Source organism: Idiotropiscis lumnitzeri, chromosome 6, assembly GCF_059441095.1.
Source record: "Idiotropiscis lumnitzeri isolate Australia: NSW breed Sydney's pygmy pipehorse chromosome 6, RoL_Ilum_1.0, whole genome shotgun sequence".
Classification (NCBI taxonomy): domain Eukaryota; kingdom Metazoa; phylum Chordata; class Actinopteri; order Syngnathiformes; family Syngnathidae; genus Idiotropiscis; species Idiotropiscis lumnitzeri.
This window is the reverse complement of record NC_142396.1, coordinates 19,122,201-19,184,291: the sequence shown is the minus strand read 5'-3', so window position 1 is coordinate 19,184,291 and position 62,091 is coordinate 19,122,201. Positions and strand designations below refer to the sequence as shown.

The window sequence follows — 62,091 nt, the reverse complement described above, 5'->3', positions numbered from 1 at the left end:
GCATTCAACTATAGCCAAAAAAATGTGGCCTCCTTTCTCACTCCTAGAATGAATTTCACAGCATGTAACCAGCCGTTTACATTGTTTTGTCAGTTTATTATGTTTACATAGTTTGGAGACAAAGTAGTGAGCAAGTACATTCCAGATACATGTGCTCTTATGTGAGACAAAGAACCGACAATTTCTAAGGAAAAGAAAAACAACCTCTTCTAAGATACTATCAGCACTCCTATTTGATTTATTATAATATTCTTATTACTATTAATTTTATTAATTGCGTTTATTGACACAACTCTGGACAAAAATCCTTCCTATTTTGTTTTTTAATTTACAACTTGATCCTTGCATTTCTATACACACAGAAACCACATTTGCAATTTGCACTAATGATTTTCATTACAGGAGCTGTCTCAATAATTTTGCCTTTACAAACATAAAATGCTCACGTTTGAATTTGTACATTTACACCTGTTTTTAAAGTATAAATAACAAATTTTATAAATTGTATTTGTCCCAAAAGGAACTTTGATATTGATATTGTTTCAAAGAATTTGATTTGTCTTTAGATTTTTTACATTTAAAAATGTTCTTGATTTGTCCTCCAAAAATAAATGTTTGAATAATTGTGATTTAAATTATGACCTAAATTCAAATGAATCCTGATTTACATTTTTTTTCATAATCGAGCAGCTCTATTTGGTTGGATGGTCCTTTTACAAAACAAAATTCTTTGAGGAAAAAAGTTAAATAAGATTAATTAAAGTTTGAGAACATTTTTGTGAAAATCCCAAAAGTCTAAATCAAAACTCAATTGTCTCTTGTACAAACAAACAAATAACATTTCTTTTCTTAAAAATACTTTTGTATACTATCTATTGATATAATTTTAATCTTAGAGGAGCCTCCTTTTGCTTGACATATGTGCTTATGTATTTAATAAATTCCCATTTTCCAGTGTGAGGCTGTGTATTATATTTTCAATTTATTAATTTGCTGTTTGTAGTTGGTTACGCTCCACTGCAACGCTGTTCAAGCAAGACTTTCATGAAACGTGTACTGGAGCTCCAAGCAATTATTCTGCCGTTTCATGACTACATTTAATGGTATCTTAGCAAAACATTTTTTCTCCTGTTAATTACTACTGGTCCTCCTTTCGTGTTGGCAATATTAGTCAGAATTGTGACTTAACCAATGATTTCTGACTGATTTAGGACAGCCCACATCGTAGTTAGATGGATTTTAAGCTAATTTATCGACATGGGAAGAAGCAATGACATTGTCAAACACTATCGCAATTGGTAGAATCCATACCTTTTGTCCGCCATTCACAACCTGCTGTACTTACAGGCCAAGTCACTTGCTCGTGCCCTGGAAAACACAGGTAACTGCACACACATCCTCTCTGAGTCTTTTTTTTTTTTGCCACACAACAGTGGAACACGTTGCAACAGCCCGTAACAAAATACGGCCAAACCGAAACACTTGGCCTCTCTGATTAGATAAAGATGTGGGGCTAATTTTGTTGTTTTTTTAATTTATTGTCGCTCAATGAAAGTGCCACAAAAAACTGTGGTGTGGTGTTCATCTTGGATGGACTTTCACAGATATAGGGATTAAAACTGATTTCATCTAACTCTGTGCTGACTGTCCTTGGCAGCTGGAAGGCGCTCAGTTGATCAACTCAATTGACACTACGTATAGTCTCTCTGTATGGCCCCTAGAAAGAGACACAGTTTACTTGTAATCAATTGGTAAGGCCGAAGCGCCGAGCTTTAATACCATATCATGGTCTATATAATTTTATTGTCATTGGCACAGAAACAATTGAGATTATGTCATCAGATTAAGTGGTTATTGCAATAGATTTGAATCAAGAGAAGGGGACAGGTCGTCTGTTATTATTATAGTTATTCAATTGTGAATTTCATTTGTATGAATATCTGTGTGTCATGATCCATGTAATGTTGTTTTTGGCGTTATTTCCTTATTGACTTCCTGTTGCTGCTGGCTCCCAGGTTTGATCTTGAAGTGGGCGTGGCTGGCATTTTATGTTGTTTTCAATGGCCTGTAAGGCATAGATGATTGTTTTTGAAGAAATCTGCCTAGCAACAAGCGACAGGCAAGACTTCTAGCATTTTGTGTTGTTTTTTTACTTTTCAGCAAGTGACAATGTACAGCAACTCTTTACGTCAATTAAGCATGTCTGTATTATTCAAAATAATGCACACAGTGGATTTTATTTTTTACTTAAATAAAGAACGTTTTCTTTTAATTCAGTTATGTTTACATTTATACAATAATAATAAAAAGAAATGTTTAAATGTTGATATGCTCATTTTTCTTTTTAACTGTTTACTTGTAGTTTGTAACTGTAACATCTACGCAACTTGCCTTTATGTAGCGTGTCAATGAAAGTTGAAAAATGTTACAGCCTGTTTTTCTGTCAGTGTTTTGTTTGAAGCTGCGTGGATTTGCTGTCAGCTGCTTGCTCTCATTCTCTCGGTCCATTGAAAGAGTTTGGGCGCCGCACTCTTTTCTTTTGTTGTTCAACACAGCCGTGTGCCTCCACTACAGTCAGGCCCCTTCCCCCCAGCCAGCTCTTTCTTTCTTTTTTTTTGCCACCCTTCCTCCCATCTCTCACTCACTCCCTCACTCCATTTCATCCATCCAGGGTGACGCCAGTCACCCCGCCCCGTTCAACTCAGTCCATCGCGTTCATTTCATTCCTGCTCCCATTCCGCGCATATTTCGCATCCTTGGAAGGAACCCGGCGCATTTTACGCACTCAGCGCATTCGACCCTCCGTCACAGCAAAACCGAGTGGACGCTTGCGTGTTGCCGGGGGACCGTCCACATGCTCTGGATGCACCAGTGTGCGCAAAAAGTGTGGGAATTTAGCGGTTTCGAGGCAAATGAATCGAGGTAAGTTATCCAGGAGGAGTCCCCTCCTCCGCTTTTCGCTTTTACGGACGTTCGGCTCCAAGTGCTCAATAACGCTTAAAAACGGTTTCATCGACAGGAGGAGGATAAACTCACTACCCCAAAAAGCGCATTTTAAAGTATTTCTCCAAGAATATGAAAGTATTAAGTGTTTGTCGTGTGCAGCTCAAGGCGCCGATGTCGCTTTCGTTCCACTTTTAGTTGCCGATTCTCAAGATATAAATGTTTTCTTACCAAAATGGGCGCCTTTGTGGTGTTTCCTTACAGTTTCATTCTCTCGTGGCTGATGCGTGGAAAAATCAGACGGCAGCGAAATATGCAAGCGTTGCGGGCAGTTTACAAAGCTGAGAGTCAATGGAGGACTTGTTGCATCGGCGGCGGCTTTTCTCTCTGTAGGCAGGCTGGGAGGAGGGAGGGAGGCGAGTAGGAAGGCAGGCAGGCAGGCAAGCGGCAGGCAGGCCCCAGGCAGGCTCTGCACACACAGGCCACATCCTCCCAACATCGACACGCTCACACATTTTGCAAACAAAACAAAAAAAAAAAGAAAAAAACTTAAAAGGGTACACTCCCTTGTAATGTTGAGAGTGTCACTTTGTTATCACGTGCTAAACTCAATAAATTGTTAAACATGGAACAAAACCTCCCATGGTTTGACATCCAGGCATTATTCTTCAAGACTGTATTCTGTAACCAGTCAATTATTTGTTGTTATGATTGGCTTTTTCTACTCTGGTATATTATTTGAACGACTGTGTGTGTTTGTCATATCAATGGCATTACATGACGGGATCCCTGTGTACTTATAATCAACAAATGTCAGTAGAGTTAGAAATGCCATTGTGGAGAAAAATATTTTGACTGGCAAATACACTAGGATTTATATCAATACATTTTATGATTTTATTGCATCTGCAGTGCATGATTTCCGTTCGGTGTTTTTCCCCCATAATGCCACTGTGTCTGTGCATTTGGAAATCAATAGCTTGGGCCTTATAGGACAAAAATGCCAAATGACAACCATGCATTACAGACATGATAAAACCATATAATTAAAAACAATCAATGTTGACTTACTTAACATTCAAACACATACTTATTCATTCTAAACGTATAATGCTAAAAAATTAATACAATACCATTTAACCATTTAAATGGGTGGCCCGTTCAAAGCAATATGTCAGCACTGCCGCCACATTGGATATGCCCATTGTATTCGCCATAAAATATCAAAATAATATTGTTAAAATTGAGTTACAATGACGCACGGTGGGCGACTGGGTAGCACCTCCGCCTCACAGTGCAGATGTGCAAGGTTCGATTCCGGCTGTGGCCTTCCTGTGTGGCGTTTGCATGTTCTCCCTGTGCCTGCGTGGGTTTTCTCCGCATACACCTGTTTCCTCCCACATTCCAAAGACATGCATAGTAATTGATTGGACGTCCTAAATTGTACTTAGGCGGGATTGTGAGAGCGGCTGATTGTTTGTCTTTGTGTGTTGTGCAATTGGCTGGTAACCTGTTCAAGGTGTACGGCGCCTACTGCCTGAAGACGACTGCGATAGGTTCGAGAAGCGCAACAGATAATGGATGAATGGAGTTACAATAACATGATATAATCAAAAGCAATGGTTCGTGAAACAAACCAACCTACTTAGGTAGTTCAAACTTAATCAACAATGCCTCTGGTGGTTAGATGGTGAGTGCATGTAATTCTTGCAGTCAACTCCACGCAAGTGACAGAATTCTTAATATTCATCATTCGATGCGTTTTTATAACCATTGCATTTTTTGTTTTCATAACCATAGAATTTTTTTCACCATAAGATTTACTGTACTGTATACTCAATTTGAGGTGTAATCTAAAAGAAGATTGAACGTTAAACTAAGACAAACTGACACTTTCATGATTTCTTAAAATGTAGCATTTTTTTCCGGTTACACACGTTTACAATTACAGTATATATTTTGTTGGTATTTATTTTATATCCTAAACGTTTGCATTCTCTGTTCCCTTTGATGAATTAGCTGTGAAAGTGTAACTACTTGTTTGCGTGCGTGTGTGTGTTGTGCGGGTGTGTGTATGTGTGTGTTGGGTCATTGTCTTTTCTGTGTCCAGGCTTGGGAGTGTACAAAGCTTTTCAGTCACCCTGGGCAAACAGCCTCCCTTCGTTTCCCCCACTTTCCTGCCCTCCTCCTCCATCCCCACCCTCTTCATTCCGTTGACATCTGTTTTGAGTGCTCTGTGCACCTGTAGACTGTTGAAGCGTGTGTACGTGTATATATCTGTGTGTGTGCGTGTATGAGGAAGGGGAGGACGATAAAGGGAGGTGCAGAATGCAAATCCAGGCGTTTGTTCAGGGACTAAGCAACACAGACCGGCTGACTAACGACCATTTGGTGTGTGTGTGTGTGTGTATGTGTTTGCCTCTTGCTGTCCGGCCAGGCAGGTCTATTGTTGCAGCAGCAACAGGCGTCGGCGTATGAGGACGCACCATATGGCCTCTGTGTGCTTTAGTCACAACCGCTGTGTACTTGTGCATGTTTGTGTGTTCATGTACCAAACCAATGCGGTCTCAGTATGGCGGACTTGCTCTCTGCAAGCTGCTCCCTTTTGTGTCATCTGTTGTCTCATTTCTTGACACAAGGACAAAATCTGGCATCCAGACTTTTGTCATTTTTTTTCAAAACACCAGATATAGTCTGCTTTACTGCCAAATTTCGAGCAGAATCGATCATAGTGAGTCTTTCACATTGGCACTCATCAACAGGTGATACAGTAAATCTGAGTTAACCCTTGTTTCTCGATAACAAGAGGTCCTTGGTGCCCACTGATTGTCTCATTGCATAATTTATTATTTAAAACGTTAGACCTAAACCCAAAGCAGCTGTAATTCAAGAGTCACAATGAAACAATTTGCACCAAAATATATGATCTACTTTATGCTAGCCTCCAGGAAGGGTCTATTTGTGAAAATGTGTCGTATACCATTAATGTGCACCCTGATCGGCAGTGTAAAAAAAGTTTACTATTTACAGTATATGTAATGAAATTTAAGGAGCAGCAAAGACAGTTCATAGGAGCTACAATGTTGAGCGAGTGGGTGGGATCTGAGGGGTGCAGGGGGCAATGGGAGTAGGTGGCGGTGGCAAAGGGGAGGGTGGGTTTTGGTGTGGGAGTTTGGTAGGCTTTGTTTAGGGGATAGGGGGAACAATGGGCATCCTCCTGGGTGGGGTGGGAGAAGGGGGTGGGTATGCTTGGGTTTGTATTTGGGGTTGGGGGGGGGGTGCTAGTTTGTGGCTACAGGAGGCCGACAGAGCCTGTGCGAGCTTGTCTGACCGCCCCGGCACCCTGTCACTCTTCTCCTATAGTTGTCTGCCTGTCAGTCCGTCTCCAATTGCCACAAATGAAATTGGACGCACAACGCACCTCTTTACCTCTGTTTGGCGATCTATGGAATATCAAGCTTTTATGCTCGCAAAATACTGTGGATTATTATACAGTTTAATCCTCATTACGCATTCATAATATGTTATATTTACATTATATTATATTTATTTTTCCTATATTATATTTATGTGTTTTCATTTTTGTTCTAATTTCCCACTAATTTATATTACACCATATGGAACACGCTTTTTTAAAGCTCCAGCTGTTGTGAAATGTGCTGCATAAATAAAGTTGTATTGAATTGTATAAGAGTTGATCCATGCCATACGTGTCATAGTACACCGTAAACACAACACTAGCATACGTAATGTGTCAGGGTCAAAAAGTGACAACACGCTGGTCCTTGTTTACTGCCCAGAAAGAAAAAGCAATGTCCTTTGATGCGCGCTGAATTGAATTCCTATGTGGTACACTGATATCTTGCTTGAAGTCACACAATGTACAGCAGATGCAACTAAGAGAAACATTTTTTCTTGATTCCAAATGCATTCCAAACGTATCTGCTCATGGCCGCTGAACTTTAGAGGTTAAAAACACTTCATTAGGTCGGCCTTAATTAACCTGAAGTAAATGTCTGACGTTCTTTGCTGAGAGTTTTACTTTTTTCACGAAAGTCCTCATTTAACACATTTTCTTAATGGGTGAAGGTTGCGGTGGTATACGACTGCACCGTACGGGAAGTTGTTTTTTTTTAAGTGCTTTGGTCACCATATTTTGTATAACTGCTACACTCATAAAATGAGGTATCAATAGCTAAAATTGTTTCCATGTTATGGCAAGATGTTCTGTACGGTGACAATGGTGTGGACATGAACCGGTTTTGGCTGGCCAACATCTGTGTGACAGGAAAGAAGGAAAGTTAATTTGTCTTTGATCGTAGCAGACACACAATCTCGTGTCATCAATGTGTCATAATCTTCTGTTAGTCAGATTGAAGATGTTCTTGTTAGTCTTGATTGGCAGGTAGCGTTTACGACATTGCCTCTCATCAGCTACATTTTCAACATATGCAAATCAATTTCTGAAAAAATGATTGTGGGGGGGAAAAAAAGGTAACTTTCCTTACTGCAGGAAAAAAGGCGGTGTACGTGACATACAATAAATACGTGTTTAAACTCGGTGCACATTAACTCTTTTTTTCATGTTTTGTATTGTCCAGAACTTTCACTACTACTCATGAAAGTAAATAAAAAAAGAAACAACAAATAATCTGTAAGATTTAGTTTTGTTGTTTGTTAATTTCAAGGCTGATTTACCTCCAATCCTCAGTTTTTTTTCATTTTATTTGACATTTTCCATTGGATCATCATCAATCCATCTTTATATATTTTTATCGTTCTCCGTGTTCTCCTGAGCCTCTTGCTTTTTGGCATGTAGCCAGTAGATAAACCGGAGTGACTAACCCTCTCTGGGAAGCCTGAATCAACCTCTTGTTTCCTGAGCCCAGCATGAGGCGAACAGGAAGTGGGGATTTCAGCTCCATCTTGCTTACTTTCCCGGCTGACTGAGCTGACATGATGAACCGTACTCGCTGAGAACAGCTCACTCTGTTGCCCGATGTCTTCCGCGTCAAACCTTGATTTTGTTGTCTTGATATGACCGAGCAGTGTCCCGTCAGTCTTTGCTCTGCGGTCCTTATGTTCTAATCTCATAGGACAAATTCAAATAAGAAAACAAAACAGTGATTTTGTCCAAAACATCATGAATGCCAGATTAAGAAAATATTTTCTTCTTTGAATTTTAATATTATACTTCACAGTGATCCGATCAAGTGTATCAAAATGGGTCCATATTTTACATTTAATGCCAAATCAGTGATTGGCTGTCATGTCAAAACTTGCACGATCTAGCGATGACATCATTAATCGCAACCGCGAAATACTACATTACAGCAAACCTATCTCTAGGGTTGTTCTGTGCCGCCATAGTGTATATTTTGAACCCGATAGCTAATCTGTTTTTAACCTTGTCTTGTATCATGGGAGCAAAAAGACTTTGTGCTGGGAGGCGGAAGTTCCGCCTCCGCGCCCTCGAACTTCCAATAGCAAAGTAAAAGCGTTCATGTCATTTTTCATTTTGACTGGTAAAACCTTTGAAAATCATTTTATTTACATAAATAAAATAGCTACAGTCTGTGTTTAATTCAAAATAGCTTTCGTCACACAGCATAAGTTTCATGAACTGCTGGCCATGCACATTCAGTCAATCACAGATGCAACAGACAGCCAAGCATGTTATTTGAACTAACACGGAAATAGCACGCGACACGAGATACACTGTGGTCATACAGAATGTGAGTTGAGCTATTCTCGCGACATGATTGCATCCGTCCAGCTTCACTGCAGGCAAATGGTTTTGAGAATGTGCTTAAATACGTCAAATATGCGCATGGTAAAAATTGCACAAATAACAAAGGACAAAATAATTATTGTGGTAGTATATTAGTGTTGTCAGGCGATACAAAATTTGAACTAATTAATTGCCAAAAATGTCCGTAATTAATTACGATTAATCAAAATGTTCTACTCCTATTATATTTAATTCAAAGACTGTCGTAATATTTCTTTGATCCTTCAATAAAATCTAAACTGAGTCATCTTCATAGGAATTTTTCTTTCAATTCTCAAAACTTATACAATACATTTTATTTTGCCCACAAGCACCACACTCCAACAGTGTTGGTTCAGTGTTACAGTACTTGAATTTGGCTTTGCAAAGTATGTCCTTTTATCTATCTATCTATCTATCTGTCTATCTATATATATATATATATATATATATATATATATATACCCACATTAAGGTCAATACAAGTCCTGCATTTATAATATTTGTGTCTTGGTCTTTTTAAAAACAAAAAAGTAGCGATACGAATACAGATAGCACCGAATATCTATCAGCAGTTTCGTTAAAAGTAGTACTCTTATCTATACCCATCCCAACCCGCATGGTGGCGTGACAACTAGCTTGGGTTGTCTTATCAACGTTTCAGCTTGCCTTGTCACAGTTTCTTTTTTACACAGCTGCTGCCAACATTACCACAATGCCATATTCAATAGCTAGTTTAGAACACTAAGAAACCCCTAGTTAATTACACTGTCATTGAAATGTACGGAACAAGTCTACGCTGTTCGCAGCCAGGAGCTAGCTGCAAGCCGCTAGCAATGAGTCCCCGGCTGGAAAAAACAAATACCGTAGTCCGACAGCTGAGCTATGCTCTTTTTCTTTTTTTGTTTTTAAGAATGTGAACACAATCTATTTTCTAATCCACTTCCCATGTTAAAAACAAAGAGGATGTGCCTTAAATTGCAATTTGAGGTCATTTTCTATTCAAGGTAATATCAGACGCTGTTGTTGTCATGTTTGTGTTTGTCAATGATAAAGCACGCCCGAGGTTGCAGCTAAAGAACATTTATTCACAGCAGTCGAATGCCATCTAAAATAACAACAGTTCTTATTCCAATTAATTCACACAGTGCTCAACTAACAGCAGCGACTCTCAGTGGTAACACTAATCATAACAGTTGCCAGGTGGCCACTCGCTGCTAACAGCAAGCTAGCTAGCTACTTACATGTCTTGACATATCTAAATGACTAATGGTGGGGCGGGGGCTCATGTGAAGTACACCTTAAAAAGTCCTGGGATGTTAGAGGCTAAAATTGAGACTTAGTGGTACCCCATACCGCTGCATACCAGCCCACTGGGGCACTCACTCGGTCAGAGTCTGTGTGGTTCGGTGCCTTGCTGAAGGGCACATTGACATTAATCAGAGAGCACATCATCATCTCTTCAGCAACTAGTTGCAATTTACTTGAACCGTGACAAATCAATTCCAAAACCCAAGTCCTTTTGGATGAGCTAATGCTTCAGCAAATGTTCTTGGTCTTTGTTTACCACCATAACCATGAGCCGAGGAACAGCTCCTTTGCACGAAAAAAAGAATAGAGCAAGTAGCAGCAAACATCTTCGTTGTTGAATCTTCAGAGCTAAGCGAGCTGAAAGGAGCATAATTCCTTTCTGACAGCCTCAAGTCAAACGAAAACAGTGTTGGCTAAAGATTGATTAGCACCAAGTGCGTTTGACTTCACAGAGAAAAGTGAAAAAGTGGATGTCTGCAATCTGTTATGTGCATAGAAATGTATTGACAGTTTTATATCAAAACTTTGAGACCTAATTTAAAACATTTGCCTTTTCAGGCTGTTAAATAGTACTCTCAAATGAATGGCCAAAACCTCATATTCCGTGAATAAATGCGTTGTGTAAACAGTCCTATAGTTGAGTAGCTCTTCAGAGATTCCTTATAAAAACAAATCCCTTGCCTGAGGCTGACTATCTATCGGTGTGAAAGGTCATGTTTAGGGTAATGTGTGGGGGTTGTTCTCATGCTTCGGGGAAGCTAAACATCCGAAAATATCCCAAGCTCAACTATTGTTTTTTTTCAAATAGTTTGACATTTCTTCCTAAAATGTAGTTCGCTCCCAAGAAAAAAAAAATCACATACATATACTTTTTGTTGTTCGTATAGCATATTCAATAAGTGTAGTCGTTTTTCAGGTGCTTTTTGGTTTCTCTGGGTCTTGCTTGGTAACATTCAGCTTTTCATCTCATTGAAAAAGGAAACCAAAATTCTCTGTCACATGACCTCAGCGATGAATGGGGGGCATCACGGTCACATCATCCTTGTGTGGGTGTTAACTTTCAGTTCTGCACTGGCGCTTTTTAAATGCATGTTTGATTACCATTGATGATCATGTTGGTCATGTCGCTCTAACACTCAATTCCGCTTGTGTTTTATTCTGCTCTGCAAGAGAGGAACAGGAAATGAGCAGATTGGATAAAAGCTTTAAGATTGTCTAATAAGCTACTGCACATACACTTAGACACCATAGCATGTTTTCTGGCGTTACAGCAGCCTCGCCCCATTGCGTCTTATCTGCATGTTGAAATAAAAAAGCAATAACCAAGCTATAATGGACAACAGATGTATGACTGCTTGTGTGGTTGATTGGGCGAATGCAAATCTTTGATGGAAGGTCATCTAATTTTGGTGCTTGGATGGGGTACTTTAGATTTACTGTTTTGTTGTCTTAGAAATATGACACACACACGCACACACCGGTGTCATTCTCTGTAATGCTCCTAAATTCACACTTATTAAATGGTGTTGGTATCCCTCCACTCGCCTCTTTCCTCCTCTGACATCGTGACAGATATTGTTTTGTGTGGTTTTGTGTGTGCGCAAAACATGTCCACCCCCACTCTACCCACAAGGAAAAGGCTGGATAATGGCTTCCTCTGACTCAGCAAAAAAAGTACATGTCGACCAGAGAAAAGAGTTAAACCTTCCCATTGCATTTCCCATTGAATAAGTCAATCACTGCGTTCGTGTGGAGCCTGGGACCAATTACCATGTGAGTGTGCGTGTGTGTGTGTGTGTGAGGGGCGGGGGGTGTCCGTGCGTGTGTGCGCGCTTCAGTACTAATGAAGACATGGTGTATAATGAGCTTCCTATGAATCAAAGTCTTCTCACCACAATAAAAAGCAAGCATTCCACTCCCAATATTAGGATAGGATTGGATTAGCACTGAGGAAACATGAAGGACTTATTTGAGTTTTAACAAATGCTGCTTGCTTCTGAAAACATCAAATAGGTTTTAAATGACAAACCCGCAAACAATTTAGTTTATACGTCAACAATACAGATGCTTATTATGTGGAAAAGTATTGGAACGCCGAAAGGGAAAGTCAATGCAATCATTTTGATGCACTCATGTTGAAACATCATTTGGACTAATATTGCATTTGCGGAATATGAGTCACGCGGCAAAATCGATTTGTTTTCAGCCATCGTAGTTCCAGACATTTTTCCACTGTCCGTCGCCTGAAAATGGCATCACAGTTGCTCAGGGAATGACCAATCATGGCTCACCTGCTTTCTGATCGGTTGTTATCTGAGCCCAGAGCAACTGCGATATCTTTTGTAGTTGACAGCAAGTGGCAAAATGGCCGCCCTCTGAGACGGACAAAAATGTGATGGATTTTACTGCTTAACTCATATTTCACAAACACAATATTAATCACAATGACGTATTTGCATCGAACATATTGTTGTCAAGAAAAGTTTGGGCTTGACTTCCCCTAAAAATGAGCAATTTTTTTCTCTGGGAACGCTTTCTATCAGATTTGGGGTAATCTGTATTCATTGATCTGTAATCATAATTGCAAGATAGACTGCCACTGCCAGTCCCAAGCCCAGCTGAAAAATTAGCGAGTTGCTTCAGGAAAAGCATCCGACGTGAAAACTGACAAACAAATCATGTGAGTGAGTCGCTGTGACAACCCCTGTTGCTGTAAATGCAAGATCGTTTTTAAGTTTTTAATATGCAGCTCCTTGAAACTTCAGGGTCCACCACCTCACTTCTTGATTAATGGAGTCATTAGAAAGTAGAAGTAAAATATCTGTCCAAACTCAATCAAGATAAACCTCAACCTTTTTAGATGAATAGAAACTGTCCCTCACAAGATTGTTCATCTATTACTCAGTTGGGCTTGGATCTTTAAGTCCATGCGCTCGTGATGATGCGATCCTCCAACTTTGAGTTGACAAGAACATGAGTCGTCACATTATCCTGTGCTCAGGTCACCCTCCATCAAAGGCTGTTGCGTTGTAAGATGCACAAACCGTCAGCATAACCACCGCATTTTGTTGTGACTAGTTGCTGTTGCCGTTTGAGATCTTTAGGACTGGTTCTGTTTATTAATTATAAATATAAAAGTTGAAAGTGCTCACAGTATGCTACTGCACTTATTTAAATATATGCCTGGAAGAAACCAGATTGTTCCGGGTGTTTTTTGTTTATGTTATGCTCACGGACAGTGGTTTTGAGTTTGGAAATGCTTACTTTTGGAAACGACTGCTGGGGTCCAGACGGCCCCTAAATGGTTGCATTTTGCACATAAAATTTGAGGCCATGTAAGAATGTCCAATCAACTTACCATGCATGTCTTTAGAATGTGAGAGGAAACCGAAGTACCCGGAGAAACCCCACGCCAGCACGGGGAGAACATCTAAGTCCATACAGGAAGGCCGTAGCCCGGAATCGAACCCTGCACCGCTGAACCGTGAGGCCATGGTGCCAACCAGTCGCCCACCATGCCGCCCGCCATCTTAACATGAAAGTCTTAAAATTAAGTTGTAAACAATGGCTGTCCATTGTAAACTAACCCAATGGCGTGCGCAGGGTGCCTTTATACTCGCGTGCAACCTACACGTATATAGCTAGGGCTGCTATTTTGCTATTTTACTTTCTGGTTCAAACGGTAACAATGGAGACCGTGGAACATTGCCTGATGATGTCTTGAATTGTGTTGCAAAATCAATCAACAAGGCAGTGGCGTAGGTGGTGTGTTGGCCGCTAGAGGAATGTCATACCGAGCCGGGGAAAGCTGAGTACATTGTCGCAGCATGTAACCAAACGGACCAATCACAAGAGATGATAGTTATTGAACGCAGCAACAATTTGTGTTGTGTGCAAATTTGTTCCCAGCCTCGCCTAATTCCCCTTTTGAACGTCATTGTATCTACTTAGATAGTCACAGCTTAACTCGCGATTGATTAATTTCTATGACAAAATGAGGTCTTAATAATAATACTTAGTCAGCTTTGATTCCACGTGTGACATATTGGTGAAGAAACTATTGGTAAAGCATTCACCACAACATCACCACGTCATTATTACAAAAAATGGATGTTTGGATGTTTTTAGTGCCCTGCTTGTGTCTGGTTGTCAGTCCAGGTAACCTCTTGGCCAAAGTCAGCTGGGATAAGCACCAGCTTATCCGCAACCCGAATGAGGACAAGAGCTTTAGAGAACTGATAGGTGGATGGTAAATGTTTTTGTTCCTCCGTGCAAGCTACACCTTCGGACATATCTTCTGCATCAACACTCATCAAAATTTCTCTTCATTGGGAGCTTGAGGTGGGACAAATAATTCACACAAGCTACAATCATACTGCAGGGCGTGATTCAGATTTTTCTTTTTGTTAAACCCCTTTTTTTGCATTACAAAAACAAATGTGCCCACAAATGTGATACTCAAAATAACATCAAGTGACATGTGACATGACGTTGTGTGGCGCAGTTTTTACAGAAGTGAATCTGGCCCCGTGTGTAGGTCTAAGTCCTGAAGCAGTTGTGCCAATTTAAACTGTATATATATATATATATATATATATATATATATACATACACATATGTTCTTTTTGCGACTGACCGTTTGCTGCTCCTTCATTTGCAATTGTTCTCAGGCCATCTCTTTTTTCCAGCAATTGTGATGTTATTTATCATAGCCTCCCCCACCCCCATTGCTGATTAACGTCAAATAACGTCACATCCAATGTCGTAAACGCACACCCCCCCCACAGCGATCAATTATTACACCTCAACGAGTGACATCGCCCGATCTCTACATGGGAATCATCCCATATCTGTCACCATTTAAAGTGCCACTTATTATTTAGAAATAAACGTAAGATGTTCAAGTAGGTTTTTCCAGACTTTTTTTGGTAGCACATTTTACAGCCCAAGCCATGGTCCACAAAAAACATGACCTCCGAGAGAGGAGAAAAATATTTGATGTTTGTTACAGTTGTTTTCCATAAACCTTGCCAGGATCAGGGACAGAAAGGACATCAGCTGTGGTAGAGATAATATTTTTGGATAAATTCTGTTTGAAAATCATGAGCCATAGATGACCAATTTTTACCTTGCAAATCTGTTAGGGATTCTGTTCCTGTTGAAGTGGCGAGACAAATGAAAGCTTACCTGAGTCAGCTTAAGTACTGAAATATTCAGTTGCTGTAAAAAACGTCCTTGATGTGAAGGCAAAATTTGACTCTGGGCAAAGAATTACAAATTCTGAATGATTCTTTTTTATCATCAAGGGAGAATTTAAGCATGACAAAAGTAGAACGTTTAGATGATTGATGTTTAGATGATGATTAGAAAATACGCCTTTATAGAACCTGCGTGTGTGCGTGTGTGCGTGAGTGTGAGTGTGTATAAGTTGAAAGCAGTTAAAACAGATGCTGTCGAGTGGTCCAATAGAAGATTTAGTGGAGGGAAAGGAGTAGCTTGTGATAATATTGAAGTCCCAACACAAACCCAGCTGCAACATTTTTATCTCCTCTCAATGTGCAAACGAGCAGAATTTTACACGAGTAAAACAACACAGACCATGGAAGCTTTTAGCCATGGGCTTTGCATGCACATAAACCCATACATGTATTTGGCTCATAGGCATGCTGCAACAAACGAGTAGGCGACACAGGAAAAGAATGGAACACCAAGGGAAAACGTGAGGGTCCAAGGCAGCTGCAGGATTGTGGCTGGATGCCCTGCATGTGTTCTGCTGAGGGTTTGGCACTGACACCATGAAGCCTGCTGTCCTGGCTGGAGAGTCCCAAGACCTGCTTGACGACTCACACACATCCACATAGACACGCACAAGCGCGCACGCGCACACTCTCTCTCACCCACACGCACGCGAACACACGCACACACACACACACACCACACAAGGAGAAGAAGGGGTAACTCAGGATATGAAGCCCAGTAGTCAGAGTTGATTGTTGTGTGACTAATGTTTCTCTCCAGCGTCCATCTGTTACTGGGCCCCTCTCATGCGAGAAGCTCATGAAAACTCATTTTGCCCCCTTTAATAACTGCCTCATTATAAGCAATTCCTGATTAATTAAAAGAGCCACAACTCATTACAAGCTCTCAAATCGTCATTTGTTACAAAATCAACCTGATGCATTGATGGAAGATAATGGTTTGTGTCGCATTGGTGTTTGAAGGAAATCCCTGATAAAAAAAGGTGCTCTTTGTTATGTATTTAAGCATGTGATATGCCTGACATACTCTCAGGCAATGAGACAAATATAATAATAAAAGCTAAATAAAAATCGATCAGCCAAAATGTGCCTGAAACCAACTGGGCCTGTCTTAATTTCTTTGTAATCCTGACTGTTAAAGTGGTTATGCAGAAGGCAACTTTCTGTTTGTCTGTTCTTTTATTTATTTCTTTATTTATTTATCTATCTAACAATTTCTCAGTTTTCTGATGTGAATCAGGGCAAGCAGCATACAACGGGTGTCACATCCACTCTTTTAGTAGGTTAATGAGGACTCCGTTTGTGGGTCATACAACCAAAACAGTTTGATATGATGTCTCTATTTTGGTTCAGACAATCCCCTTCATGAATGTTAACTGTTGCACCTTTAACGCTCAATATCACCTCTTCCTCCTTGCGAATCAATATTCTAAGACATGGAAATCTTTGCTGACCAAAGTCTGTATATCTTGCATGTGTGGTCCACGGTTGGGTGAGTGATGTCCCCTGGGTGTATTATCACTTGAAAACAAGCAGCTGTATATTGCACGCTGTCACTCACACTGTCAGAGCAGTGGAAACAACTTACGGCCTGCTCAATGAATGGATTGTTGCTTGAATGGAAAACTTAAGGGGCGTTAGGAGAGGAGAGGAGAGGGAATGGAAGTAAAGGGCAGGAATTTGGAGAGGAAACATAAATGGAAGTGAACAGAATGAGCACGGAAGGGGCACCAGAGGACAAACACTCGTAAAAACAGCACATCTCATTTATTGCATGTTCTGGAGAGTCCAAGTCATCTGATGTCGCCTTGCGGCTTTGTTTGCTCTTATTGACTTATCATACGCTGCTGAAGTGCGTGGACCCTCTTAAATGCAGCCAAATGTAACATGCTCCTGTTGCATATAGGTACATGTGTTAATCTCTAAGCACCCCCTCACCACCACCAACACAATTCAAACGGTTTGTTCGTGCTGTGGCAAGGGATCGAGTATGGGAAGTGTGAACAGTTGAGCCCTAACAAAATGACATGTTTGCCCAAGGAGCTGGCACTGCAACTGCGTATTGGTGTGTGGGTGTGTGCTTGTGTGTGTGTGTGTGTGTGTGCACTGTGCCAAGCCTGCTGTTTACCGTAGGGGTTCGAAGAGAATTGTAGGCAGCTGGAAGCCCTTGTTGTTTTTTTTTTCTCCTTATCCGTTAGTTGTAGTGTGCAGTGTTTGCTGCTCCACTTAATGTATTGGCGGAAAACATGAGCAATTTTTTTTGTTGATCATGAAAGGATGCAATAATGGGCCTCCAGCAGTGGGTATAAATTGAAGGTCGACTGTGCAAAACAAAATTATTTCTTTACGGACTCTTGTGAGCCGTACAGTAAATTAACCTGTGACAAGTAGAAATTGGTAACTAGACTCAATTTGGAGCAAGATATTTTGGTGTTAATAATTGCATCAATAAGGCTGCCGTCATTTCAGAAGATCCTGTATCTAAGAACTGTGCCGTCGTTTACTAGTGAAATGTGGCCATTGTGAATATTTGTGCTTATTCCTGTGCTTTTTGTTGATTTGCAAAACATCTGCTCTGATCAGGCAGAATGAACTTCAAACAACACAGCAGATTTCCGCTGGCTGTAAATTGACTGCTGCTGTAAATTTGCCATTTTCCCGCCGATGCTGCATTTTTTTGTGGGGGTGTGTGTGTGTGTGTGTGTGTGTTATTTCAGTCTGACAAGCCAAAATTAAACACTCTGTCATTACATCTGAAGGATTCTATTACGATTACTGGCATTATTTTAAACACATGCAGGACAGAATGTCGATAATTAAAGTTAGCAGGTGCATATTTACTGAATATTTTAAACATTGATGAAACAAGAAGCTTTTATCAAATGAAACTAGAAGCACGGGTCACAAGAATGACTGGGATTGTAGGCCTGATGTTTACTGATTTATGATATTATTCTCATATGCTAAATTTATAGTACTTAGTTGAAATGTGTGAACTTTATTGAAATTCTCAGTAGTGAGAATAGATTTGCGCACATAGCACTTCCATGACCTGCACTCACACTCACAGCACTTCATGGACAAATATGACGAAGCACATTCTCCACATTGGCTGTAGTGATGCAAACATACCAAATTGGGCACTGGAGGACTCACACAGACGCTATCAAAAGAAAAACACATAACGAAAGACATAACAATTGGAGATCGGAGCACATGCACATACGCATACACACACACAGACATATGCATACACCTGCACATACACGTGCACATACACAGGCACATATACATACACCTGCACCTACACACACACATACACACACATACACGCGCACATACACGCGCACACATGCACACCGACAAGATTACAGAAGAATGCCAGCGGAGAGACGGAGGGACGGCCCGCCGAAGAAGGCCAGCCTTGGCGTGCCAGTCTACGGGACCAGACGGGAATTGACCATCATCAACTATCCAGACAATGACTAACCTGGGGAAGACCTTCCCTTGGACGTGGACCCGTGCCGTGGGAGGGAGCGAGGACGACCGATTCAACCGATTCAACCTACATTACCCTTGACATAAAAAACTCCTATAAAAACTGAAGCTGGGCTGAAAGATGGCGCGCATTTTTCGACTGTGCTCGCCCAAGTGCAGTTTTCTCGTGAGATTAAGAAAAAGCTGCCCAGATATCTGTCTTTGTACTATTTCCTGAACTCCAGAAATTGAAGAAACTAAATATTGGAACTCTAATCAGTTGTTGAGTCTTTATTTGACCCTTTTCTTCTTGAGCTCAAAAAAACGAACACGCATTGGAGTAAGTTTGGCTTTTAAAGGTTGATTTACTAACTACTTCTCATTTCCACGGTGACCCAACTCCAACACATCCACTATGTTGTACTTATAGTTCCCATCTTCCAAGTTCACCTTTATTTTGAACGGTAACTGGGACAGCTGCTGTGTGTGACACGAGATGCAGGTCGTATGCACACATTTGGAAACAGGCATTCAATATTAAAATGTGTAAAAACATCATTGTAATGCTATTGCAGTGTCAGTAAAATATTGGGAATACGGACAGATGTTCTGACATACCAGACAGACATAACATTTATCATGATCCTGACGACTAAATAATAATAATCAATGCTCATTTGGAGTCATTTGAGTTGTTAATTGTCTCTGCGTAGATCACACAAACATTTCTTTCCTTTGTCTTGTTTTCATAGGCTTCCTGCCACCTGCCCTGGGACTTTGACCGTTTCTCTTTTCCATGCTTTCCCAACCAATTTTGGGGGAATATCTTGGATCATAATCACTTCGGGGCTACCGTTCCAAAACAAACTAGTTAGCTGCCTTGTGCACTGACTCCATCCCGGCTTTTCAACGTTAGCTGCCAGGATGGAACGTAGCAGTTGGAGTGGCAGTGAGAGTCCCGGGGACGACATGGACAGACTGAGTGACTCTGGAGGGGACAAGACAATGGACGGGGACCCTGAGGGTGTGTGGAGCCCTGACATTGAGCAAAGCTTCCAAGAAGCCCTTGCCATTTACCCGCCATGTGGAAGAAGAAAAATTATACTGTCGGATGAAGGAAAGATGTACGGTGAGTGCTAATTTACAAAGACATTAAATCACTTAAGGAGGCATGCTAATATATAAATTTTACTGTTTTCACCAACTTGTACGCTGCAATGTTGATTGTCCATACCACAAATATAAACCTCACCTCCTTTTCCCTCAAGATCAAAAAACTATGCTTAATTACTATGCCACATCCCTCCGATCAGCAACCAATGGGGTACTTTATTGATGATGAAATATTGTTCACACACAGACATTAAATATCGCTATCTCTGTGCACATACGTAAAAATGTACTTACCTGCATGAATCAATTAGGCTATGTTCACAAACAAAGGCCTAATCGTAAGATGCCTAATCGTCTCTGCCCTATTCATGTCAAGTCAAATTAACTATATAGACTTAATCACAGGAAAATCTCAATGGGCTTCACAGTCCTAAAGTTGGCAAATATTCACAAACTTTCGCGTCCTTGTCAGGATTCATCATACTATTATTATGACGCTGACGCATTTAAAACGGTCCTTTCAAGGAGGCTGCTCATCCCAAAATGTGGTGAATGAATTCAATCTGTAATAAATTAAATCTGTGATCGCCATTTGTCTTCCATCGCTCGCACGTAGCTTGCAACTTCACTTTGAACATCCTGTTTAAACCGATTTTCAACGGCGTTCCTTTGTCAAGCATCTTGGAATGATGGCAAGCTCCCAATTCATTTGCTGCACTACAGTACTTACTGGGCGCGTGCCTTTAAGCTTCCTCTTTCACGTCCGTAAAAGCACAGAGGTGCTTTGTCAACTGTGTTAAATGACAAAAACTGAGATGGACGAGCTGGCTCATTTCCTTGGAATGACATAAGAGACCACCACACATTCAGTTAGTTTATTAATTATAATTATATTATTATTACATTATTGATTATAATTTATTATAATTCTAACAGGCAAATTCATCTACGTTTTGATGGCATTCAAACAAGGACGATAAGCTGGGTGTCAAGCCGGAACTTTTATTACATTAAAATACTGTATACAGCTAGCAGATCATTTTATTAGAATTTGTGCACCATATTCATTGTTTGGTTTCATTAATAAGTGCTTTAAAGCCAAAGGAACCATTGTCAATGTGACTTTGCAACGATGGAATTAATGGAGCAACAGCCAGCAAGTGACTAGCATCAGCAGCATCACAATATTGGAAAAAAAATGAGTGGAGGCACAGAGAATCGCAGGCAGTGAAAAAACAAGTCGTTTCATCACCTCTTGCATTGTGCCAGCAAAGCATCACTGTGACAAGCGTTTCCTACACCAACCTTAAGCTCTGAAGGTCCGGAAAAAGTTCAAATTCTACAGTATGTTCACAACCATATTAGGGTCAGGAAAAGGAAATTGCAAGGTTTAAGCAATGTAAAGTTTTTTTCAATGCAAATTCCAAGAGTAATACTCATTATTTGATAGCAATATCTGTGTGTCTGGGGAAAAAAACTGCGAGTGGGCTTCTAACGATACGTTTCTCAATGGCAAGGTAAATAGAGGGTGCGGTTTTGTGATGACCACTGCCGAAACGGATGCATTCCAAGCCGGCCGAGTTGAAACGTGACCACGAGACACACCTAGTACACCATTACAATCATTGTCCACAAGAGAGTGCCGAAGAGCCCCTAGGGTCCCCACAACACATGGAAACAAGATTGTGTGTTTGCGCTTGAATGTCTGTGTGTGTCTGTGTGCGTGTGTGCGCGTGCGTGCGTTTGAACTAATATAATAATGAGCAGATGGTCCTCTGGCTCCCACCAGCTGTGCCTCCCTCTCGCCCTTCTCTGCATGCAGAGTGCTCTCTAGTGAATTCTTTATGATATCGCGTCAGATTGGGGTTTCTATAAGTAGAAAATTAAGATCTTGGACCTGAAATATTTAATTTTTTCTGACTCATGATTTTTGATGGAGTCTTGTGTGAGGACCTTGCTTGCTAGCGCTACATGGCCAAAACGCATGAGTCCTGGTCTAAACTTACTCTATTTTAAAAACTTTCTATGTGACCTTTTAGGCTTATTGAGGCTTTTATCTTATTGTTTTGCTTTTTGGACCCCATAGTCTTCCTTTGGTCTTTTCCCAATCCCTCCTCATCTGTGTTCGGAGCAGCAATGGTCAGCTGCTTCAGCGAATTGCTGTGATAAAGCCACTGCACACCACCTGCTCAGCAACAGGCACAGTTAGTGAACAGCTGGTGTGCATCGTGGATAAATCTTGCCCACATTTATCAGGTAAATCCAAATATATGTTACTGCTTTGAATCTGCTGGATGTGTCAATGTTTGCTCACACTTTTCACAGTTTTACACAATGAGACAATGTTAAAGGGACACTTGATCCAGCTGAATGAACATTGACCTTTATATAATCGGTATGCATGTATAAAATTATATCGGTACTAAAATGCCCCTCCATAAAAGACTGTTTAGTGATTTCATTTTTTTTTTTTGTGATAAGTTTTATGAAAATTTCTCTTTTTAACCTGGCTTGTTGTTTTTTTTGTCTCAGCTGTCTATGTCACGGTAGGGAAGCAAGCATTGGAATATTGCACGGTTTGTCAGATCTGTTATCTAAAACGACAATCATCACCAAAATACCACATTACTACTCTTGTCCACTTCAACCTGTAAAAGTATGAAAGCATTTTGTGCAATATTCTGGGTTGATTGACATCAAATATGAGCTCATGTGATCACCTCAGCAAAATCCAAAATACCGTGCCGATCGTTTCTCCACTTACACAGGCTGAAGTGGACAAGAGCAAGAATGTGCACACGAACCCCGACTGGTTATATTTCGGACATTAAGCTATAGTGGGGCACTTTACACTATTTTGGGATTCCGTCATGAGTCCTGTGTCCTCTGTCCGCGACCTAGGCACCCTTCTGTCCCTACACTTATGTCCTTTTTCATAAAATAATTATCCTGCATCTTCATCTTGTTAAAGTGATTCCGTCCTTGCATTTAACCCTGCGCCTCACCACGCGTGAAAAAAAAAAAATGTCTGTGCATGACGAGTGGCTAACGGCAGAGGTTTCAAAATTCCCTATAAAACACCTGAGTAAAAGCCACAATGGCTGTATTTAGGCATTGAAATGAATTTGTACTTACATTAGCTGCGAGATGGTGACGCTCACGAGGCAGTGATGGACATTTGTACTTTCATTATTGTAAGCAACAAATTAAGCTTACATTTAGTTACATTCATTCAATGTCATGATTTATTATGTCATTTGTCAACCTGCCATTGCAGATGACGGTGTCACATCAAAATTAAAATTATTACTTAACAGCAAACTAAAAAGCATCCTCACAAATAATGAAATGAAATGAAACAAAATATAGATTGAAGAAATATAATTAACATAAATGATGCATTTTAAATGCTATTCATTCCTTAGTGCCGCAAAGCTTGCTGGGAGTGCTTCTACCTTCCAAGACTCTTGTTGTCACATTAGGCAAATTCACTGATGAGCTCGGGCAAGGGTCGCACTGTAGAGATGGCTGTATTTATTGAACTTTATCCCTTTGCGGAAATTGAACGCAACTTAAAATGCTTTTTTTGGCTCTCAATTGCTTCTTCACACAGCCCCTCTCTGAGAGAGAGAGAGCGAGAGAGAAAGAGGGGCATAGAGAATTCTATGCACACGGTCCTGTTGTTTTTACAAAATTTCACGTCCTGCATTCTCCACCCCAAAATGGGCATCTGCCTGGGATGGACCGACAGGCCGTTCCTTCCCTACAGACAAAATGCCAATTTCTGTATTTATCTATGTTAAAGTTTAGATAAGTCTCTGAAGGCAACTGCCTTTTAAAGCATTTACACTGCGACAATTTCATTTGTAAAAAAGACCACTTTTTTGCATCATGAAATTTCAAAGAGCCAAAAAGACATTTGAAAAATGTGTAAATTTGGTTCAAAATGGTCTTGCTCAAGCAGTCCTCTAAAAGGGGACATATTTACAAAAGATTGACTTCTATACAAGTAATTGTGCCTTCTGGAGTGCCTGCCCACCTAATCAAGTGTGTCTGTGAGCATGCTGTTCTACACTTTGGCCTCTAAAATGAACACAAAGGACAGAAATGTTCTTTAAAAATATATTGTTAGTTCTATGTCTTTGGGGTATTTTAATGTGTCACACATTTTAGTAAGATGATATTGGACAGAAAAAAAGCACAATGTGGCACCTTAAATCTTGATCTAAACCTGCTTTGTATCCAACTTGCAGATTTAGTGATTGTTAAGCTGTTCCTGAAAAAAAAAAAAAAAAACCCGAGTATTCTACAAGAAAAAAATGGTGAAAGCATGTTCTACTTAAGCAAACACATCATGTATGCTCTCAGAGGACTCCTTAAACCATTTTCCCCCGACACCTCACTGTCATTAAGGGTGGTTTTGTGTTCCGGTAAAGGTAGAATGAGCTGCAGGTGAGCAAAAAAATGAAAGAGGTAATATCTTACTGTGAAAGACCTATCTGTGGCTAAAGATACCCCCCACTGGCTGCAGGAAAATAGGCTGACATAAAAAATGAAGAAGGAGCTGTGCAAGGATGCTGTGATGTACTTGTTCAAGAAATGCGTCAAAAATTCCAAATGAATTGGTAGAAAAGGCAGCGAGAATAACAAGGTGAATAATGGAGGATTTGTGGGATTAGGTAGCAGATATTTAATGTAATAACCAGCAGGCTAACACACATCACGAAGATCAACAGGTGACGATGTTTAGAACCTGCCGATTTGTCCTTAATATAGTGCATTCCGTTTTCTTGAATGTCTCCCAAGTAAACTGGTTTATTTGGCGTTTTTACATTTCTGCACCGTTTTAATTGGCTCTCGAGCGTATTTGCGTTCAAGAACAATTTCTCATTGCTCAGAAATACTCAAAATTTGAAAATGGGCCTTTTTTTTTGTAATTGAAAATGATACAAACATGAAACAAATGACATATTCTGTACGATTCTTTCAAATTTTGGTGAATGCGCAATTTTCATCTTAATTTTGGTAACCATCTGTCTACCATCTGATTTTAAATATTTCATTGCTTCTGTGAGAATTGCTATACTTCACATTTAAATCATTCAATTTAATTGGTCGAGTTTCTTTCATAGCTCCCAACACCATTTACAGACAGAAAGTTAATTATCGCCTGGTTGCTTTCCAAGCATTATACCGTACTGGTATTTAAAAACAAATTTGCAGTTGACTTAAAAAATAAAATGTAGTCCACATAAAACTAATTTGCACTCTCTTCGGCGCATGTCACAGCAACAGCCGGTGAGACAGTCTCAAACTGAAAGCCCGACTGTTTAGACAATTAGAATCCTTAAGAAAATCATTGCTGAATTCTTTGAATGGACTGAAATTGAACATGGAAGTATCTGAAGGTACAAGTTAACAATACCCTCGGAATCTTCCTAAAACCCCAAATTTTCGCCCTATAATAGATATCCTGCTCATGTTTTTCCATAAGGGAATGAGTGAAACTCTGGGCCAGAGTTCACATTCAGCGGGTCAAAACGTCTCCACTGCTGATTTGTTAGGGTGCAAGGTCACCGAGGCGCTGACCTTTTGTCCGAGAGGTCCTCAGTCAAGCAGCTAAAACTCGTCAACGCAATTTAGTGATGGTTGTGGCCAAACATTGCGATACGTACTTGTGGTTGAGGTTAAATATATTTAATGCTCGATAAGTTGTTCCGGCTTTCCTGACACCAAGCAGTGACAGATTCAAGTGTTTTCTATTGACTGGTGTTGCTCTCTTTATAAAAACGAATACTTCGATTAGAAGCATTTGAAACAGGCGCTGGTCCTTATCATGAATTAGAGTTATAACCGTCAGCTTCCCATCTTGTGTCATCTGTCAGAGTATATATTGTAGTCTTGATTACGTCAGAAGAATACTGCAGTCTTAAGAACGGCCGGTCCTTTGGTCAGAAACAGTTGTTCAGCAGTTTGGGTTGAAATGGGTGTGTATGCGTGTGTGTGTGTGTGTGTGTGGGGGGGGGGGGGGGGTTGTGAGTGAGTGTGTTCTGGGGCTTCTGTTGGTCACGGTTAATGACCATCTGACTTTGGCCTTGAAGTCTTTCACTGGGCAAGTACAGCGGGAGGCAGAGACAGGAAGGGGGAGGGAGCAGAGGCCTATTCACTTGGAGAGGGACAGAGGAGGGGAAAGAGAACAGCCAGAACAGAAGATGGATATACAGTGGGAGGGAGTTGTGTGTGTGTGTTTGCATGTTGGAGAGTTTAAAAGGAGAGAAAGATGTGTGCCGCAGGGTTAGTGAAGGATGATAATTCACCGTTAAGCCTCCAAGAAAGACCAGCTGGCCCCTCTGGAGTCAGATGTCAGCCTCCGCAGCCAGGGCTTGTTTTCTGTGTCCGCGTGTGTGTGTGTGGGTGGGGGTGTGTGTGCACGCGCACAAGAGTGTGTTTGTTGGCAGTCATGCATGTATATACATGTATGTGTGTGCGTGCTGTTGTCAGTGGCAGCGTTTGACTGCTGGAAGGAAAACACCTGAATGGGGAGCTGTAGATTGTATCAGTCTAAGCTGCCTGCTGCCTATCTCAGTGAGAGTGCGATTGGTCCGAATAGACAAACACACATGTACACGCGTATACACGCACACACACACACCATCTGCTAGTTAGTTAGGCCTATTGTTGTGCGCCATTCGGGTTGTGTGTTGAGGTTTGGCTTTGTGCTGATCTTGACCATCAGTTAGCCAGCTGGCCTGACTTTGGTTTTTCACTTGATTGAAACACAAAGCGCTGCGGGACACTAACTAACAAACAACACGCTAAACACCCACATTTACTCATATGCAAACTAACCAACACGTTACATAATTTCACACTGCTTCGTCAAAAAATGTTGTACTTAATAAGGCATAATCTACACACACTGTGAAGACACTTTATTCTTTATGGCTCCTTGGGCTGCACTAATCTCTACTAGCCAGGTCATGCTGTGCTCACTATTCAATGGGTTGAATTATTCAGCATTGTCAGTGTATATCTGCGTGTGTGCGTACACTCACACATGTGCACCCATGTAAGCATGGCTACAGCTGGCTTGGTGCTTTCGTTAATCGGGGGGTGGCCACTCTGCATGAATGCTTGTATTGTTGGGTCATGTGTATTCAGAGGGACAGTGCGTTATTGGGAGTTCCTGATTATATGCAGGGGTGTGTATGCGTGTGTGTTTGTGGGACTCATGAGAGGTATGATGATCACAGCGCCACTTTGTGAGGCTGCATGTCACAGGGTCACTGGGTCAGAAACACCAAATTGTGCCACTCTGCATCATTTGAATTCTGATTGTGACAAAAGAAAAGCCAAATAAACGTACCGTACTTTTCAAATAGTGCACTTGAAATCCTTACATTTTCTCAAAAATCAGGAGTGCGGTTTGTAACATGGTACGCCTTATGTATGGATGGATTCATCAGCTTTTCAAATGTTGTCTTTAAATCAAATCCCTATGTATCCTATCATATTTTTGTTCTTTCAACAGGAACTTCTTGCTTTCATGTCTAAGAATCATGGGAAATGTAGTCTTACTTGCCTAATGCTGCGGTCAGACCTAATGCAAGCTAAATATTACTAGGGCTGTATTTCCAATGTTACAATGTGGGAAAATATCAACGTAAGTAAATATGGTCCCACGTGTAGTGCTCATATTTTGGGGATAAGAGGCAACGCTCCTAGAGCTCCTCATTTAACAGAGATGTCTAATAAAGATGACGTCACATAATTTCGATGCATAATAAATGCAGCATAGATGGATGGAAAGACAACAGCTGTTACTCAAATCAACTTTACAGTCAACTTTATGTGAATCGTCTCTTGAGCATTCATTCTCAGCCGTAAATTGCACATATTAGCTTTTTGATGTCGGATGTGTGTGGATAAGTACTGCAGACGCATTCCATACATATCCAATTTTTATCCACATAGGAAATAGCCCCAGGTCGGAGTTGAAAGAACTGCATTTGTACTGTTTACATCGCATGCAAAAATTAGATGTGTTGCATATCGACAAAAACAATGTGAATTGAACTGCAGCGTGAACGGAGCCAAAACTTTTGTGAGACCAGAACTAGAATTACTTCCTGCTTCCATGTATCCAAGAATCATGGGAAATGAAGTCTTAGTAGCCTAATGCTACGTTCAGACAGAACGCAAGCTAAGCATTCTAGCGGTGAGTTTCCAACTCATGGTACTGCGAGGTAAATCGACACCGCCATTTTCCAATAGCAGCCAGGACCAAGCAAAAAAAAAAGTTGGATTATAACAAGTGCCTGATTTATTGAACTGTCCACCAAGTTAGCATTTAGCATTAGCCAAAGTAATAACACAACCTAGATTGACTAGCGATATTCCAACTTTTTTATTTTCCATCTGTCGGAGTATCCCCTCCTCTTCTCCCCTCAAAGCAACCTGTTGCAAAGCGAACAAAAGCGAGACAGGTGCCACTACCTGTCTGAACCTAGCATAATAGCGCAAAATCTATCAAATCAACATATGGCACTATTTGAATAGACTATTTAACATACAGTGCTAAATAATAATGCGTCTTATAACCCAGTGCACCTGATGCTCTGAATAATATGGTTGTTGTGTGTGTCTGTGTACATACAATCAGGTGAAATAATTCCTGTCCTTTATTTTGTAGGTCGAAATGAGCTTATAGCCAGATACATCAAACTTCGCACAGGAAAAACGCGGACAAGAAAACAGGTACACATGACGGAGGGCGATGAATCCAGTCAGATTGTTTTTTTATTCTAATCAAATTATTGTCCAATATGTTGGTGATAATAAACAATTTTGCCCATGAAAGTAATTATCTACTTCACCTGTATACTATATATGCAGTATTGTATATGAAAGCAAAATCTACTGTGTATGAATACCTCAGTCCTTGGTCCAATGTTTATACTCTGCTCACTCATTTGAGGCACATAGATGAATCTAGTCTGTTGTTAGGGGACTAGTGTGTTTGTGAGTGCATGGAAAGAGTTCTTTCATAACCATGGTAACCCACTGTTGGTTGTTTTCGTCCTTCTTTCTGTCATCTCCCTTGCACTCTTCTACTCTTTTGCATTTATATGAATTCAACTGTACTCTACATTACACGATAAATCTTGCAGGTTTCCAGTCATATCCAGGTCTTAGCCAGAAGAAAATCAAGGGAGTTCCAGTCCAAGATAAAGGTAGGACTTTACAAAGGTATTTAAGGTCCACAAAAATTGCAATGTGCTGCAAATGTTAACATTTTGGGAATACTTGGCGTCAACTTCTGACTAGTGAGGACGCAGTACCTACACTGCTGACAGAGCAAGAACCAACCACGTATTATTCTGAGTGTCTAATTAGAACTACTTGCTCCAAAATAAGTGAAGAACTGAAACATTTTGTTTGGCAACTGTCATGGCTTTATTTCACTTAAAGCAACATAAATGGACAAACCTATCGAATGTAGGTCCGTGTGGTCACAGCTAAGTGAAGTGACGTCTCCTTAGTCAATCATAGCCGGCCATCACAGTCCCCGCAAAGATCCTCTTGAAAAGAGGAGCATGTCAGCTATGTTCACTCCCACAATGGGGAAAATGTTCGTTTCTAACTGTGTCATCTATGAAAATACCAAAAGTCAGAAAACTCCCCCCATACTTGGAGTTAGACCTCATTTTTGCTGGGCATGAAAATATGGCCCCAGGAGTCAGCAGTGCAATCAGCAAGGCAAGAAATCAAGAGATGCCAAGTGAGCTCCATAATTCATAATTCAGGAGCTACTCAGATAAAGCCTAAAAGACTGAACTTCAATTTATAGCCATTACAAGAAACAGACTTTTTGGGATATTTCTCCTTCCATGACTGTCATGCCAACTATTAACGGCTCAGTATTTCACTATGCTTGCTTTTAGAATGTATTGTGTGTTGATTATTTTGTTGACGCTCCTGTTACATTTTCTCCTTTATGTGTTTGCTTAATTTTAGGATCATAATGCCAAGGAAAAAGCGCTACAGAGCATCTCATCTATGTCATCTTCTCAGATTGTTTCAGCCACCGCCATACACAGCAAGCTGTTGCCAGGAATAGTGCGGGCCAACTTTGCCGGCAACACGCAGGTAACACGTACTAATATATACTAATCTTCTGCACAAAGTTTTGATGGGTAGAAATATTGGGGACCTTGTTCTGTTGGGGGACTTCAATGTTCACGTAGGCAATGACAGTGAGATCTGGGCACCCCGTTCAGAATCTCAGCTGTGTTCTGTTATTGGACTTATGTGCTTGTCGTGGATTGTCCATAATGAACACTGTGTTCACACATGAGGGTGTGCACTTGGCGCCAGGACACCATACGCCGCAATTTTGCGATCGACTTTGTGGTCGCATTATTGGACTTGCGTACGCATGTCGTGGAGACTCGGGTGAAAAGAGGGTCAGCCTACCACCACCTGGTTGTGTCAGGACCGCTTCCCAGCTGAGGCTGGAAAGCGGTGGAAGGTGGATCCTTAATCGCAGACTCAGGAGGAATTGATTGACAGGATGTTTATTAGAAGCCGTCAAGCAATACACAATAATCACTATGAAGCAGTATCTATAAATTTAGTAACCGCAAGGGTTCTATGAGTACAGAGGCGAAACACAAAACGCTGGGAGACCGAGTCACTCCAGGAAAAATTAAGGAATCAACAGAAAACGCTTGCAACGCAAGAAACCGAAAAACAATGCTTACCACGAAAGGGTGAAGACCAAATCCAATTGAGAACGATAAACTTAAAGCGAGCCGAAAAGTAGCTGGTGAAATTCAGAACATGAAAACGCAAACAACAGAACAAGAGCAAATCGCGAGCAGAACAATCTGTGAACGAGAGCATGAGCAATAGCATGAGCAACGTGGAACAATAATCCGACGCGGGTATGTCCGCGTCGGCTGCTTAAGTAGTCCAATGATTAGTGTCATAAGGACATTCAGCTGTGGCGATCGGGAGCGCGTCTCGCTCGTGGCCGCTTCCCGGAGCGGAGCCGCCGGGCCACGCCCACTTGCTGGAGACGCCGCAGACGGATCGTGACAGTACCCCCCCCCCCCTCAAAGGACGCCCCTTGGCGGACCACCTGGCTTTGACGGGTTGGCGTTGTGGTAGTCGCGGAGCAGGTCTTGACACATGATCCAGGAGCGGGGAATCCATTGCCGCTCCTCTGGACCGTAGCCTTCCCAGTCAACCAGGTACTGGACCCCTCTCCCCCTGCGCCTGGAGTCCAAGATCTCTCGAACCGTGTAGACCGGGTCGCCGTCGATGATCCTAGGAGGTGGCGGCGGGGCGGAGGGCGGCACAAGAGGGCAGGTAGGTGCAGGTTTGAGGAGCGAGACGTGGAACACCGGGTGTATCCTCATGGTGGGAGGCAGCTTCAGCCGGACGGAGACCGGGTTGATCAGCTTGTCGATCGGGAAAGGTCCCACGAAGCGCGGCCCCAGCTTGCGAGACACCCCTGCCAGGTTCAGATCGCGGGCGGACAACCACACTTGGTCACCGACCTGGTATGGCGGGGCCAGGCGCCGGCGACGGTCAGCGATCCTCTGGTTGCGTTCCGCCGTTCGGGACAGCGCCGCCCGCGCCTCCTTCCAGACCTGGTGGGCACGCTTGAGGTGACGCTGGACCGAGGGGACCTCTTCAGCGCCGGCCTGCGTCGGGAACAGTGGGGGTTGGTAGCCGTAAGCGGTCATAAACGGTGACCTACCCGTCGCCGATGACACCAAGGTGTTGTGGGCGTACTCGATCCAGGGGAGGTGGTCGACCCAGGACGCCGGCTGGTTGCTGCACACGCACCGGAGAGCCGACTCCAGGTCCTGGTTTGCCCGCTCTGACTGCCCGTTGGTTTGGGGGTGGTAGCCAGAGGACAGGCTCGGTGTGGCCCCCAGGGACCGGCAGAAGAGCCTCCAGACGCGGGAAATGAACTGTGGCCCGCGGTCGGACACCAGGTCGTCCGGGATCCCGTGCAGGCGAACCACGTGCTGGACCAGGAGATGGGCGGTCTCCAGGGCGGACGGGAGCTTGGGCAGGGCGATGAAGTGGGCTGCTTTGGAAAAACGGTCCACCACTGTGAGGACGACGGAGTGACCCTTGGAGGCGGGCAGTCCCGTGACGAAATCCAGCGCGATGTTCGACCATGGGCGCGCCGGCACTGGAAGCGGCTGAAGCAGACCTGCTGGCGGCTGGTGGGACGCCTTGCTGGCAGCGCACGCGGGGCAGGCCTGGACGTATTGGGTGACGTCGGACTTGAGGGACGGCCACCAGAACCGCTGCTCGATCAGCCCTAGGGTGCGGCGGATGCCCGGATGGCAGGCCAGCTTGGAGGCGTGTCCCCATTCGATCACCTCCGACCGATGCTGCGGGGGCACGTACAGTCTCCCCGTCGGGCATCCTGCAGGAGCGCCGTCGTCCTCCTGCGCCTCCCGGATCTTCTGCTCCATCTCCCACTGCACGCCCCCCACCAATCGGTGACCCGGCACCACGCTCGGAGGTCCTTCCTCTTCCTCCCAGGGGTCGTGGATGTGGGACAACGCGTCGGGCTTGGTGTTCCGGGCGCCGGGGCGGTAAGTCATGGTGTAGTTGAACCGGCTGAGGAGGAGCGCCCAGCGCGCGAGTCGGGGGTTGAGTCTTTTCATGAGCCGGATGTATGACAAGTTCTTGTGATCGGTGAAGATGGTGAAAGGTTCCTTGGTGCCCTCCAGCCAGTGTCGCCACTCCTGAAGAGCCAGGACCACGGCCAAGAGTTCCCGGTTGCCCACGTCGTAGTTCGCCTCCGCAGGCGTGAGTCGGCGGGAAAAGAAGGCGCAAGGGTGGAGCCGCTGGTCGACCGGTGACCGCTGGGAAAGGACGGCCCCCACTCCTGAATCAGAGGCGTCCACCTCGACGACAAAAGGGAGATCAGAGTTAGGGTGGTGAAGCACCGGAGGGTTCGTGAAAGCCTCTTTCAGGCTCGAGAATGCCGCTTCGGCGTTACTGTCCCAAACGAAGCGAGTCTTTGTGGACGTGAGGCGGGTGAGTGGCAGGGCCCGGCGGCTATAGTCCTTGATAAAGCGTCTATAGAAGTTCGCGAAGCCCAGGAAGCGTTGGAGCTGTTTACGGGTGGTTGGCGCCGGCCAATCCACCACCGCGCGGGTCTTGGCCGGGTCGGCCTTGAGTTGTCCATTCTCGACTATGAACCCCAGGAAGGGGACGGAGGTTTTGTGAAACTCGCATTTTTCGGCTTTAACAAAAAGTTTATTTTCGAGCAGCCGCTGCAGAATAGCGCGAACGTGCCGTTGGTGTTCGCCAACGGTGCGGGAAAAGATCAAGATGTCGTCCAGATAGACGAAGCAGCAGGTGTTCAACATGTCCCTCAGGACGTCATTGATGAGCGCTTGGAACACAGCCGGGGCGTTGGACAAGCCGAAAGGCATGACTAAATACTCTAAATGCCCGAGGGGAGTTTTAAAAGCGGTCTTCCACTCGTCACCCTCCCTGATCCGGACCAAGTGATAGGCACTTCGCAAGTCCAATTTGGAAAAGATCGTGGCAAATTGTAGGGGAGCGAACGCGGAGTCCAGTAACGGCAGTGGGTATCGGTTTTTAACTGTGTTCGCGTTTAGCTCTTTATAGTCTATGCACGGGCGCAAGCTCTTATCTTTCTTTTCAACGAAAAACATGCCAGCCCCGACTGGGGACGTAGAGGGGCGAATCAGACCCGCGGCCAGCGACTCGGTGATATAGTCCCTCATGGCGCCTTGTTCGGGCTGCGAGATCTTGTAAAGGCGGACTGACGGAAGCACCGGATTCGGGAGGAGGTCGATCGCGCAGTCGTACGGGCGGTGTGGAGGCAAGGACTTGGCGCGCTCCTTGCTGAACACGGCGCGGAGGTCGTGGTAGACTGCCGGAACGTTATCGAGGTTTACCTTCTTGACCGGGACTACATCGACCTGACGACCCTCTTCGGCGGATCGTAGGCAGTGGGCGTAACAGAAGGGGCTCCAGCTCTGGATCGCTAGTCGCCCCCAGTCGATATGTGCTTTTAGCCACGGGATCCCCAGGACGACCGGGGCTGCCCTAGCCGGCATTACGAAAAAGGAACGTTTCTCGATGTGGTTACCGGAGAGTTTCAGCGTTAGAGGTTCGGTTAAGCGGCGAATGTCGGCTAATAGGCGACCGTCGAGGTCGCACAGCTTTTCGGACCGGTCTAAGTCCGTGACAGTGCAACCGAGCTTAGCGACTAACCCGGCGTCTATAAAGCAATCGTCTGCGCCCGAGTCGATCAACGCCCGAATCTTGACTGAGGTGTTCATGATTATGAGTTCCCCGTCCACCTCCAGTCTCCGCGCGTTGCCGGTCTGGACCGGCGCCTTCGCCGGGGCGTCTGGCTGCCCCTTCCTGGGGTTGGAGTTCGCGGCGGAATCGGCCGCAGACTCGCAGCATTCCTCGTGGCGGGCAGGCGACCCTCGACGGCTGGCTCGGCGGGGACAGGTGATCGCTCGATGGCCCTGGAGACCGCAGTAGAAGCAAGCCCCGGACCCGCGACGTCTCTCTCGCTCCCGGGTGTCGAGGCGGCTGGCTCCCAGCTGCATCGGCTCGTCGGCTGGCAGTGGCTCGGGAACCTGGTAGCGTGGCGGCTCGTGGCGTCGCAGCTCCAACCCTCGTTCGCGGCGGCGCTCTCGCAGGCGATTGTCGAGTCGGATGGCCAAGGTGATGAGTTCCTCCAAGGTCTCGGCGTCGTCTCGCACCGCCAGCTCGTCCTTGAGGACGGAACTCAGCCCTCTCCGGAACACCGTCCATGGGCGCAGTCATCGAAGCCACTCTCAGCGGCGCGGACCCGGAAGGCGATAGAGTAGTCCGCTACCGACCGGGAGCCTTGCGTGCAGTCCAAAAGTTCCGCTCCCGCTTCTTTTCCCCGAATCGGGTGGCGAAACACCCTCTCGAACTCCGCAATGAACGCGGGGAACGAGGAGCGAACTTCCGGACGCGCGTTGCTCACGGCCATTGCCCATGCACTAGCTTGACCAGTCAGGAGGCTCATCATGAAGGCTACCTTAGCATTATCGTGAGCGTAGGTAAGGGGTTGCTGGTCAAAGATCAACCGGCAGTGGTGGATAAAGGGACCACAGAGGCCGGGCTCTCCGCCGTAGCGGTTGGGATGGGGCAAACTGGGTTCTCGGAATGGCATGCCCGCGACCGGTTGCCCGGTCGGGGCCGCCACGGGGGTCGGGCGACAGGGGCTGCCAAGGTGCCCAGATGGGCACCGAGGCTCGTGAGCTGGTGGGTCAGCTGGCCGACCGCATCGCGGAGCGTCGCGAGTTCGGACGCCTGCTGCCCTATCATGCGTCCTTGACTGGCTATAGCTGAAAATACCTTCGCTGAGTCAGCGGGATCCATGGTCGGATTATTCTGTCAGGACCGCTTTCCAGCCTCGGTGGAAGGTGGATCCTTAATCGCAGACTCAGGAGGAATTGATTGACAGGATGTTTATTAGAAGCCGTCAAGCAATACACAATAATCACTATGAAGCAGTATCTATAAATTTAGTAACCGCAAGGGTTCTATGAGTACAGCCGCCGGAGAGGCGAAACACAAAACGCTGGGAGACCGAGTCACTCCAGGAAAAATTAAGGAATCAACAGAAAACGCTTGCAACGCAAGAAACCGAAAAACAATGCTTACCACGAAAGGGTGAAGACCAAATCCAATTGAGAACGATAAACTTAAAGCGAGCCGAAAAGTAGCTGGTGAAATTCAGAACATGAAAACGCAAACAACAGAACAAGAGCAAATCGCGAGCAGAACAATCTGTGAACGAGAGCATGAGCAATAGCATGAGCAACGTGGAACAATAGTCCGACGCGGGTATGTCCGCGTCGGCTGCTTAAGTAGTCCAATGATTAGTGTCATAAGGACATTCAGCTGTGGCGATCGGGAGCGCGTCTCGCTCGTGGCCGCTTCCCGGAGCGGAGCCGCCGGGCCACGCCCACTTGCTGGAGACGCCGCAGACGGATCGTGACAGGTTGTGTGTTGGCTCTAATGCTGGTGGCAGATGCCTGTCCAACCTGGCAGAGTCTCCCCTCAGAATGAGTTTCAACTTCCACTTTCAGGAGAACTTCGCCCATGTCCCGGGGAGGGGGTGAAATTGAGTCATTGACATTTTTTTTCATGCCATTTTTAATCATACTATTTAATACTCTCCAGATTTGATGTGTGTTTTTATTCTGGCCCAATAATGTGTGATAATATGATTTGTTTTTCATCGTATAATTCTTACTATTTTCTTTTTCTATTTCCAGCTGTGGCAGGGGATGATCCCTGGAGGACAGTCCAGTTCCGCCTCAGAAGAGTAAGTCACATTATGCACTCTTTCAAGCTGTTTTATGCTGTTCAATATGAATTATATCACACTGTACTGCGTATGAGCGGCTTTTAATTAAGCAGTAATGTGCTCCCAGTCGTTGTTTTTGGAAGATGGAGTGGGTGGACCTTAAAATAACGACTTCAAAATAATTTTGTTGGCACATGTTTCTTGCTAGTTTCCAGTTGATAATAATGGACCAACCTGGGCCTCTCTCATGTTGTATTAACCAGAGTGTCACTGCTAAAAGTGGGTAAACATGTCAATTTTGTGACATTCAAAAGAAGAAGAGTGCGGCACGGTGGTCTACCGCACAATGGCCTCACAGTGCACAGGTACAGGGTTCGATTCCCGTTCCAACCTTCCTGTGTGAAGTTTGCTTGTTCTCCTCGTGCCTGTGTGGGTTTCCTCTGGGTACTCCGGTTTCCTCCCAAATTCCAAAAGCATGCAGGGTCGGTTGATTGAACACGCTAAATTGAGCCCAGGTGTGAGTGTGAGCGTGGATGGTTGTTCATCTATCTTTGCCCTGCGATTGGCTGGCGACCAGTTCAGGGTGTACCACACCTACTGCCGAAGGGAGCTGGGATAGGCTCCAGCACCCCCGCAACCCAAGTGAGGAAAAGCGGTACAGATAATGGATGGATGGACAAAGAAGAGGAAAGAGTAGTCGATGAAGAAATGAGGGAAGCCAGGATAAACTCAGTGTTGACCACAAACATTAAGTTTTGCATACGTAAATAGTGAACAGATTTAACATTTACTATAATTGTCGGTTTTGAGTGTTTTGAGGCAGATCTGGTGAGGAGCCTCTTAACATACACCATGATATAATGGAGGCATTTCTAGGTCAAGACCTCAAAGACCGCTTTTTCCTGCCTGTTTTCCACCTCTCCATGCCGCAACACACCTGATTAAAAAAAAATAAATAAATCAACTCATCAGGTAGCTCAGAAGAAACATCAAAAAGAAAGATGAAAACAGGTGGGACGGTGGCCCTTGAGGACTGAGTTTGGACACCCCTCTGTCACAATTGTATTGTGGAGTCATCTGATAATTGGGTTGTTGCTTACTTTCATAAAATTAGTAGGCCCAATTGTTTTTTGTGAACTCCACTAAAAAAGTTTCGTATGGCTACACCTCTATTCATAGAGGTGTGCGTCCGGGAGCGAAACAGAGTTTCGGTTCGGTCGCCGGGTTTTTGGATCATTCTTGGTTTCCCCGTATGGGTACTCTGCCACCGCACGACGACAACGTGATGATCCGGCGCGGCGGGTGAACTCCACTGTGGCTGGCGAACACTGGGTGCAGTGATCAGTACAATAAAAAAACAAATTTTGAAAAACGAAAAACTCCACAGCTATTTTAATATGAGCAAGATAAAAAGATTATCAATTTTTAATGAGTAAAGTTGCTTTGTTCAAAGCGCTTTATTACAGCTCCAACTGTTGTGAAATGCACCATATAAATAAGTTGTATTGTATTGAATCTCTGTTTTATGAAACCACGAGACAGGCGCAGTTATCGATCTACTTTATATGCAATAAGATATTAGACCTATCTGTGATATGCCAAGTTCTGTTCTCTTTTAGGTAGTGTTTTTAAAGCAGATGTGAAAGTAACATGCGTCCCCACCAATTCCATTTAACATCCTTTTGATGTATGCCAGCCAATTGGTATTTACCATAGTGGCTTGAAGAGAAATGAAAATTGCACTTTTTTTCCCAATGTTGTTCTTAAAGACTCCCACTGTAAATGTAGATGTTTTCTGTAAAAATGACTGAAAAAAAAGTCTTTGTAATTGGTACGACCCCAAAATGTGATAAATCACGTTGCTCATGTATAAAAAAAAAAATCACTTTTCTTGTTTGGAACAGCTCGAATTAACTAAAGTTTGGTGCACTTAGATTTGACCCTCGTGTCTACAAGCATAATCCTTATGTCTAGATTTTGAGTTAAAGTCACATGACATTCATAGCTTTTAGACCCTCTTGACCTCTTACGCTTGTGCAAGTGTTCCTCCAAGTCACAGAACACACTGTAATCCCTTTCCGTACAGTGCGGGTACAATGTGACTGGCCATGCTGTGTCGTGTGTCCTTTCAGCCTTTTAATAGTGCCCTTTCTGTCTTCCTCTTTCTCTCAGCATCAAGCCGTTCTCACAGCAAGCCTACTCAGTGCAGACAGCAGGGACCACCACAATCACAGGTGAGAGGAACCACACGGCAATTATCTCTTTTCTCTGAAGCGAACAGGTGGTCCTCCTTCTTGCTCTTTAGGCCACTGCTTCTCCATAGAGTAGTTTTTGATTGGGCCGGGTCACCATGACGCTTGCCTTGTGGGAGTAGAACAAAATGGGTCAATCTGTCTCCTTCGATTATATATGGTGACCAATTTAAGCCTATTGTTGTAAATGTCCATGCAATCATCTAGCTTTATGTTATTCTCGTCCAGACAGTCAAAAGATACCACTTGCAAAAGAGGATTTAGGTTTCGTTTGATTAGACCAGCCTGTTGTCATGTTTGCATTTCATTAATGTTTTCTATGTGCTGCTCATTTATGCCAAAAGGATTTAATATTAAACACAGCGGGGACTTGTGATGAGGCTCATGGCTGATGAGGCACTGACAATAGAGTGCCATTTTACAAATGGATGAGCCAGAGTGGCACGTCAGCATTGTTTTCACACATTTTACCTTAAGATACCTTGCTTTTCCAGCTGTTTTGAGAGCACAAATTAGCACGTCAAAATTTCTTACTTACTTAACTGATATGAGCAAACAGGTGAAATAGAGGCGATTGGAAATAAAACACAATGAAACTGACGCAGCGATTCATGAATATAGTGTTGCTGTCTTCAACCACAATTAGAATCAAATATCTTCATCAATGTGACTGCTGGCCACATGACGATAACTACATTTATAATGCTGTATCGCTCACAAATAAAAACTAGACTATGACCAAATGCTGTTTACAAATAAAAACTATGCTAAAGTGTCTTTTCATTTTTGTCAACTAAAACTAGACATGACAAAATGTCTATTTCTGTTTCATGGGTCTATGAGAGTAATATAATACAGCATCAGTGAACAAATATAACAATTCAGGTGGTTGAAGGTTAGTGCTTCTGATAGTGTTTAGGCCATCAGAGATGGCCTTGCTGGCCCTGACTGACTACCACTGTCAAGTCAAGTCAAGTCAATTTTATTTGTATAGCCCTTAATCACAGACAGTCTCAAAGGGCTTTACATAGCCACAATCGACATCCCCGATCTTAACCCCCAGGAGGGCAAGGAAAAACTCACAAAACCTCATTAGGGGAAAAGTGAGAAACCTTGAGAAGGGACCACAGATGGGGGAATCCCCCTTCCAGGATGACCAGGCTGCAATGGATGCCAACTGGGCAACATTTGACACATACAATGATGCTATGCAATAATAGGTGAGATAATATTGCTGTGTTAAAGAGATCTCAACTCTGTTTGGTTTTGGTGTCATTGCATTAATGCATTTTAAAAAATAAAAAATATTTATATATATATATATATATATGTGTGTGTGTATTCAGGTTATGAGCGTCCTGCAGCCGAGTCACACAGAGAGCCAGCGTGGCAGGGTCGCTCTATCGGCACCACTAAACTAAGATTGGTGGAGTTCTCATCGTTCCTGGAAACCCACCGAGACCAAGAAGCAGTCAGTATCACACAAACATATACTCACACACACGCATTCAGATGACTGATAGCCCATGTTAGCCTCCATTGTGTCTCCATGTATGACTAACCTTGTTAAAGCGCTGTCTCTTCAGTCTATCGTTCATGTTGCCACTCATTGGATTCAATGCCATTTTTCTGCCTTGCACATGCAGACAGCCGGCATTCATCTTACTGATTTGAAAAAAAAAAAAAAAAGAATTCTTGACTGCACACAATATTTCAGATGACAACAGGCAGAAACTGTGTTAAGTACTTAAAGGACTTTACTCTCATTTATTTTATTTTTTTTTATTAAGGATTAAAGCTTAGATACTGAAGGTGACTGACTATCTGTGCTGTGTGTGATTAATTTGGATGAAGTAATTTAATTGAACAAAATTCTAGAGCTGCTTTACAGCCCAATTAATATGAATTATAAGACTTGAGTGAGCTTGCTATGAATCAGTCAACATATGTTGAGACCAGCCAGCATATATATACACTGGCGGGCAAGTATGTTTCGGACCTGACCCTTGAATGGATATCTAGTGACCTAATCCACCTCAAATAACCATCACTTAAATTACCTTCTGTTGCGATTGTTCTATTTAAAGAAAATTGTATGTATCAGTAAAAAAATTGGACTGACTGCAACAATTTTCTTACTTGTTTTTTTTTTTCTTATTTGGTCTTTAAGACAGGAGGGTGTCATTTTGAGTTTAAATAGTTTTATGGAACATCTGTGATTTGTTATATATAATGACCCTGTCTTCATGCATTGTTGGACATTCTAAAAATACCATCATATGAATCAGTATTTCAATGTTGGTGGACTAATGGTAGGGCGGCACGGTGGCCCGACTGGTTGGGATGATGGCCTCACAGTGAGAGACAGCATCGGTCGTGGGTTTAATCCCGGCTCCGGCCTTCCTGTGTGGAGTTTGCATGTTCTCCCCGTACCTGCGTGGGTTTTCTCCGGGTACTCCGGTTTCCTCCCACATTCCAAAAACATGCATGGCAGGCCGATTGAACACTCGAAAATTGCCCGAGGTATGAGTGTGAGCGTGGATGGTTGTTCGTCTCTGTGTGCCCTGCGATTGGCTGGCAACCAGTTCAGGGTGTCTCCGCCTACTGCCCGAAGATAGCTGGGATAGGCTCCAGCACGCTAGTGAGGAGAAGCGGTACAGAAGATGGATGGATAGATGGACTAATGGGTCCTAGATTTACGATGAACATCTAAGTGAAAATGACTGTACCTCAATTTCCAGGTTATAAAGCGCAGGTGATTAAAAGCCACAACAGCTCAGTTTAACCATAAAATCAAATTTGCACATATATTGACTGCTTTGTATTATTCGCCACGGGTTTCCATATTTACAAAGAAAGAGGTCCCACAGGTGGATTCTTAAAAACCTGTATTCACCTTCAATACCCCCCCCCCCCCCCCCAAAAAAAAAACCCAAAACAAACAATGAACACATTTGTTTACACAGTAGCATCCCAGAACATTTCTCGTGCTCTTTTGTTGTCACATGAGGCAAATTCGCCGACAAGCTTGTCTGGCCTTCTTCATCACACAGCAAACTGTTTGTTTGTGAGCTGTTTGTTACGTGTTTGGGAGACGCCGGGGAGATGCTGCTCCATGGCCGGGGTTGCTGTCCTCCGGGGACAGCGCTTGTTGTCCGTTGCCAGCGATGGTGGAAGTCGGTATCCAAAGATACAACAGAGAGACGGGCGTCGCACTGCAGAGATGACTGGCACTCATTCCCTACTACGCACACAAACATCCGCATTTCTTTCTCAAGCAGCACGCTCCTCCCACAAGCTTTCACCCTCCTCCCGCAAATGGCTGATGAATATTCAATATGAAGGCAGACTCGGAGAGTTTCGTTGGGCCACTGTGACGTGTCGGGTAATTTCATTGGTCGTATGTGACGAGACTATGAGTAAATCTATTGGCGGTTGGAAGCTCGTCAATGAAAATTCATGAATACATTGTTTCGCATTAAAAGTAAAAAAGTAGCAGCTTATCGTCTGGAAAGTACGGTACATTGTATGTCCTGAGTGTCTAACGGTGTGTTTTAATTATACCGACATGAATTACTGACCTTGAAATGACTCACCTAATTAAACGTATTCAAGGAGGAAAATGGCTAAATTCCCTCAACCTTGACGCCACAATTAACAACCTGGGTTGTAAATGTTCTTCATGTGTTTGTCGCCAACTGATCTGTCCATTGTTCTCCCCTCCTCAGTACAACAAGCACCTGTTTGTGCACATCAATCAGAGCAACCCGAGTTACAGCGACCCCCTGCTGGAGTGTGTGGACATCAGGCAGATCTACGACAAATTCCCAGAGAAGAAAGGCGGCCTTAAGGAGCTGTTTGCAAAGGGCCCTCAAAACGCTTTCTATCTTATCAAATTTTGGGTGAGCACACAACTGAGTTGGAATTGTTGCATACATTTGTGTTTTTCTCCATATCTATTCTCAACTTCAGCTAGGCTTTGAAATTGTCCAATGTAGTGTCGTAGGTCAACCGTCAGTTTTCCATTGGGACATTTCCTTGTGCTGACAGGTGTGAGGGGGTGTGTATGTTCTATATGTGTGATGTTTTTCCACCTGGGATATGGAAGTGGTGCAGTGATGAACACACACTGGCTTTGTTTGAACACCTGCTCACCTCAACGCTCCTCTTTTGCTCCATCTCCACTTAAGAATACATCTGACGTTAAATATCCGTGGTAACCAAGATTGAGGCCTCTGCATTGCTTCATTGTTGAGCGACGTTGGAGAATTTTGTTTCAGAGACTCAACGCATGGACAAGCGTGGGATTAGTGATTTACAGATCTCTCTCAGTAATGCCTTTTGATTTACAATTTTAATTTACTTCAAAGTCGATGTCGACTTTTCTCACGGAGACCGGTCTCTTGAGCGAGTGAATGAGGAAAACAGTTGTGGTTAGGATAAAGATTTCATTGGTCGAAGACACACATTCACATGCAAATATTAGAAAAACAAATCGCATCTGTATTCTAAAATGATAATAATGTAAAAAGATTGGGCTAGAATCATGTTGAAATCTTGTTCTATACGCAAATAAGCTTTCGAGCGCATTATTCAAATGCTTCCGAAAGAAAGAAGTGTGTTTGTGTGCGTGCATGTATGCGTGTGTGTTCATGGCGCACATGCGCCTGACTTCCACCACACAGTTGTCCTTGGAGAACTCATTACAAGTAGTGGACACCCCCCCCCTCACTTCTCTCAATTAGTCATTGAGGAGCAACGTGTTCTCATTAGTCTGCTCTGAATATTTTCTTATCTCTGCATGAATTATGGTATTGTTTCCGTGGGTTGTTTTGGGGCAAATTTTACATGATGAATAAAGGTGGTAAAAATTGCTCAAATATTTAATTTGAACTGCGATATTTCTTAACTTTGCGCAATTGAAATCATGACGATTAGGTTTCAACAAGCGTCAACAATAAAAACATGTCAGAGAACAGGTGAGGGGTGCCGTTGTCCGGTCCCCAAATGAAATTTGAAATGCCTCTCTCCGACAACACACCTGATTCAAATATTAGGATCGTGATCAGGCTGGTGCAAAGCTTGCTGATGAGATGTCCTACACCATTTTCAATTACACGCTCTTTATTGTTAAAATAATATATCTTCAGGAATCTGCAAAATATTTGATATTTGATGCGGCTCTTGTATTATCGTTTGTTGGGTCTGATTTTTCTTTCTCTTTCTCTCTCTCCCACGCTCTAGTATATATATATATATATACATATATATATATATATATATATATATATATATATATATATATATATATATAACTATATTTATATATATATAATAAAAAAAGAAGGACCACCCTTATCTGTACAGTATGTATGAAATGAATCAGCCACAACATTTTCCATCACTCACATAATATGAAGGGATAATTATAAAAGTAATGTTTTTAATCTACACGGGGAGATGCAGTACAGGTATGTTCAACAACTTAGAATGTTTAACATTTTGATTCTTTTATGCAGAAAAAAATACTCACATTGTTTAAAGTAGCCCTCGGTATTATGTGACACAATAACGTCCTACTGCAAACTATAATCATAAATGCAAGCATTCCTTATCATTATAAGACATTTTTGTTTCTACTCCTGTATAGAGACAGTGACCAGCAGAGGGCGCAATTGCGCGGTATTTTGATATGACCAGAATGGTCCAGAAATTTAAGAGCCCTCGCTTTGTAGAAGGCTTTGGACATAAGATGAGACACAGCCTTCACTTATTTGTGTGGTCATTTCTTGGTTCTTTCATCTCGACAGGCTGACCTAAATTACAATGTACAAGAAGACCCAGCGGCCTTTTATGGGGTCACTAGCCAGTATGAGAGCTCAGAGAACATGACCATCACCTGCTCAACCAAGGTCTGCTCTTTCGGCAAGCAAGTCGTCGAGAAGGTGGAGGTGAGACTTTGTACTCCCTTGAAAAATGTATTTTCGTTGACGCGTGTTACACGAATATGAAATGCTTTTTTGAGTTTTTTCCCTTTCATAATATTTGGGGATTTGTGCCTTTTGTCAAAACACACAATTCTTTCAACATTTGATATATTTTTGGTTGATAGTGCTGACCTAATGGGGACCTGTCTGAGAATTATGTAATTTCCTGACGTGTGGTAATGATGTGTTGCAGATATTAAGCGATTTCTAACAACCATTGTTATTCTCTGTTTTCAATAATGTGTCGAATCTTTCCTTGGTAGAGACATAGGATGACCCTCTATGATAAGTGCAATTGGGAAAAATGTGTTTAAAAATAAAGAGTAGGATATGAAGTTATGAACATAGTAGTAGTGCAAATAATGCACCATCGAAATGCGGTATATTCAAGAATAGTAATTTCTTAGGAAAGCTAATACAACGAAACTGCATGTTTTAGAGCGGGCAGTCTTAGGCGCAGTAATCATGCTGTCTGGTGGATGAATTACTTCAGCAAAGGAAAAGTGCTCACTAACACAGAGTTGTGAACACTGTATAAGAGAAAGAGGCCATTTGTGTCCTTTTGCGTTAACTCACTTGCGCTTTTTCTAGCAGGAAGTCAGAAAACTATCGGACTCGCCAGGCGCCGGAACAGACAAATGTCATCTCTTCTCTCCTCTCTCAGACGGAGTATGCCAGGTTTGAGAACGGACGTTTTGTCTACAGAATCAGTCGCTCTCCGATGTGTGAATACATGATCAACTTCATCCACAAGCTCAAACACCTGCCAGAGAAATACATGATGAACAGTGTACTGGAGAACTTCACTATTCTGTTGGTGAGATTACAACACAGTACGCGTGATGTCATTATGTTCAAGGACACATTTCTGATGATTCTTCATCTTTTGGGATTTTAGGTTGTGAGCAACAGGGACACTCAGGAGACCTTGCTGTGCATGGCTTGTGTGTTTGAGGTGTCAAACAATGAGCATGGAGCTCAGCACCACATCTATCGTCTTATCAAGGAATAATACTCATCCCCACCCCCGCCTACACGCACACAGACACACACACGCACACACATATAGCCTTTTCATGTTAAGAATCTGACATTTTACGTGAAATGTCTGAAAATTAAATCTCCCCTCTGGGAAGGAAAATAGCTGCACCATCACAACCACAGAGAGACAAGTTTTTATTCAACCAGATATGTCAGGTCAAATGAGACCTGGCAGACATTCCTAAAAAAAAATCTGATACCACCTGATGATGTCACATCTCCGAAAGCCTAGTCTCCATTTTTTGACACCTATTATCAAATTTAATGTTGCTTACTACCAACAAACAAAACCAAATCAAATATTCCTCCCTTTGACACAGTGTGCGTGCGTGCACGTGTACATGTGTGTGTGCATGTGTGTGTGTGTGTGTTAAAGATCAGACCCTGTGCATCATCAAGAACCGGAGCAAGTTCATGTTAGGGGAAATAACACTACCGTATTGTTATATAATATAGTACCGAGGCGTTTTTCTTTAACAGATAGGAATGCTAAATTGTGCAAGCTGCACACAAAAAAGTTGTGTCCCAAAGAAAATAATCAAAGTTTTGTACCATTTTGTATGTTTTCGTCAAGGGAAAAAAACTTTGCTTAGCTTCTAAACTTTGGGAAATCATTATGAATAGAATATATATACAGTATATACACTATATTGTAATTCCAGGAAAACTATTTAGAAGTATGTTAATAAGAAATTTTAAGCAAAATGAAACAATTCAGGTACATTTTTTTGAAACAGCACTGATTTCGATGTAGTGACCATGTGAAATACTGTAACAACTACTTATGTTGTAAAGGATCTTTTGGAAAGCACTGTGAATTTTATAAACTTCATATATAACACAGTTGCTCATGATAGGCGAATGTTTTAGATTGTTAAAAAAAAAAAAACATATGATGTCCCTCCAAATAAATGCCATTCAGTTGACTTACATCAGCTTACTTGAGCTTTTACACATGTGGACCATCTTATGTGTTTAAAGAGACTAAAATGTCTGGAAATGTTCATATTGATCATTCCAGCTCATGTGCCTGTTTTTTTCTTCTAAATCTTTATTTCTTAGTTGTTGAATCGGGCACATTAAATATCTAAAGACAGTACCTTTTTTTCCCCTGTTAGGTTACTCACTCTTAACAAAGAAATGCATTTATCATACAGAAACCAAAAGCTGTGCACTGTAGCAGGTGATGTTTGTTGGTTGAGCCATGTCATGGTAAATGGCATGAAGTGCCTTTTTCTGGAAACTAAAAGTGTCTTCTCTTTATCGCTAAATTCCTTTAAATGTTGTTTTGTTTTGTTTTTGTCAGTATTTGACAATTAGAGAATGAGGCATTTCTTATTACACACCCTCCAGTAGTGGACTAATGTTTAATGTTCAATGTCTTATAATTATTGTATTGTATCAGTTTTTCCTTCACACGTATTATAATAAAACACTTTGGGTCATTTGGCACTGCAGCATCTGCTCGCACTATACCATGTGTTTGAGTTTTTGTACTGATCTTGCTGAATAGTGTCGGATGTCTCATTCAAAACAAAAAATGCAGTGGTTTGAGCACATGTTCTCCTTTGGGAGATTGTTATTCTCACTGGTAGAAACAACCGGCTTGGTTCCACTCTTTATTGTAATTCAATAAATGCCCCTTTATTTGTTATAGTCAATATTGAGATTCAACAGCACTGATGTTTGTGGCATGTCACCACTGAATGGTACATGGCAAATATGCTGGTGTTAATTCAACCCCAAGGGTGTTAATTTTAACACTGACTGTGCATCCACACTACTCAGTGGGAAAGTAACATTTACTAAAATGTTAAATGTTAAACCCTCAATAGTGTGTTATAGCAACATAATGTACAACAATACAGTGTAGTGTTGACAATGCAGTAATGATGTCACTACTGATGTAATGAGAGTTCATGGCAACATGATCCATTGCGGAGAAAAATACTCCATATTTCACTCCCTTGAATAAAACAAACGACAAGATTTCAATTCAAAACAATATTCTTTTATTAAATCCATCTCAGTCAGCTCATACAAAGCAGCAATAGGGAACAATGTATGTTCTTTCATCATTTTCATGAGAAAACTGCCCATCATGCCGATGATAAAATCAGGCCAGACACACCTTCTCTTCAGTTCCATATGCATACAAATAATCAACAAAACCCATAGTAATAACATTTGTGGTCATCACTCCGAGTGATCATTGCCTTCATGTTGTCACTTTGACAACTGGCTGGTTGGCCAAACGTGTCCTCATTGACATGCACTCATCATCTGATGGCTGTTCAGATGGAGAGTCTTTGAGAGTCTCCTTCAAAATCACATGGCAGCAAAACAGACAGAAGAACATGGACAAGACAATTAACATTACATCCTCAAGTCCATTTCCTGTAGCCCTAAGTGGCCGTCTGAGGAAATCCAAGAGGTTTGTGCAACCCGATACTCAAACACAGTAACTAGTTGGTGAGGCCTTGCCTTGCAGACTGGGGAAGAGAATGACAATTTCTCGGACATAGATAATATCAACATTAACTTTTCACACCAATATTTGCTCAATGCCACTAAATTCCTTCAAGGACACTTGACATTTCATATTATCTCATTTACATGTTACATTTTGGAGAAAAAGGGCATATTTGTCAAGTAGCTAACAAATGATACTCAGTAGACTGAATGGAATCATCTGGGATACTCATCAGCCCCCAGAACTTTTAACGTTGGTACATTTCTTGTGTAGACATTCCTGGTTTCATGCTGGCATTTGGCATAAAGGTTCATGCATTCAATTAAGGAAATTATTTTAATCATTTTGAACTTTGCCTGTAAAATTGGAAGGAAGAAATTGCAGCGAAATCGTAACATAATAATCTGTCAGAGAAGTGGTGTCCACTTAATCCAGCAATTTAAAGACAAAGAAACAACAAAGGGTAGTTGTCTATCAGTACATCTCCATGTAATCAGATGGTCTTACTGTTTCATTTTTTTTTTTTACACGTACTTTTGTGACACTTTTTTTCAACTTGGTTGGCACTCCTCCAATGAGAGAATGTCCTCATCGGTTAATAAAAGCCCCACTTCCGAAATGTTGATTATTTGTTGTATTTCAAATGGTTTTCAACGTTCACTTGCTAAGTTTGTGTATGATTGTTGTGTGTTGTTAATGTTGTTTTAGGAGATTTAGAACCATAAGTGGCACAGAAATCCAGTAACAAGTTCCCAAATGGCCTTGAATATTTTCCTCCCATCGTTTGAGTAATGGGAGAATTTTTTTTAAGGTGCTTTGTATAAAGGTGACAATAACGTTTATCACAGATGTTTGATATTCTAATATCCATCCTATTTTGTGAAGAAGAAAGTACTCTACATATAGGAGAATCCAAACTCCAGTCGTGTGTCTATTGGTACCGCACAGGGTCTGATCTTTGCTTTGTAACATTTTTCCCTCGTGGCTCTAAAGTATGTTAGATATTTTCTAGCTTTGTAGAGACTTTGTATGCATATGCTATTCAATTTCAAATAAATGGCCAGTTCTACTGTAAATGCACTTTTGTTTGTATTCATCTGTCTGTATGAAAAACATCAATTACATACTGTCACTTGAATTCATGTACTGTATTAATACGATTTCACTTTCAAAAGGTGATTTATTTGCCAATAGTCTATGTTACACAAGACATGAAACAATTTACAATACATGTAGTATTTGTGCCCAGCAGTTAGCTGGCCACCAGTCGAGGATGTACCCCAACTCTCGCCCAAAATTAGGTAGGATAGGCTCCAGCCTACCCACGATACCAATGAAGACAAGAGGTAGAGATGATAGATGGATCGATTTCGACCATGTGGATCTCGGAGTCTTGTAGTGTCCTTTATGACCACTGGAGGGAGGCAGACATCCATCCATTATCCAAGACAATTAAGCGCGAAACTTTGCATGAACTGGGCTGTATTTATTCAATTCTGGGAAATAACTTCTCACAGAACCCCTCTATCATTCAGTTAGTGAATTAATCATTGACAATATGAAATAAACAACGCAGCCCCTCAAAACAGCTCTAGACTAGGTATATCAAGATTGCCGAGTTGCAGACCAAATTAGATTTTTCTTTCTTTATCTTATTGGACTGGTAAATATTGTTTTATGTGCAGCAATTTATAGTGTTATAATCTGTGTCAAGGGATAGACAGGAGTAAAAACGTGCAGTTGAAAGAAAATAAGTCCAATGTCAATTTCCTTTTTTAAATCCCCTTTTGAAAATTTTGATCAACAGCATATGACCAGTTTGATCAATAAAACAGAACCACGGCAAGTGGTGCAAAAAAGGGAAAATAGGTGTGCTGAAAAACGTTAGCCACTCAATGGAATATTCCTGAATGCCAATGTCAGCAACATTGATAAACAAATGACTGCAATTGGCTGGCAACCTGTTCAGGTTGTACCCCGCCTGCAGGCTGGCCTGCTGCTAAAACACCAACAGGATGACTTTTGGCAGCTCACACTTTTCTTTGTAAATGTTATATAAAATGAATAAGTCCTCCAGTGAGTAGTCCTCCATCTCACTTTTTAACTGGCTGCGTTTGGAAGCCTGTCATTTGGTTCAATGGATAATCCTTTCCCGGCAATGAACAACTTGCTCGTCACTTGTCAACATAACATAACGCTAACGCTAGCTCTCGTGGTCCAAATGGCAGCAATGATTACATGGTTTGCTCAAAATATCGCATGTACGACCGTGGGAGTGGCGCTAAAGTGGCCCACTGAGCTATTTCGATAATTTATCCACTTGTTGAACTCATCAAGCTTCATTGAGTCGGCACGGGAGCTGGCTGGTCTCACAGACCGCTAATTGGAGAAACCTGCTGTAGATCAATAAGATGACGTATTTATTTAAATATTCATGTGATATATAATGAGCTTTACCTCACTCATCTCATTCCTGTAAATTTGAGAAAGAATGAATAAGTTATCCTTATTATTTTAGATATTCTTGGCATTGTCTGTGTCTGTGGGTGAGCAAGTTTGTGGTTGTAATGACCTCACAGGAATTGACTTCAAAGATAAGAAAAGTAATGTTATCTCACAGCCCAGACGCATCCTTAGCATCAACAAATCTTCCTTATCAAATCTATTTTTTGTGTACATACACTCCTGCCCGGGTTGTGTGTTTGAAATGCTTTTCTAAGCACTTATCTCCCAACAAACCCAATGGATTCTTAAGAGCAGAGGTTTAGATAAATACAGACTAATGATACGTGGTATTACCGTTAACATTCACAATCTCACAGACAAATGCTCTTTAGAGAGATGAATCCTTTTATGGGATTCCTCAACCATATTTAAGCCTGAAATATTTAAAGAAAGGATAATGGAGTCAACACTTTATATTGCAATAAATGATAACTCTGGAGGCCCTAAGAGATGTATTTTCATCTGCTTTATTCTGAGTCCACAGCTGTTTATCATCATCAGATCTTTTATTATTATTATTATTATTATTATTATTATTATTATTATTATTATTATTATTATTATTACACTGCATGCTGTTGTGCAACACTACTTGAAAACTTGCTAATGTTCATCATGGGCATGTTTTGCGTGAGGCATCAAATCCATAATTAATTCCTTCTGAAATTGTAATTTCAACTATTGTGTGATGTACTCTAACTCCATCTCCCTGAAGGACTTTATTCCATTCATGGACTTTGTTAGCCTCTTTAATAATGGATCAGCCTCCTGCTTCAAATATTTTGCCTCGAAGTAATATCCAATAATTATGCCCCTGCTCTAATATTAAATTACACAAAACTTATGCACAGACAAGCAAAACTGAAATTGGACACACTGTACTCACGAGCGGGACAAAATGCAAGAGAAAAACGAAATGTAATAAAAGCCGATTTGTATTTTCTGTAGTTGCATTTGTGCACGTGAGCGAGGGGGAGGAGGAGAGGACCAGAGGGGGCGGGTCCCAAAGCTTCCGCGAGCCTCCTCTTCTCTCCCACGCACACGCAGCTTGTCCCAACACAGGCAGACACGCACATCTTTCTCTCTGCTGTAGTTTTTCTGCCGGGGACTGAGTCATACGATGTCCACGCAGCGGGAAAAGACCGCGCGAAGGCGACGACGGACAAGAAATGGATGTAATTACTTTCGAGATGAGCTTTGACGCTCAATAGACCTTTCTTTCAGTATTTACTTTAAGAATGATGTCGCCAGTTTTACTTTAAATTGACTATGACACTGGAATTTGAGGTCCGGAGATTGATTTAAAAAATTAACAGGATCTTTGGAATCACTTGAAGTTGTCAAAATGGAGCCAGAAGAAGGGAAAGTCTCAGTGTGGGTCTGCCGGGAAGAGAAGCTGGTCTCCGGTCTGACTAAGAAAACCACATGCACCGATGTGGTCCAAGTCCTGCTGGAGGACCAGAATCTGCGGCAAGGTGCCTCAGCTGGGATGCTATCCGGACCCCCTCAATCCTATTGCATGGTAGAGAAATGGAGGGGCTTTGAGAGGATTTTACCAAACAGGACCAAAATCCTCCGACTGTGGAGTGCTTGGGGGGATGAGCAGGAGAACGTCCGCTTCGTCCTGGTCAAGAATGATGCGTCACTTCCCAACAATGGACCGCGGAGTGCTGAGGCCCGCGTAGTCCAACGTCGGGAGAATTGGGGTCCCAGCGGAGTGATCAGGGCCCCCGCTCGGACCTGCTGGCCCGCCACATCCACCAACTTGTCCCAGGAGAGGCAAAGGCGCATTGTGAGGAAGGCTTTCAGGAAGTTGGATAAGATGAACAAAAAAAAAGAGCATGCGCTCGGTAAAGATAAGAGCTCCATGGAGAAGATGGAGACGTTGGTCCACTTGGTGCTTTCGCAGGATCACACCATCCGCCAGCAGGTCCAACGACTCAAGGAGCTGGATAAGGAGATTGAGAGCTTTGAGTCCAAGTTGCACTTTGAGCGTATGAAGCGTCACGGGGTCAACTATGTGCAGGAGACCTACTTGGAGGACTCTTCTGCATCCCCGGAGGACTGTAAAATGGCTCCAGAAGCGCTGGCCCAGTTTGAGGAGTACGCACGGTGGTGCGAGGAGGTCGTGAGGCTGCAGGAGGAGCTGACGGAGCGAGAGGCGCTCATGGATAGCATCACCGCAGAGATCCAGGAGGAGCTCAACCATAGGTGGATGAAGCGACGGCGGGAGGAGAGAGGAGAAGATGATAAAATGTCAGAAATGTGCCTGTCTGCTGCTCCAGTGCTGGAGTGTGTGTCTGGTGAGGAGGTGGTGTTGGAGGAGGAGAGGATCAAAACGCAACTGAACACCAGCCTCTATATAGGACTGAGACTCAAGACGGACTTGGACGGCATTAGAGGGGACTTGGACCTGAGTCTTGCACTTTGGGAGAGCAAAGAGACTGAACTGTTGGACCTACAAGCCAAAGTGGAGAATATAGAACTAGATCAGGTGAACATGAAACTGGATGATGACGATGATAATGAGGACGACGATGATGATATTGATGCAACAGCAGATGATGGTGCAGTGGTGCCAGTGCAGAAGAGCGGCATTTGGGTGGAGCAAGCCCGAGGTCTGTCAAAGACCTGCAACATCAATGACGAGGACTCGGACACAGGCCTGAGCTCCATGCACAGTCAGGACTCTGACAACCCGCCTGTGTGTGAGTCTCTGGTCTAAGGCAGATAACATGGACTCACAGCGCACCTCAATCCACATGCTAACATCATTGCAATAGAATACATTTAGTGTTCGCATACGAAGCTAAAGTTTGGTTTGAAAGGCCATGCCTGACTTGTCTTCCATGGGGTGATAAAGAAGAATGCCACTTTTTAGGCTATATTATTAACACAGATATGTAAATATAATATATTCAATCACAGGTGTCAAAATCTGCATCAACTTTGTATTTCCTGTCTTCATTAAAAACATGATTTTGTTTCCAAAACCCTTTTTAAAATAAATTTAAAAAATAGTTGAACAATTTTCTCAAGTTTTCTCTGTTTTCAAAACAATTTATCCATCAATTTGTTGTGTTTATACATAGTCTAAGTGGTCCTCCCAGAGAAACTAAAACTACGATGTAGCCCTCACAAAAAATCAGTTTGTCACATTTTCTTAAATAAAACGCTAATGGGCAACATGAAAAAAATGGTTTCTATAAAATTATAGTATTATTCTCGGATGATTTGACATCAAGCTGCCTGTTATCGTGGGGCTGACCAACATATTTGTGTATTGTCCAATCAACAGTCCCATTAAGCACAGCACTGTCTGCAATCCATCTTTCTATATAAAGACAGGCTAGCCGCAAGGTCACACAAATGCATTAACGGTGTCCTTACAAAACGAGTGGCGGACCATGGGATGACAATTCCTATGATCCAACCCAACAGCCAAATATTTAAAAAAATAATAAAACATCAGAGTTGGATTAAATTTCAAAAACATAATTGCGATATGACAATAAAACATTTGTTCAATCATTAAATTTTTTTTGGGAGGACTTCATCAAACTTGAAATGGTGTTGTTATGAGTCTGTCAGAGCTCACTATTCCAAGATAATACCTCATTCTATAGTTCATATTTTATGGTCACTGTGACCTGTTAACAGTAATAAGTGGCAAAGGGATTGCTTAGTGAATTGCAAGGCTTGTCATTATTTAATAATGATCCACTACAGTTAGGGGGGGGGTTAAACTCATGTTGAGGGGGAGGGGCTATAACTTGACAAGCACTAGTCAGCGTCTTTGTTATCTGATGGCTTATGAAAGACATATCTTTAAAGCAGTCAGCATATTAATACTTTTAATAAAGCCTCTCTAAGGCATTATTGAAAGATGGTGCTTAGACATGAGATCAGTTCATTTCAGCCTAATCTAAAAACAAACAATGCACATCAATATTGTCATTAATCGTTAATTACGACATACATTATGATTACGACAAAACTGACTATATTGTATTTGCAATAATGACAGTTACTAGTTAACATTTTAATATTTTAGCATTTACACCCGTGATTCCACAGATTCCATAAACACAATAAGTAAATAGGTTGCCGCTACTACATTTGAGTTATTCATGTTGCACCAAGATTGCGCCTCAGAGTTCTTACAAGGCAAAATGAACAACTTTGTATTGAATTGTACGACTTGTGGGAAGAAACATGTCTGATGGTATAGTAGTAAAATGGTGAAGCGTTATTTATATGTAAGTAAGCAATATGGTTTATGTGGCATTGGCTAGCTTGAATGGAGCCAAATCAAGGGCCATTTTGTTTGGCTCTCTCAGGCCACAGAATGGCAACTTCTTGCTCTTTCGTAATCACTGGCTCGAGCTCAGCGACTTAGAGGCTCCATATACACTCAGATATGCAATCAGCTCCACTGTGGCTGCATTATAGCACATAATTACATGTGACTGTATGTGTCGAAATAAACAGCAAAACCTCTGGCTTGTCATGTGGCTTTTTTTTTTTTTTTTTTAGCACTGGTGCCTGAGAGCATTTTGAGTTCCAATTTGTTCATTCATTTATTCTGTATGTCACTCTTCCTTGTAGAAATGAAAATACGTGTGTGCTGGTCACACATAGTTGCGTGTAATTGTTACTCCCTGATCACTCTTGCATGAGCTCGTGCTCTAATCATGACAGCCTGAAAGAGAGATGTGAATGCACTCCTGCGAGCTCAAGTTACTATGCAGTAACTCACCTGCACACAGCCTTCGGGTGGTGTCTTCCTCTTCCAGGATCAGGCCACTTCTCAATTACCGCTGTCTTAACATGCAGACATCTTTGTTCTATTGTACCTGCAATTAAAGTCAACGTGGTGAAGTTTTGTTTTAACTGTTTGCTCTATTTGCAAATGATCTGATTCAGTGAATCATTAAAATGATAACAAGTGTTGATAAAAATTCAAAAAGATTTTCTTGTTAAGCATCAATGCATGATATCATATTTTTATGTAATACACAGGGCGGTGTAAAGTAGTGATACATGTTTTTTTTGCTTAGTTTTTAATTGTTTTCTATATCTTAAAAAAAAGTAATAAAACATACATCTTATTCATTTTAATTTTAATTTTGGTTTGCCGCTTGACATGACCAACAACAGACTTAAGATATACTCCATCCTCACTTGCCACAACGCCAGGTATTACTGCACAATATCAGGAAATCTAATCAAAGATATTTTTGAAAAGTTCTGCATTTTAAAATATAGAGACGGTCAACACTACTGACGGAGGAAAATTCTATCAATTACTGTGGTTGTAGTCAACAAAACGTATTGAAAACTCTAACCAAATGTTAGGCTTAACTAAACGAAGCCATCATTGCTGAAATACATCTTGTATTGGATTACAATAGAGCAGGGGCATTCCGCCGCAGGTAGTTGCTTCGCCCCGACCCATTCTACAATTCGGTAACAGAAAGTGGTTTGCGCTCAGCGAAAATAAAGGGTCATCTTTGTTTTTTGGTTTTTTTTTTGTGCCAGGGCATTGGTATAGTTCAAGAATTAGGTAGATGTAATAATCCTCACTAGTCATTCCTGCCTCGCCCTCCAATGCATCTGCACATTTGGTTACAAAAAGTAGACAACATTTTATACTCGCAGGCAGACAGCTTCGATGCTCCGTGGATGTCACCGGATTTCATTCATAAATGTGATAACAGCATGAAAATCCCTCTGAATCAGTGTCGAAATCAATACGTTGGACGAATTATCATCATGAGCGGCACGGATGACGACTAGTTTGAATGTTCGCGATCAGACGATCCCGGACTCCAACTCTCCCTGTGAGGAGTTTGCATGTTCTCCCCGTGCCTGTGTGGGTTTTCTCCAGGTACTCCGGTTTCTTCCCACATTCCAAAAATATGCATGGTAGGTTAATTGAATACTCTAAATTGTCCCTAGGTATTGCTGTGAGTGTGTATCCGATGTCTGTCTTTGAGTGCCTGTGATTGATTGGCAACCAATTCAGGGTGTACAGCTGGGATAGCTGGGATAGGCTCCTGCACGCCAGCGGCCCTTTTGAGGAGAAGCGGCTCGGATAATGGATGGAATTATCATCATCATCATCTTAAAAATATTTTTAATAGCACCCCATCACTGTTGTGGCAGAGGTTCCACATGGACGCATGGCTGTGCAGGTGCAAGGCGGTCTCCAATTTTCCTCGTTACTTGCACAGTAAACTATATCATCCACAAAGGAAGATTTTGCAGTTTACATGCCAGTGTTATGCACCGATTCCAGCGCGTCTATTTTTTCTTCTGCTTCTGCAAACTGCGTGCAATGCAAAAGCTAGAATTGGCCGGGAAAGTCTACGATCCATCCTACAACATTGCACAAAAGCGCAAACGCCCTGTTATGCCAATTCTACCTGTGCATTCCAGCAAAATACAAAAAGAAAAACAAAGAAAATTCCATCCATGCGCACAGTTGGCCTGCACTTTGCTCTAGACTTACTCTGGGAACAAAAATAGGTCATTTCAGTCTCAATATTTTTGTGAAATTGGGTTTGAATTCAACATCCCTAACGTGCTTTTTTTTGGAATGAAGCTGGCACGCCTGGAGAAGTCATTGCGAGCACCGTTCGAACATGCAAACTCCACAGAGAATGGCCAAGGGAGATTTTGAACCCCGTAAGTCAGAACTGGGAGGCAAGACCGCCTCACCGCTGTGCTGCATGTGTTTAACAGTGATACCCAATAGTCTGCTTGTGGCCAAATCACTTTCAAACTTTGACTGCCTTGTACAGATAACACGGGTCCCCGAGGCCGCTGTCTGTCAGTTTCCTCATGATTCATGTCAATGTAGTCACTCGATACAAGCTGCTGCCATCCAACACCATCCATCTCGTTCCAACACACTGCTTGTCAACGGGGAACATGTTTTCATCATGCGGTTGGATTCATGACGGTGTGTGGTTAATTCGTGACTTCTTTGATTTTGGATTGACACAAAAGACTCTTCAGCCCTCAAAGTAAGACAAACAGGTTCAGTGGAGATCAAGCCGTCTCAATTTCCCTTTCTTCGTATCCGTGAATGACTTAAAACACTGCCAAACTGAAGTCTATAATGAAAGACTAAAATGCCTGTTAGCACGTTCATGTGTTTTAAAGGGGAAGTCAACCCCCAGATTTTTTAGACATCAATTGGTTCTATGCAGGCCCACTTGTCAAAACACGGCATTCTGATTAATATTGTGTTTAGGAAATATGAGTTAAGCGATAAAATCTCCCCATTTTTAGACATCTCAAAATCCACCCGTTTTTAATCACTCTGTATCTCTTCTGTCAACTGAAATGACATCGCTGTTGCTCAGGGCTCAGGTAACGACCAATCACGGCTCCCCTGTTTTCTGAAGCTGAGCCATGAAGTGGATTTAGCTGCTTAACTCAACAAAAAACGTATTAGGGAAAAAAAAAACAAGTTACTCCTTTTTTAACAGTATGTTTCATTTAATATTTGGATTCTTTATGGGATTAATTGTTTTCTTCCATGTTGTCACTGTCCCATGTTAGCACTTGTGGCAGTATGTAGTGTATCTTTCTGCAGATGTGTTGTTTCACGTGTTCTCTCAGTGTGAACACATTGTGACAAAAATGCTAAGAAATCTCCCTTAGACCTGAAATTGGAATTGGCAACTAGGAACGTTATTGTAAATTCAGCTTTCCCCTTAATTGGTACTCGGAGCATGAACCAAAAAAAGAAATCATTGCATTTAGGACAACGCGGGACCTCAATCAACAGTAAGGCAAATTGTTGTCATTTGGCATCTTAAACTCAATGCTTAGATACTAAGTGGTGATTGCGGATACCATTCCTGTTCAAATCAAATTTTAAAATGCCTAAATTGAAATAATAAGTGCAAACATACAGCCATCATACTATAATAATAATAGTGTGTTCTGAGTGAGAGGTTGTTGAAAGACTGTAACACAAGCACATGTCATTGAAAAGAAAGTAACATTAGAAGACTCTCCACCCAGAGGACCATTTGTTCTTACAGTGGTGCTTTCCATGTCCAGAGATAAATCAACTTATTATTTAGAGGTCAAGAATGACCTGTTTCTTCTTCGCACATCCAGGTCTGTCTTCATGATAAAAAAAAAAAAAGTGCTGAACAAATCAGCAGTGTGCAGTAAGCACATAAAAAGTGCAGTGGGATGAAGATTTCTCCTTACATGACAATGTAACTTATTTAGTATTTGTTTTATTGTGTTGTCATTTACCAGAAAGACTTGGATTTATTCTTATTGCGGTACTCTCTGTTAACTGTTAGTAAATTGACGAGCAGGAGATAGAGTGTATTGTTCGAAAATGGTTGCATGCGTGTGTGTGTGTCCACTGGGTGGTGAGCATATCAGAGGTGTCGGGGTGGTACGAGGTCAGTGAGCTGTCACAGCTTGCATCTCTTATCCGCAAATACTGCAGCTTATAAAATTAAACCTGGAAACACATGGGTGCATGTATTTCGTATGTTAAGCTCATATTCGAGATATGCATCACAGTGTACTTTTGTGCCGGTAATAATGTATGGCCATTAAAGCTGTATGTCAGCATGTCGTTTTCCCAAATGTTGAGGCGGATTTTGATGCTTTCCCTCTTGCTTACTAAAATGGGAATGACCACAGACCAGAGTAGGAGACACACAATAAGATGTCAGTGGACTGACCAGAATACGTTTGAACCTCTGAAGTCAACACTGAAATTGTACAATAGTATATTTTGATTTCTAGTCACATTTGGTCAGCAAGAATCTTGGAGTTGCGTTGGTCATGTGACATTAAAATACATCAGTATCAGATTGTATATGTTTTTGTTTTGATTATTGAAATGACATTTTATATGATTTTTTTTATTGGGCGGCATGGTGGACGAGCGGTTAGCATCGATGCCTCATTGTGAAGAAGTGCACGGTTCGATCCTGAGCTTCGGTTTTCCTGTATGAAGTTTGCATGTTCTCTTGGCTGGCAACCAGTTCAGGAAGTACCCTGCCTCCTGGCATAAGATGGCTCGGATAGGCTTCCGCACCCCTGCGACCCTCGTGAGGAGAACAGACAGGATATGATAAATTTTGCAGCGTAGCCATTGCTTATTAGTAATGTACTCCAACATTAACCTTTTACCAGAGTAATGGAACCGTGACCCCTAAATAACATGCTACTCTGCCCTTGATTTATACAGCTTGTCTGTGATATTATTTATTTAGAGGTGCAGAATGTGCCAAAATCCAGCCCTTCGGTAAAATCCACCTATACTGACAGCTGCTGAAGACACCCTTATCATGAATAATTAAGCAGGAACAGCTTGTAAGGCCAGGCTGCTGTTCTGCCATGTCAACTAGCATTAAGACAGGAAATGATGACACCATTTTACTTTGGGAATCATACTTTGACCTAAGCCATTAATGCGCAGGGTCGCATTTGCATGTCAGAGACAAAGAACTTTATGGAATAGAGCACCAGTGGGCTACACCACCATGGGGGAAAAATTATTACATGATGTTTCCATTATTATCTACTGCGTTTATTTTTGGTGTTATTGTGTCAGAATTCGAAAAATATTTTTGTTTGTTTTTTGTTATTGCATGTCAATAAATACGTTTACTTTACAATCAGACATGTGGCCTGTCCTGTGTGTGCGTATGGGGGAATAAAAAAGGCAAAAAGCAAACTAGTCAATATAAATTGTGTTGCTAATGAGAGGACATATTCAAGGACTTGGATGAAGTGAAGTTTCATTTTTATTAATTTTACATTGGTAGAGCACTCCCTGTAAAGCACATACTGTGCCAGTCAATCTCTCTAGACCACAGGTGTCAAACTCAAGGCCCGGGGGCCAGATCTGGCCCGCAACCTCATTTTATGTGGCCCGCAAAGGGCAAATCATCTGCATCAACTTCCTGTTCCTAGCATATTTTCTTCGCTTTTAACAACACTGAGAAATGAGATATTGCCATTTATTTGTTACCAATCCTCCCCTTTTAAAATAAATTGAAAAATTGTTGAACAATTACTGACTGGCTTCTGATTTCAAAACTGGCTTTCCAATCAATTTATATGGGTCTGAGGGAAACCACAACTACGATGTGGCCCGTCCACAAAAATGAGTTTGACACCCCTCCTCTAGACCTTGGATTCATTCCTTCAGAACTGTTTTGTCCATTGTTCTTTTTTTTTGTAAGCCAGTTTTGTACATTTTTTTTTACCAGGACTCTTAAATGAGTGCAGAAAGGATTAAGTAAGAGTATGAGCTAAAATACTACAAGTCCCTTTCGTCAAAATTGTATGTCATTTTTTTCATCTGTTGGGTCTATTGAGACACTTTTAGTCTACTTGCTCCTCGCTTACTCTGGAATTTTGGGTATGTCAATTGTGATTTATGTATGACAGACGGCAAGACATCCTAAATCACAATTATGTTTTATCTTCCATAACAACACGTGTTGCAGCTGCTTGACGCCTGTTGAATGAGCCAACATTGCACACACACACACACACACACACACACACACCCCGCACACGCACGCACACACCCACACACCACCACACACACGCACACACACGCGCAGACCCTCTCTGCCCACTGTTAAAACTCGTTTGAAGACACATTTTTATTCTTTAGCTTTCGACTCAACATGAGACTGTCGCTGTTCTACTGTTCTTCTTTTGTTGTTTATATGTTTTAATTTGTGTTCTAATTTCCTGCTAATTTATATTACACCATAAGGCAGCTCCAGCCGTAGTGAAATGCGCTATATAAATAAAGTTGTATTGTATTGTATTGTAATGATGAGCCTGATGAAAATCCCTTTAGAATGCAGTAAATAATGATGGGAAAGTCAGTCAGAGATTTTCGGTTTAGGTTCCTATTTGCAGTTCACCCAACTTTCTATGCGCACTTTGTATTAGAGTTTGTATCTTTTTCGTTTTACCCTGCATATGCTCCAGATTTGATGAAAGACTGAATCGATGGCATGAGATGAAAAAAAAGACCGAGTAATATGTGTTCAGACGGAGACGAGAGGCCTGACAGTGTGATTTACAGAGGAAATTGGCCTTGATGTTTATGAACTTGATGAGCCGGTTGGTTTCAGTGACTTGACTCATGTGTTTCCAGCTCTTCTTCTGCACTCATCTGCCATTCATTTAAGACAAACAAGATGAAGTATTTTTTTAAGTGTCACAGGAAGACACTGTTGATCTGTTGATGTCTTGACAACAAAACAGAAATGTCTATCAAATCAACCTTTACAAGTCAGTGTAGTATTATGGCAATAAAAACAAATTGAACTGAGCACATTTATTTTTATAGAAATAGTGGAAAATCATGAGAAAACTATTTTGAATTCATTCAAGCAATACTTTTAACAAGATAGACATTTAAAAAGGCAGTTTCTCATCATTTCAACCTGGAAAAAAAGTTTATACTGTAACTGAGCAATAAAAAGAAGACGGGTCTTTTATTTGCATTAATGTTGTGTAACTTTCCTGCCACATTTGTTTCAAGGGCTAACGTGACTTGATGCATGTTTACTT

General features: G+C 42.1%; 2 protein-coding genes across 2 annotated transcripts; both read left to right on the top strand.

Moving 5' to 3' along the window:
* The first annotated feature begins 2,653 nt into the window (after nt 1-2,653).
* Nucleotides 2,654-45,875, top strand: LOC148335512 (transcriptional enhancer factor TEF-1-like). The gene is made up of 12 exons (XM_088298759.1): nt 2,654-2,922; nt 19,512-19,888; nt 28,565-28,629; nt 29,043-29,105; nt 29,890-30,021; nt 36,210-36,259; nt 38,414-38,475; nt 39,840-39,964; nt 42,222-42,395; nt 44,304-44,444; nt 45,145-45,297; nt 45,379-45,875. Exons 2-12 carry the CDS (start codon nt 19,684-19,686, stop codon nt 45,490-45,492), a joined length of 1,284 nt encoding a protein of 427 aa, XP_088154885.1. The 5' UTR covers nt 2,654-2,922; nt 19,512-19,683; the 3' UTR covers nt 45,493-45,875.
* Nucleotides 45,876-51,556: 5,681 nt separating this feature from the next.
* LOC148335511 (ras association domain-containing protein 10-like) lies at nt 51,557-54,215 on the top strand. The gene has a single exon (XM_088298867.1). The coding sequence runs from the start codon at nt 51,845-51,847 to the stop codon at nt 53,222-53,224; it is 1,380 nt and encodes a 459-aa protein (XP_088154993.1). The 5' UTR covers nt 51,557-51,844; the 3' UTR covers nt 53,225-54,215.
* The last annotated feature ends 7,876 nt before the right edge of the window (nt 54,216-62,091 follow it).

Bases quoted from the DNA above. Each gene is read 5' to 3' on its own strand.
- LOC148335512 (XM_088298759.1), top strand. From the start codon at position 19,684: ATGGAACGTAGCAGTTGGAGTGGCAGTGAGAGTCCCGGGGACGACATG. The intron at 29,106-29,889 runs GTAGGACTTTAC...GCTTAATTTTAG, and splicing joins AGTTCCAGTCCAAGATAAAG to GATCATAATGCCAAGGAAAA. The intron at 44,445-45,144 runs GTGAGACTTTGT...CTCCTCTCTCAG, and splicing joins AAGTCGTCGAGAAGGTGGAG to ACGGAGTATGCCAGGTTTGA.
- LOC148335511 (XM_088298867.1), top strand. From the start codon at position 51,845: ATGGAGCCAGAAGAAGGGAAAGTCTCAGTGTGGGTCTGCCGGGAAGAG.